General features: G+C 36.7%; 1 long non-coding RNA gene across 1 annotated transcript; it reads right to left on the bottom strand.

Annotated features, from left to right (window-relative positions):
- Positions 1-26,538: 26,538 nt before the first annotated feature.
- On the bottom strand, positions 26,539-46,367 carry LOC111098520. Its single transcript, XR_005368271.1, has 5 exons — positions 46,306-46,367; positions 43,595-43,755; positions 43,405-43,501; positions 28,364-28,602; positions 26,539-26,752 (listed from the first exon to the last, which is right to left on the bottom strand). It is a non-coding gene; the product is annotated as an uncharacterized LOC111098520 (long non-coding RNA).
- Between the last annotated feature and the right edge of the window lie 25,722 nt (positions 46,368-72,089).

The following is a 72,089-nucleotide window of genomic DNA, read 5'->3' as shown; positions in this document are numbered from 1 at the left end:
CTTTTGGTTTTGGCAGTGGTAACTGGTATCTTCATATTCTTTCTCTCCTTTTTTAGAATAAACAAGTTTTGCTCCTGCTTTTGCCTGCTGCAACCAACTCTCAAGCAACTGGAAGGTCATTGGACACTAGCCACAGCCATTGGCTGCAGTTTGTTTAACCCAATAGTTGGTCAAATGTTATTCTCAACCTTGAAATATAATAATGAGATTTTTTTGTGTGTGTATGAGGGTAAGAGGGGTAAAATTATGAACTATAAAACCAGAGTGACAGGAAGGTGCTAGGAGAAATGTTCAAAACATTGGTGTGATTTATGAACATATGGCAAACAGATGTGGTGGAGTCATAGGGACCCCCATCTCCTTTTATAAATTTGGATCACATTTGTGTCCTTCTTGCATCACCCCAGCCCTAGGTTCATAATATGCTTTATTAAAATTCTCTGCAGGGCATATGGATGATTAATAATTGTTGATGACAGAAATTTGGTTTTGGTAAGCTGCACAGTGAAAGATAAATACAACGAGGCTATTTTAACCTCTGTACATTAAAGCTTATTAGAGTAAGTCTTCTCTGTAAGATGGTCTGTGTTGAGATTGTGTGTGATTTATGGAAATGTCACCAGTGACCCTGGTTCTGGAAAAATTCTCAAAATCTCTTTTGTTGTTATCATCACTTGAGTTTCAGTTGTCACCAGGGAAAATCATTTTTGGAAAAAACATAATCAAGAGTGGTCAAAATATGCTTCAAATAAAATAAATATTTGGTAGCTATCTAGGAATAAAAATACAATGAAAGCCTTGAGATGGATATTGGAAATAAAAATTTATTTGTAACCAGTTCTAAATGTGGTGTGGAAGAGAAACAAATGGATAGGAAACATTGGAATATTGGCTTTTGATCCTTTCCCCAACTCTAACATGCCTGGAAAATTTGGATAAGCTTTTTAATTATTTCTCCCTTTCTTAAAATAGCAAATGCCCTGTAATTAGTGTCTGTAATACAGTTTGAAAAAAAATTTAATAAAATAAAAAATCCTAACAAGCATCTTTGTGGCAAGAAATCCTAAAAGTACAAATGTATTTATTGTGAAGAACTCATTTTCCTTTCATCCTTCTCAAGTTCACTTATCTAGAAGCAAATACTGAGTTTGAAATTATTAAGAAAAGGTCCTAATATTATATAAGCCTGGCTTTCAAATAGGAATATTGTAATTTACCAAAAATTGCATTCAGTAACTGTACTATTCACCATAAGGTAATAGTCATTTGTAAAGCTGATATTTATAGTAAGATCATATAATTCCCACCTCACTCAAGTGATATTTTGAGGAAAATTTAAAAAGGATAAAGGGGAAACACTCAGAAAATAATGAGAATAATGCTGGAGGTCTGATGATTACTGATTTGGTGAATTTTGCTTTGGCTGGGACTCTGATAGGCAGAACTGGAAGATCATACAGCACAAACACTTGATTTGCAGTTTCCAAAACCTCTCCATTTTTCCCATCCAAGAGTATGGCTGGCGGTTGTCTGGAAGTTGAAAGGAATGATTGCTGGATCAGGGCCTCCTACAAAGTGTTAGAGGAGTCAGCATGGGGCAAGTCTGTGCTTAATGTGTGGGGTTAAAATAGGAAAAGAGAACTCCCATGCTTTTCTTCATGCCCTCATTTTTCATGCAATTAGGGCAAATTATAAAAACAGTAACAAAAATGAAAACACACATGGTAACAATATCCTAATGTGTTTGAGAAATAATGCAGAAGATGGACTTAACCACCTCAAAAAATTTTGGGAAACTGTTCAGGGGTTTAAATGGAAGTCTGGTATTTTGATTACCTAGACAACTTTCCTTCGGTTCTGGTCACATCATCAGCTTCTCTCTCACCTCTATCGGGAGTGACTAATAACTCAGTTTTATATTTGTTTCTTAGAGAATGTATAAAAGAGCTTCCCTCAAAAAAAAAAAAAAAGTGAGTGCTGTTGCATTCTTTTGTGTCTCTACAGTATTTTGTCCTCAGTCTGAAACTGGGTTAAGACACTTAGGCTTGAATAACTGGCAAGTCTCTTGATTCTTTTCTAAATGGAAGCGCCTTGGTGGTTGACAATTGAAGAATGATTACATTTTCTGGAGTACTTTGTGGGTTTGGTTTTTAAAACCAGTTCTTAATATTCAAGCTACTTGGAATTTGGAGCTTCAGTAATAGCTAGTCATTTTGAAAATGTGGAATTTGTCCAATTTTGAGTAAATACCAAACTGATATATTTTCAAAAATGTAAGTTACCACATTCAATTGTCTTGAGAACCAATGGAGGAGCAGTAGGGTTTTCCTCCAAATTGTAAAATAATTTGATATTAAAAAATTTAAAAATAAAGGGAGTAGATTTTCCTGTGCAGATGTCATATCCAGATATAGTTCTCATTGACTTAGTGTGGCCCTACAATGAAACTGTAAACTTCCATGTCTCAAATCTTGAGAATGTAGGAAGGAGTTATATTATGTTGTGCATTTTTTCAGATTAAAGATTATGTTGCATTAACCCAGACTTTCAAAAGTAAATTGAAATATTCTGGTATCCTGTCAGTGTAGTAGTTTTGACTTATCCTAGCAAGGGACCATCTCAATCCTGACTACATTTAGCTAACATGAACAAAATAATACCTGCAACTTTTTCTCATTTTTGAAATATGTATTGTCAATGCTTATTGACAATATTTGTAAGTTGAAATAGCACTTTAATTCATGAGAAGAGGCAGTCATATAATTAAGAACTTGAAAACTGTCTTTATATCTTACTTGGTCTATTCTTGTCACCCACGACATTGCTAAATAAAACCTCCTCTTTCATCAATTCTACAAATAATTATTTAGCATCCCTTACATGTTAAGCATCTTAGTAGGGACTAGGTGTGTAAAGATTTAAAAGCAAACATATAAACAAGATGAAACAGCAACAAAAACCACTGTCTCTGACTTTTAGTAGCTCATATTGAGGGAAACAGAATGATAAGTACCTAATAAAAATCCTACACAATATGACTACTATAATAGAGGTATGTACAAAATTCTATACATGTACAGGAAAAGGAAGGACTTGCTACCTCCAGAGAAGGTAGAAAGAAGTCACATAAACTGTATCTCATGTTGGTGTTTTCCAGATGTGAGACAAGGATGATTCCCTAGAGAGGACTGTGAGCAAGAACGCAGTGCTGCAAACAGGAATATTTGGGAACAGATATTGGTAAGGATGCTTGGGTCCATATTATACAGTGCCCTTTCTATCCTATTAGGAAATTTACTATATTTGTTATAACTAATGAAGAGTCTATTAAGATTTATAGGGAGAGGGATGGACATGATCAGATTTGGGTTTATATAAACCACTCAGAACTATAAAAAATGAATTCTGGGGAATAAGAACCTGGTGAGGAAGAACAAACAGAAGGCTATTGAAAAAATGGTAACATGAACCAAGAAAACTGCAGGAGGAGAGGATAGAAATTAAGTTCCTCAGCCCCAATGCATGCCTGTATAAGTTCATCTCTGTGTCTATCTATGCCCCTCCCCCAGCAAGCTCTCACTCTAAACTGTTCCCTCACTCAACAAATTTCCCGTTTACCTCCTTTAAAACTCATGACATATTTCAGACATACAGAGGCTCTAAGAACTAATGTAATAAATACCTGTGAACCCACTACCCTGTTTAGGAAATAAAACATTAATACAAATGAGGGCTTCAGTGTGACCCTCCATATTGGCACATGTAGCTTTCATTCTTTCATTTCTTGATTTTCATCGCTTAGTGATGTTCTATTGTATAAACATATAAAGATTTATTTATCCATCTTTTATTCATAGATGTTTAGTTTTCTGTTTTTTGATGTTATAAGCAATGCTGCTATAAAAATTATTGTATATGTTACTCTCTTTACATGCATGGGACTTTTTAGGTATGAACATAGAACCAGAATTCCTGTCCCATTGTGCATTTTCAGCTTCATTAAGTATTGCCACATTGTTCTCCAAGTGTTTAAACCCATTACATTCTCACCAGTAAATTAAAAGTCAAACTATATTAAATTTAAAAATCAATAAAATAAAACCACTTGGTGTTCCACAATTTCACCAATACTCAATATTGCCAGACTTTTAAATTGTTGCTGGATTGTGCCAGGCCTTTTAAGCCATTGAGGATTTTTTGGCTTTTACTTTAAGTGAGATGAGAAGCCTCTGGAGGATTTTGAACAGAAGGAGGTAATGACCTAAGGATCATTCTGGCCATTGGACTGAGAACAGACTATAAGGAAGTAAAGGGACAGAACCAGTTAGACCCCTTAAGTGGCTGTTGCAATAATCTATTCAAAATGTGATGGAGGATTAAGCTAGAGTGGTAGCAGTGGAAGAATAGAGAATTAAAAACATATCCAGACTCTAAATATGTTTAGAAGGTGGTGGCATTTTGAAAGTAAAAATGATGGATTTGCGATTGGCTTACAGGCAGAGTGTGTGAAAGATTCCAAGGTTTTGGATCAGTAACTGGAAGTGTTCAGTTGCTGTTTACAAGGATGGGGATGGATACAGGAGGAACAGGTCAGGTGAAAAGATCAGGATCAGCTTTGGGCTTGATCTATTTGAGAAAACTATTAGATACCCAACTGAAAATAGATAAGTCTAGAATTAACATTATAGTTTAGAACTAGAGTCTAAATTTTTGAATATCATATAGATAGTATTTAAGCTCTGAGACTAGAAGCAATCACCAAAAGAGTAGTATTGTCAGAGAAGCAAAAAGGCCCATGAACTGAAACCCATTTTTAATGGGAGATAAGGAGAAGCCAGCAAAGAAAACAAATAGAGGAGGAAAGCCAAGATAGTGGCTGTCCCAAAAGTAAAAATGTGTTCCTTCCTGGGACACCTGGGTGGCTCAGTCCCTTGAGCATCTGCCTTTGCCAAGGTCCTGGGATCAAGCTCCAAATGGGCCTCCCCCCTCCATGGGGAGTCTGCTTCTCCCTCTCCCTTCCTCTTTCATGTGCTCACTCTCTGTCAAATAAATAAATCTTTAAAAAATTTTGTTTAATGTGTCCCCTACTGCTGACAGACCAAGTAGGTTGAGAACTGAGATTTGATCATTAGATTTAGCAACATGAAAGTCACTGCTGATTTCTCAATAGCAATTTTGGTGGAGTGGTGGGGGTGAAAGCCCAATGAGAGCCTTTTAAGAGAAGACAAAGGAGAGATATAATTATTCTTTATCTGATTTTTTGCTATAAGGGGGAATAGGGAAACATGGCTGCACTTGGGTGGTGGATTTGGGTCAAGAGAGGATTTTCTTAATATTGGAAGAATATTAGCATATTTATGTGCTATGGGAAGATGCAAAAAAGTAAAGGAGAAATGATGATGCAATAGAGAAAAGAGACAAATTCTAGAGTGATGTCCTTGAGTAGTTGAGAGGAGATGGGACTAGTGGTTAGTAAAGAGAGTTACAGAAAATTCGTCAGTTGTGGCCAAAGGGAAGACAGAGTAAACGGACATGGATATGAGCTGAGGGATAGAAGCAGTGGTAAGAAGGCAAAGAATGATGGTTGCTCTGTGAAATAGGAAATAAGAATCATCCAAAGGTGTGTAAGGAGAGGTGTCAGAAGTTCTAGTAAAGAGGATAAGTATGGCATACTGATCTAGGAAAAAGAAACTGGGAATTGTTCCTTCTGATTTTTAACCTGTCTTGGATTATTTCACTGAACTGGTCTTCTAGTTTCTGTCCTTGCCCCAGAATGATTCTCTTTTAACAAGATCATGTCATTCTGCTCAGAACCTTCCAATAGCTGTACATCTTGCTAAGAGTTGAATCCAGAGTCTCTCATACCTCCTATAAAGCTCTATACTACCTGTTCCCATATTGCCTCCAAAGCTCACATTTTGCCTCCTGCAACTGCTTTCCCCCTCTCAAACCATCAAAGCAGGACAACTGTGTCTATTTTTTGTTCACCACTATATCTTCAGTGAAGATACAGTGCCTAGCACATAATAGGTCCTCTAAAAATTTTTCAACAAATTAAGCAACAGCATTTTAATAATAAATTAAGAAGAATAGAAGCAAGGTCATCCAAATTGTAGTCTTCCTCTGAATGTGTTGGGTTTCTTGGGACATATGGGTAACAAAGACTTTGCTTATAAATTGGGAAAGTGTGGGGCCAGACAGATGCTGTGCTCATTTAAATGCCACTGAAAGTTTCATATATCTTTCACTCAAAAAATTTAAGAGATGGAAGTTCCAAATGTTTTTTTTTTGTGTGCTACAGGGTGAGCTACATAAGGTTTGCAATTCACATATATTTATTTATATTCAGGCAAGGGCTAGTGTAACCTAACTTCATTCAGTACAACAAACAGAACCAAAGTGGATAAAACTCCATGAAATGTACTGTTAATGATGCTGCTGAATGCATTTTTTTTGCATGTTATAATGCCCTCATTGTGAGGCGAGCAACAGAAAATTCCTTATAGTGCCACAATGAGGACCAGGCTTCTTGTTTCATTATTTCATAAAAGTTGCAAATCATGTCACTGATTCTATTCCGTTCTCTTCTTTGGCTGTAAAGAAAGCTAGAATCAAATGTATGCCCCTTGTTTTTGTCAAGCACTTGTGACTTGTGGATTCATGTCTGCTCCTTCCATTATTAAAAATAACCCCATAAATAACTAAATATCTAAGAAGCAAGTCATGTCAGGGATCCAATTCTGAGTACCTAGTGTCTAAAAGGAAAGGCAAAATAATACCAAAAGAAAGGTTAACTGCTCCTTCAGGAAATGTGTGCAACTTCTAAAATGCATTCTGAGCGCTAACCTGACTTCTTACTTCACACCATGTTTATTCCACCATGCTGTTATCTTAAAACCAATTTGATACTCCCATTTAATTTTAATTTCATTTTGCCCTATTACCTCAAGGGTTCTCCATGTATAGGAAGGATTATTAATACTTCTAGGTTTCTGCAGAGGGATCAAAGCTCAGACAGAAAAAGAAGTGAATTAGATGGAGCAGCCATACCTACACCAGTACATGGGTCTTCACAATGATGGTTTTTCTTTGTTCCTCCAGTAACATTTAGGTTTACACTGGAGAATGACCAACACCTAAAAATGTATCTCTTAATCTTTCAAAGGTTTTGGTGTAGTGGAAAGAGGATACTTGACCAGACTTTAAGTAGCTTATAAAAATAACTGAAAGAGTCTGTCCTCCCTAAAACAGGAAATATAAGGTCACCATGCAACTTTAAACTACAGTCAGTACATCCTGTTAAAGTGCTAGAAATTATCTAAGTTACTTCCAATCTTCCTCTTTTCATGAAAATCAATGATTTTAGAAGTGCAATAAAAGTAATTTTGCTCAGAGGAACGTTGGCTTCTCTTGTCATTGTGGAATGATCCCTGGGAGAAACCTTGATTAGATCCAGCAGCAATTGAGTCCAACCCCATAAGGGGATTCAATCTGTCCATAATCCGCTAAGATTTGTGGAAGAGAGCTGAACTGAGATCCAACTTCAAGAAGTAACAAAATTTGGAGAAGTCTAAGCAGTGGCACTACATAAAAATTCAGCCACACTTAACTTTATGAACATATCATTATCCCTAGAACTATTAGAATGCCTATCCAGATAATTTCAAAGTATCATTTATAAAGTTGTAGGGCTAGAGATCACTAGGTTTGGAATCAAAAAGGCATCTTAAATGGGATTTTTAGATTTTCAAAGACACAGAGAGAAATATACTACCAATAAGTTGCAGTTCTGTAGGATTTATACTTCTCAGATCCAGATACTCTCCCCAGGACTCTCTCCCCATCCCTCATCCATGCACCAATCCATTCAGCTAGTTGACACTCAGGGCATTGCAGAACCCTTCCCTTTCTAACTTCTATTTTTTCTCAAAATGCTGCTAGTATAAAATTGATAAGAAATAAGAGGAGAGAAGAGCCTCCGAAAGAAAAATCAAAGAATAGATTGTGACTCTGGTCATCATTTTAATGAAATGAGTGTTGAGATTGGGGAAAATGCAGATATTACTATGAAGATCAGAAAAAAATGAACAAAAGAGAACAAAAACCCCAAAGAAAATAGGATAATTGCATCTTTACCTTCTTCTACAGACAAATAACAGATCTTGTACGAGGTGGGAGGCACCCCTTCATCTGTGGGCTAGGTCACCACACATCTTCCTTTCCCACCCCATTTTGAGGCAACACTGTCAAGGTCAACAGAATTAAACTTTCATAAGAACACCAGTACCTATTTTTTCCTGTAATTTTTTATTCTGCTTTTTTTTTTTTCTACTTTTGCCAAGACAAGTGTTTTAGCTCAGCCTCTGAAATAAATGTTATCTGTGTCATGACACTAAGCTGCAGAACGTGATTTTTCTGGAGAGGATTCTTTCAATGAATAGATATTTTTAATAATCTGTTCACCGGTTTCACCAAGGTTTTTCTTAGGAACAAGGAATCACCTACTGTAAGGTATATTCTCCATAATTTTAGAGCTAAAACTCATTTTAGAAGATCTTTAAGGGTGAGTATATTTGTCAAAAGAATTAGTACCTGTCCTTAGAAAAAGATTTAAATTGATCAAGCGTAGGGACCATAATAATAACAAGACAAATACAGCATTTACATGTGTCACGTGCTGCTCTCAGCATTTTACATGTATTAATTCAGTCCTTAAAATAATCCATAAGACAGGTTTTATTATTATCCCCAATTTAGCAATGTGGAAACTGTGACAGTCCCAACCAAGGTCCCACAGGCTTTAACTGGAATGCTTAGGACTTACACCCAGGGAATCTGGCTCTACAGCTTGAACTTTTAATCACTCCATTATATTCAAATAAACATTTGTTGTACGAATGAACAGATTAAAGAATGAAAGGATGGTTAAATTCAGTAATTTTTAGATATAGTTCTTGATATATATTTTCTTTTTTTGATATATATGTTGTTGAACCAGAAGCCCTTGTGTATGTGAGTTTTATTAATGTCTAGAGATCCAGAAAAACACACAAAAAATTTCTCTATACCTGTGTGAATATGTATATGTGTAACAGAGAGGAGAGGGAGGGATTGTTTAATTTGGAAGGTTTGCACACTAGAGTTTTTGAGATAATTTGAATTTGACAAAATTAGTATCTTTTAAGGACTCATATGGTAAATTAGAACTAAAATTGGGTTTACCAATCATATGACAACTTAGAAGAAAAATTTGGTCTAATGGTTTAGGAACCTCAAGAAAGTAAATGGAGAATGTGAATTGAAAACAAATTCTTTTATTTTGGTAACTGATAATTTTTGGAAATAAAATTTACTAGCTCTATCTTTCTTATCTTTATTAGATCTGGCCAAAGAGAGAGAGAGAGAGAGAGAGAGAGAGAGAGATGATATATAAGCCAAGAAGTATTAAGAGAAGGATTATCTATAATTCTGGTGAATTTGTGCCTTGTTAAAAGACATTGTGTGGGTATAGAGCTACTCTACCAGAGTCCATAAAACCATTTGAAGAAGGAATCCAATAGTACAAGACACCAGGCTCATAAAGTTCTTTGGCCACTATAAGGCAGAACCACCATTGTCACAGGTATGTGTTTGACCAATAAAAGTGATGGATTTGATATTTTGCAAAGCTGACAAAGCAATTCGACTCCTTTGTTTCTAATTAATAGTATTTTCCAAGTTGAGAGAGTGATGGATTTAAAAACATGTATGTGTGATGTGTGTATGTTTACTTAAAACCTATTGTCAATGTAGAATGGGACTGCATGCACCCTTCCAGGGTAGCACAAATCAGGTATGATAGTATTCTCTGTTGAGTTTCAATGTAGTCACCATGGACTGTAAACTTGCTAGGGTGGACAAACGGGTATTTAGCCCACGTATTGCAGCTGAGCATCATTTTCTTGGTCTTTTGCTGGTGCAGTTATTTTCATAGAATCTTGAAACATGATCTAACCGAATGGCTCCATCCTGTTAGATTTGACCCTTGCTCCAACTTTTCTAGATTGAAGACAATCTATCTGATGTCACTTTTCAACTTTGTGTCATCTATAAATTTGATGAGCTTGCCTTCTCCAAGATATAGAGCCATATACCAAATAAAAGCCAAGGGCAGAATCTTACAGTTTTTTGGCAATAGCATAAGACATTTATTAAGAAATTGATAAGCTAGGCAACTAATTTTTGGACTGACCTAATCATCTTAAATGGTGACTATTTTGAATGCCAGCTAGGAGATTAATAAATTTGACAAAGGACATATTAGATAAAATTACAGGCACTAAAATAGGTTATATTTAAGTGAGATGAGAGCCTCCTATTATTTTGAAAGAAAATAAAACCTACTTCAAAATTGAAGAGTAATATATCTAAAAGAAACTATATTTAACCTTTTTTGTAATTACTGCATCCTTTACAGTGTATATATAACAAAAGAGCCGATACTCAGTTGACTAAGTAAAAATAAGGTGAAAACTACACTCCTTGAAATCAGTTTACTAGTAAAATAGGCATTCTTTAAAATATGCCTAGATGGTGGTTTTGTTGTTTTTACATAATGCTTTCACTTAAAAACTGCTCTTGTCATGTCACTCTCATATACATGGTATTTTAGTGGCTTTCTTCTTACTACCCTGTTACTTTGCCTGTGTTTCTAAGATATTCTACAATGTGACTCAACCTGCCTACCCAGTCTCCATGTCCATATCCTCCTGACTGTCCCCAAACACTCTGTGTACATGTTCTCATTATTGGCTCAAGTTCTCCAGGCATAATGCTCTCCACTTTTTTGTAAACTCATCCAAATCTTGCCCATTTTTCAAGGCTTAGCTCAAATCCCACCTCTCCCTAACCATCTTTCTTGTATAGCTCCCAATCTTCATCTGTCTCCCTCTTTGACATCATTCAGTTATTCATTCAGTGAAAATTTGGATGCTAAGTGCCCAACATTTTGCCAGCGGCAGGTGTAAAATACACTTTCCCTGTTTTGTAGTCAGACTATTTGTATTTGAATTCTTACTCTGCAATGTTCTAGCTCTTTGACCTTGGGCAGTTTCTTAACCTTTTTACAGCTCTATTTCCTCATTTGTAAAGTAACCTAATAGCAATACCTACCTCACTAGATGGTTCTTTTTCATATTATTATTTATTATTAAAAATTGTATTCATTTATTGGAGAGAGTGAGAGAGAGCACAAGTGGTGCGGGGGAGGGGGGGAGCAAAGGAAGAAGGACAAACAGACTCCCCATGGAGTCTGACACAGGGTTCTGTTCCAGACCCTGGGATCATGACCTGAGCCAAAGGCAGATGCTTAACCGACTAAACCACCCAGGCATCCTGGTTCTTATTATTAAAGCACATAATTACTTAAAGCTTTAAGAAAGTTCATTTAGTAAGCATAATGTTTAATGAATATTAAACATTGTTATTGCCATTTTGTTATGTGAGACAGAACAATAAACAGGCAATTGCAAACAAGTTATGAGTGCATTGATAGTTGAGCACACGCTGCAAAGCCACAGGAGGGACATGTTACCTAACTTTGGAGATCAGGGAGGCCTTCTAGAGTAAGTGATTCCTAAGCCAAGGCCTGAAAGATGAATAAAACACCTATAGCATTCAACTGTCCGTACTACTCTTCAATTGCATGCTCAAATTTATATGTAACAGCATTCTGTCATGAGTTTACAAGAAATGTTTTTCATGGAATTGGTCTTTGTGATCCCATTCCTTATCTATAACATCACACACACAATTTCTTCCCTAAACAAAACCCACTCCCACCCCCCACCCAGCATTCTTCGGACGTTTTAAATGTAAGATAGGTGTTTTCACCCTGGAATTATGAATTCACAATGTGATTAAAATACACAAACAAAATGTAACCTATCAAGTCAGAAATTTCACATTGAAGCTGAAATTTCCCTGATGGCTAAAACCCAATCTCATCAAATGACAAAGTCTATATTCTCTTCTTGGATCATTTTAAAAATTTGTACCAGGGCCTCCATGTGGTCATTAATCTCCAGGCTTCTCAGAGCTCACAGGCAGCTCTGTTACACAGAGCATGTCTTCAACTACATGCTCAGCTACCCAAGTTATTTTAGAACCTGTTATCACCTAACGAGGGAAAAAGAAACAAGACACATTCCCATGTCTTTGGCATACACCATCTTCATTTTACTTTTTTCTCCCTTTTTATTTTATTGTTATATATTTTTTCTTTTTCTATTGTTTCATGTGTATTAATCTTATCTCCAATTTTACCTGCTTCCTTCCCCTGCTCAGATGGATTGTAAGCTAGTTGAGGACAGGAGGCATGAAGGGCTGTTGCATCCAACCCCGCAGACTGGGTGTGCCCTGCTTAATTCCAGTGGGCACCATCCCCACTGCACGATGGGGTTGAGCAATGTGGTTTCCCTAGAGCTCCATGCATTTCAATTGTCTTGGTATATCTAAGATAGTCCAATTAATATTGGTTGTTTTAATTGATAATTGATCGTTTGAAGAGACAGGCTCATGTTTTATGTTTTTTATAATCAACAAGCATTTAAAATACCCCATGAGGTTTTCATTTCTAGTATTTGAATATTTATTTTCTAATTATCTATAATCCATGTAAAATAATCAGAACAAATGATAGACTGGCATTAAAACATATAAATGATGTATTTGTTGAGGACTGAGATATCTATGTCAATGCAAAATTTTATTTTGAATTAATAAATGTATTTGTATCTGTTCCAATAACAAATCCATTAGGTTAACTAAGACTTGGATATTAAGAGCACAAATGTACCAGATTTTTATTTTTCCTTGTAACACCCCACAAAATATTCTTTGGCTATTAATAAAACAGTGACTAAGGCAAAACCCTTCTTTGAATATATTTTTCATTTTAAAATAAACAATTTAGGGGGATCCCTGGGTGGCTCAGCAGTTTGACACCTGCCTTGCCTTTGGCCCTGGGCGTGATCCTGGAGTCCCAGGATTGAGAGTCCCACATCAGGCTCCCTACATGGAGCCTGCTTCTCCCTCTGCCTGTGTCCCTGCTCTCCCTCCCCGTGTCTCTCATGGATAAACGAATAAAATCTTTAAAAATAAAATAAACAATTCAACCAGTATATTTTGAACTAACACCAAAATGGATAATTCTGGAAATAACAGCTACATGACAAAATGTACTACTGCTTGGTGGTTTCTATCTTTTGGCTGATTTCGTGATTTACTGTATTTTCTCCAAAACTGACTCAAGGGAGGTTTTTCTAAGAGGAGGAAGTAGAATGCAAGAATCATATAAAATTCAGAACTTAAACATGTAAGTGACCTCAGATAGACCTGACAGATTCACATTATAAAGGACAATCACTATAAATTATTCTATAAAAAGCAAATGCTATCATGACTTTACATTTGGAATCAATTGAAATGCAAAAGTGCTTTCAGGTTGACTTTTGAACCCCTCTGATTCGTGCCACAGATAAGAGTAAATGTGGACCAATTAATTTGTGCACAGTTTCTTGGTGAGTTAACGAATGTGGTAGAATAAATAGTTGGCTATTTCAGGCTATCTTAAGTGCATTAAGCACTTTAAACTCTGTTTAAATCTGAGGGCCTGTCATTGGTACTTGAGGAATGTTTTCAGCTTCTTAGGCATCCTTGAGACTGGTGTTTCAAGACAGGACCTCTTTGATTATCCACCTTGCAGTAAACTTTGGCTCTTGGATTATGTCTCCTAATCTGAACTGTATTGCTGCTTCCTACAAGTGAATTTTAAGTTGTTCATTCTGATCAAGAGATCAGTTCACCCTCCCAAGAGTTCTACCCCCGACTGGGTACTGTCTATGCATGTATACACAGACACAAGTAATTTTGTTTGTGTGTTTGTGCTTGTCATTATGGATTTTAGAAAAAAGAATAGAACAAAGGTGTATCATCTGCTTCCTATATGTACTTCCTGTAAGGTAAGTACTTCCTTACTTTATTTTCTTTAAACTTCACGATTTATAAAAAGACAGTATACTTGCCCAATTAAAGCATATATAAGGAATATACAAGGAAACAAATGAGACAGAGAGTCCACATCAGCTAGTCAGGGTTACACAAACACAGCCAGAGCTATGCACAGGACTCCATATCTGCTGTCCTGAGAATGTTTCTCAGTTTTCTACTTGCGGCAGAAGCTCCTCAGGCACTTGTTTAAAATATACACTTATGGTTCCCACCTCCCCAGCCCCCTGCCTGCCTTGCGGAAACCTAGGGATAGGTCCCAGGAACACTATGCTAGTGTATCCAGAAAACTCAAGAAATGAAAGACTTTTTAAATGGTCAAGAAATACTGGAATAAAGGATCTGAAAACCCAAATGACTTTTCCACTTGAAGTATAGTTTTATGGAAAGTGTCAGGCACCTGAAAATAAGGGTTTATAGTGACAAATGTCTTTTCAGGACTGATTATGGCCTTATGCAAAGTTGATGCCAATAAATCTTTTCTACAAAGCCCAAGTCTCAGTCCAGGCTGGCAATAAATCATTTTCCCTGGCACCACAATTCCAAAAGGAAAGCCAGTGAGGACAATATTATGAATGTTGCTTTCCTGGCGCTGGCAATCTAAAGATTAGTAGCATTGGCATAACTTTTTTCTCATGACCTGTTTTAAAATTAAGAATAGAAAAATATTATTTATCTATGTATAAAATTATAAAGACTGGAAATAAGGAAATGAACCAGAGTCTAAGCTATCCAAAAGGAAATCAGCATTCTATGCATTAAATTGAGCAGGCTTTTTTTTCTTTTAATGAATAAAGTAAAAGTATAGCACATTAACATTCAATGAGACACCAAAAGAAAACAATGTTAGTTTAAAAAAAGGGCCTTGTTACCTATGGGTTAGGACTGATTACGGTTATTACGAATTTCTAAAGCTTTTGCTCCTAAGAGATTCTTCATTTTCCTATTTCATCTTAAATCTGGTTTCAAATACAGCCTACTGTTTGTTTTTTAAAAGCCTACATTTGCCAGGATCTTAATCCATGTTAAGTTTCTTGAATAAATTAACCATTAGGGAAAAAGCGTTTCTGCAAAGGCATTTAGTTTTCAGAAGAAGAAGAGGAAGAGGAAGGGAAAAAGTGAAGTTTTAAGACAGCTGGTAGCTAATAAAGGCATCAGAATGCCTGTTAATAGCTGACCAGGAGACTAGCTAATACCAGTAGAAGATGGAGGGAGGGAGGAAGCTGCTCCACTGATTACAGAAAAGAAAGAATATGGTTAACTTCAAATGTTACTAATTCAGGGAGGAGGGGAGAGAGTGATTTCATCTGAAAAAAATCATGAAATGCACATAATCATACCAGGTCTTGTGTGAGTCAGGCACACAAACCTAAAAGGTAAGAAAGGTTTCTTGATTAATACTAATTGGAACCAGAGAATAAATGGTCTAATTTAGAGACTTCTCTAATTCTCTGATTATAGATACATAGGAATGAGTTGAAAATATATAATCATTTGTTACGTTTCAACAAATAATCTTTCAAAATATATAACAGGATAACATCACCCCATCCCAACAAGTTGTGAGTGTGAGGGAGAGGGGGAGGGGACAGGCAGCCTTTCTTGGCTCACCTGAATGTCAATCCAGTCAGAATGGGAAGGGCTACCAAGGACAGAATGCAATAATTGATTTTGATTAAGTCTTTATTCAGGAAAGAGGTGATAACAAGGATGGAAACACTCAAGGAGCTGAGATGCCTGGTTGGTCATGCTGATTCTGCTGCATAAGCACAGAGACAGTGTATGAATCAAAGGTAAAACTACAAGTCCAGCCTGTCAGCCTCTGCTCCTTCACCTGGTCACCTTGAATATTGTTAACTATCCTAGCTCTTCCGTATTCTCTCTTTGAGGTAATGTTCCATGTTTCTGTGGATTGGCTACTGGCTATTAGAGATACTCTGGGGTAACAGGAAAAAAGGCAACTCTTATTGCTTGCATTTTAAAACCTAAAGACTTTCTATAGTAAAGATTCTATTTGCAAAGTCAGTTTATAGCATCCGCTATCACCAGGGCAAGACAATGAGACTTTCCTTCCCCAAAAGCACCAATCTCCCCTTTTGTTACTTCATTTTACCTTCAGTGCCACTAGCGATGTTCCTTTTAACATAATTTTCTCGGAAGAAGATGCTGGAAAAGTGAGACATCATGGGACATCTCTTAGGATGCTATGATGTACGGATGATGGTCTCTGGCCATGCTGGCAGTCAAAACTCAATACAGAAGTATGACATCCCAGGCAGGAAACCACACTTGTCAAAGGACCAGCCACTAATGATTAATCCAGATTTGCTTTTGGCACCACAAGATTCCTTTTCTGGTCTTATTTTGTGTGCAGCCCAGAGGAGCCTGATTTTTTTCCTATGGAAAATCCAGTGATTGTATTTTTGTCAAGGCTAATCTGTAATTAGCCTTGATTGATTAATTGATTAATCTCCTTTCCTTCATTTGGGCAGTTGCTCCTCATCACTAAGAAGTTTCTTTCTGGAGAAATGTACCTGCTTAATATTGTAATATTTAGATCCAGTACCTGCTCACTAGGTATACCATCTTGAAAATTCTATTTGTAAACACTCTGTAATTTGTTAAGCTCATCTTTTGGAATGATACACACTTTCAACTTCTAAAAAATGTTGCTGGCCTAATTCCAGATTTTCAAAAATTAAATTAGTGTTTATCATTGACATATTTTTCAACTTACTCAACAATATTGTAAGCATTTATTTTTATGACTACTCAATTCTGATAACAATGCAGTATGATTGCTCCAAGGCCATATCAGTTCTTAAATTGGAACCTGGCATAATAAATCATGCTAAATATTGCTTATGATTAATTAATTTGAATATTTGCTTCTACTAAGTATGAAACTGAATAAAAATATGCTTATAAAAGGTAAAAGATAAAGAAAAATTAGAAGTGTTTAGAATATATGCATAAAGATCAATATTATCTTTTTTTTAAAAAAAAAGCAAACACATAAGATATATTTTAATGCCTTTAAACAAGGCCTTTCGAGTCAAACTGGTCTTACTAGCTCTGTTAACTATGTTGCTAGGCCCTTTTAAATCCTCAATTTTTCTTATCTGAAAATAGGAGAAAAGTTAACATTTGTAAAGCAGTTTGCACAATGCTCAACACAAAATGATAGCAATGATTGATCATTATGCACATTATGTTTATGTTTACACTTTTATTTTTCAAAGTCGATAATCTCAAAAATTTGTTGCACTATCAGAACTTGTGAAAAGCCGAGTTTTTTAGACCAAACTCTCTTCCTTGGGTTTGAGTTGAGGAATATTATACCCTGGAAATCAAGAGATTTAATCAAAATAAGTCTGTGGGAAAATAAACTGCTTATGATAATAGAGTCAAACTTCAAACTTACCACGTCCCCAAAGGAACTCCTCTGTACTCCTACCTTATCCCTGCTTGGTTCATGGCTTTCCTTATTTGTCATCCCTCCAGGTGCTTAAAGTAAAAACATCTGAGTTATCCCTTACTCTTCTTTCTTTCCCATGGCAGATCCAATTAAACTACAGATCTTGATGGCTCTCTCTCCAAAATATATTTATCTCCACATCCTTTGCTATTTCACCTGGTCTAGCCCAAAATATTAAAAAATCATATCTCATTTTAATTTACATTTCTGTAAATATCCATTACAACTCTTTCTAGTTTCATTTTGTATTTTGAGCATAATCTTTAAAAAATCCTCTACAGGTATTTTAAAATAAAAACCTTAAAATGAAGACAATTGTTTTGTGGCATAGCCTCTGCTCTTCATAAATAATGCACTTAAAACATATCATAAAATCCTTACTCAAATCATAGCATAAAAATATAGTCATTGCAAACCTCTTAATGATCATTTACTGATCACTAGTTAATTATCAGTACCAGCTGTATTGCATTAAACTAGCATTTCTTCTATCATTAACTAAGGGGTGATTCTTTGTAGCATCACTTCTTTATCTTTTTTGTTTCATTGCTTGCTTTTCTTCTTTTGGAGAAGTATTAGGACCGTTAAAGTGAAGAACCAAAGAGGAGAAAGAAAGCATGTGTTATTTAGCCTTTCACACTGATCTTCACTAACCCATGTTTTCATGAGCACCAGATTCACCAAGTTTTCAAAGAGGAACAGCAAGTGTTTGATGATGAAGGAAGTTTGGATTTAATTTTCACTTTGAGACACATGGATACTATTCCCTGAAAAAACATTGGCGTTCTGAGGATGTTCAAGCACTCTTTCTCCAGAAGCTACCAATAGCCCCAACTGCATGTGAGGCTCTGGTGGCTCTGAGGGCTGTCAAAGCAAAGATGTTAGAAACCAGCTGCCCCCTTTATTTATCCTTTGAGATCTGACAAAGGTGTTGGTGGACTTTCCTGCCACCAAATCCTTAGAGCAGCAACTTGCACACAGAATTTGGTCTTACGGAAAAGTGATTCAAATTATATGGGGCAAAAGAAGAGCAGTAATAAGAAGGATAACTGGGTCCTGCAGTTTACTGAGCACTTTCCGTGTACTCAGGACTGTTTCGTTCACATCTCATACATTATTTCATTTCATCTCTAGAACATAAACAAGCAGACAATTGTGGGCCATCCTTAGAGGAATGGCTTCAAGTAGAGTTATGAAGAGCACCTGAAATCTTCAGGACAGTTCAAAACCACCTCGCGGACAAATATTTTAAAAGCTTAAGATAGGAGCTTTATAAACACAGTGGAGGGGATCCCTAGGTGGCTCAGCGGTTTGGCGCCTGCCCTTGGCCCAGGGCGTGATCCTGGAGTCTCGGGATCGAGTCCCACGTTAGGCTCCTGGCATGGAGCCTGTTTCTCCTCCTCCTGTGTCTCTGTCTGTATCCTAAATGAATAAATTTTAAAAATTTATAAATACAGTGAATTTTTTTTTCAGATTTTATTTGAGAGAAAGGGAGAGAGCAAGAGCACGGAAGCAAGCATACAGGTCGGGGGAGGGCAAGAGGGAGGAGAAGCTGATTCCCTGCTGAGCACCAAGCCTGATGCAGGGCTGTGTCCCAGGACCCTGGGATCATGACCTGAGCTGAAGACAGACACTTCAACTGAGCCATTCAGGTGCCCCAACCACAGTGAATTCTATTAGGAAATCCTTCACTGATGTATCATAACAGTCCTTTGAATAAACACTTAGTCCAAGACACTCTATCCGTATGACCTGGAAGCAGCAATAATCTTGTCAGCATCACTAAAATTGTTTCATAACCATCCTTAAGTATTTGTTGTGCACCAGAAATTTCAGATGTACCAGATTTTTTTTTCAGAATTCCTGTATTATTTAACATGTGTCATTGTCCATTTTTTACATATATTTTTAAATTTTTTTATCAAAAAATTTTTCTGGGTAACTCTCCATTGTCAAGACCAACATTTTACTATTTTTCCCCCTAGAACTGGAACAATGACTAATGTACCAGCAGATGTTTCTAATTCGGAATGTCTTATATTCTTTCCAGGGATAGAAAAAGTTTAAACTTCAGTAGTTGCTCTTTATCACTAGATCAGGTGGTAGAAGAAAAATATCACCCTTACAAGGTACCTCTTCTTCATCTTTCTTTCTTTATTCTGCAAATTTTCTCAGTTCAGTCTTGGAGGCGGCATCTACTAATAGCCAGTTCACATCATGACTGTTGCCCAATCCCTCTTCCTAAAACCAGAGTAGGCTAAAACCAAAACCTGAGCTTAAATAAGAAATCTAAAACATAAGCATCATATTCTGTATTGGACATTTGCTGATTCTGGCAGCCTTTTATCACCTTCTTTTGATTCTAGCACCCAGCTTGTGTTTCAGGTAACCACCCATCACCGTCCTAAGCAGCTGATGTGCTTTAGAGAAGTAGCTTAATGAGTACCACATGTGGCTCAGGCCTAAACTAATTAGTATTAGCTGGTCCATGACTGGTTCAGAGAGAGAGTACCATGACCTAATTTGGTTCAACTGGGATGAAGCCTAAGACTTTAAATCAAACGTTGAGGGACTAGGACACATGCAGTATACATTAATGAAGAAGCATGCAGCCTGAGAGCTACTGGCACCAAATTTGGGACAACCAGAAAGATTCTTCCGAGACTGGAGCTGAGATTTTTGGGGTGGTTTATTACATAGCATCATCCCAATAAAAACGTAAGTAATCTGCCATAAAAGGTAATGGATCAGGTTCTGGATATTTGAGGTATATCCTCCTGACTTACCCTCATGTTAGAATATCACCAGCAAAAAGTAAGAGAAGATGGGGATCCCTGGGTGTTTCAGCGGTTAAGTGCCTGTCTTCAGCCCAGGGCATGATTCTGGAGTCCCGGGATCGAATCCCATGTCAGACTCCCTGCATGGAGCCTGCTTCTCCCCCTGCCTGTGTCTCTGCCCCGCCCCCCTCTGTCTCTCATGAATAAATAAATAAAATCTTTTTTAAAAAGGTAAGAGAAGATATATCAAGACAGGATGGTAACATTTTTCATGCTAAAGTAAACAAGTTCTCTTTCTGCTCAGATTACTAAGCTTGGAGAATTTGAACCTGATGCTAGTGGTATCTTCCCTGACACAAGCAGGTCCCTGTTGGAGAATGGAGCTAATCAGAGACAGTGATGAAAGGCAGGTAGACTCAGAGGAAAAAAAAAAAAAGGCAAAAAATGAAAGCACAAATTGCAAGAAAAAAGGGGAAAGTGAGCAAAGAAAACAGAGAAAGAAATGAACTAGAGGAATCAGTTTTACACACACAGGTTAGGTTATAATTGCACCTGTGGCTGACATTTTTCAAATAGGAAACACAGATATAGAAACTGTAAGTTTATTCAGCAGCTGGCCAGTGCCAAACATGGTTAAATGCTCTCGTTAAAAATCTGTAAGTCAGTGTAACCCTAGGGGATTGTTAGAGTGAAAAAAACCTTAACATGTAAAAAATAAAATGTAATATGTAAGATCTGACATATAGAGAAAGATAGTAAATTCTTTGGGAATAGGAAAGAGATTAATTCTGTAAATTAATGAAGGTGAGTAAGTATGTGGAAAAATAGTTCATATAAGAGGTAAAAACCAAATAAGTTGAAATTGCTTAGTAAATAAATGAATGAAGCCAAGTGGAAAGCTTACCTTGGTATCAGAGACTTTAAGTTCATGTATGCTATTAATACAGCGCACTGATTTTCTTCCATGTTTTCTTTTTAGTTAGAGCTTTAAATTTTGCTGACCATTCTTGAGAGAAGAGGTGAGCAAGGTTGACTTGTGTGGGTGTGCGATATTAGAAAGCATCAGCCAGAGGAGATTACACTACCAATTCTGTGGAATGACTCAAATGGCACCTGAATGACTCCTGCTCCTCTTTCCAAAGACCTCCTCAGTTCCTCTAAAATGTTTCATTTCCTTTTGTCACCTTCCATGAAACCAATCCAATTAGAGACTCATTTGAATGAGCAAGTTCATTTTTCAAAATGGAAAGATAAAGGGTATTGAGGGAAGGAGGAGAGATTATAATCATTTTTGCCTTAGGATTAATTTATATACTTGCTTCTGTCTAGCCAAGGCCATACAGTATGCAAGAGACACGTCCAGGACAGGTGGCAGTGCTGTGGAGTGGTCAGAACTATGCATTTTCTTACAACCAGAAAGACCTGATTTGAATCTTGTCTCTACCACTTTACTAGCTTTATGGGCTTGTGAAAGTTATTTAATGTTTGAGGTGTCTTCATTGCCTCACCGATAAGTAAGAAAAATGTGTTTATATGCTATTGTTATATAATGTACACACATTGACTAGCACAGTGTCTACAGCCTGGTGAAGCAACCAATAAATGGTAGGTATTAATACTAGGATGGAGAAAAAGAGGTAATTTTGTAGCAAAAACAATGAGATCCTCGGTGAATGTAAGAAAACAAAGGCATACTTTGCCTTTTTAGTCCTTTTACCTAAGAGGACAGTGCGATGATCAGTGGTGGAGTTGAGTGCAAATATGTCATCATGTGTGCAACTTTTTTGGTGATAAAAAGATCACATTCAGTGCATCAATATTGCATCAACATCTCATCTCTTCCAATGATTCTTTCTGTATTTTTGTTTTTAGTGGCTATAACTTATTTTCTCATGACTAGTCCTTACAGAAATAGGTAATATGGGTGTTTAAGGGAAAAGAGTATCTTAAACAAAGGTGAATATTTTAAATTCTGTATCCTGGACTATTTTGCAAAGCTATATTTTACTATAATTTTTTTCAAGTATAATTAACATACACTGTTATATTAGTTTCAGGTATCCAGTATGATAATGCAACAATTCTATTTAGTGCTCATCACTGTAAGTGCACTCTTAATCCCCTTCACTCACTTACCTCCCCCCTTGGCAACCACCAGTTCTCTATATTTGAGTCTGATTTTTTATTGTTGTTATTTTTCTCTTTTTTCTTTGTTCCTTTGTCTTATTTTTCTTAAGTGCTACCTCTGAGTGAAATCATATGGTATCTTTCTCTGACTTCCTTCACTTAGCATTATATCCTCTAAATCCATCCATGTGATCGCAGATGGCAAGATTTTGTTCTTTTCTGTAGCTGAATAGTATTGATTAATAAAGAAATTGTTACCTAGAAGCAAGGCACTACTGTAACAACAAAAAACTAAAGTATGTAGTATTTGCACAATGCCTACTATGGGAGCCCTAATGGTAAAGGACTCTGGAAAAAAATGACAACCTATACGAAACAATAGGGGACATTTTGGTAAAACTGTCACCTGAGAGAACTTGAAAGGCAGAAAATATATCTATAAACTTGTGACTTTGGCAAAGACTTTTTGAAACAGAATGTTGGCAGCTCCAGAGTGCTTATTTAGCATTATAAGAGAGAGATGAACTGAGAAAATAGTTGGCCTTTTTTTCAAATAAGTATGGAGAAAGGAGAAAAAGGAGAAAAAAGGAGAATATAGAAATCCAGAGACAGAGTTGAAAAATGCAACTGTTTCTCATTTCCAGGAGTTAGCTATTTGCAAATTAAGACAAAACCTCAGTGCAAAGACCAACTCAAGGGCATGGAAAGCTATTTTCTATTGTGTGTGCATTTTCTTACATGGAATAATTTAAATTATTTAAGTGAACTGAAAGTATATCAGAACTTGAGCAAATTCTGAATATGAAAATACCATAGTAATATGTAGGCCATTTTAAGGATAATTTCAAAGAAATTTTAAAGTGGATAAATGGAAGAAAAGCAGTTTATATGATCTATTCTCTTTTAGAAGTTCATTATAAACATTAGAAAACATAAGCAGTAATGCAAAATATTATAAAGTGCCTACAAAATGCTTTTGTCATCCTTCATAATATGAAAAGCTACCATTTTCATCCTATTAAGAAAAAGTACACCTAATTAAAACCCTTACTCCTACTATTAATAAGACTCAAACTTGAGAGCAAAGACCAAATCAAAATTGTTGTCATCAGACTGTTTGTTCAGACTCTGATTCCTTTAAAGGTATCAAAAATGGCTCAGGGTAAAGAGACCATAGATTTGGCCTAATGAAAGTCTAAAGAGTTCGAATTATCTGTAATTAAGCCTAGAAGGATGTCTTATGGATCTGGTTACTGGCAGAAGGCATTAATAGAAACAAAGGTATCAAAGAAAACAACAATATTTTTTAAAGAGTTGTGCCCAACTGCTCAAATTGCCACTGGCCTGAATTGAAGGAATTGTGATCATTTGAACAATAAAACTATTCTTGAGTCCTCCATGTTCTATGGGCAGGCTGAGGAAGCTGTTCAGTAGCCAAAGAGGGCAATTTTTCCCAAAGAGGATATTTAAAAAGGAAGGACATCCTAGAAAATGAAGTCAAGATTCGAGAAGGACTATACACTAAGAGTCTACCTCCAGGAAACAAAACTGAAAATGAATTAAGCTTTCTACACTAGCTCAGGTTAGTAGATCTTATAACAATTCCTCATTGGGATTTCAGAATTGCTATGGATCAGTGATTGCTAGGTTCTCTCCTTCTTCCCCTTTCTAAATAAGAGTGTTTATTGTGGGTTCTACTATTTTATGATGGATGTGTGGGGTGCAAATAACAAATCCTTTAGTTTATAGGACTTTGTCTGAAGAGGAGCTATGTTTGAGCATGATATATATAATATATATATATATAAAGATTGTATTTATTTATGAGAGATGCAGAGAGAGGCAGAGACATAGAGGGAGAAGCAGGCTCCTTATGGGGAGCCTGATGCGGAACTCGATCTCAGGACTCTGGGATCACAACATGAGCTGAAGGCAGATGCTCAACCACTGAGCCACCTGGATGCCCCAAGCATGATATATATTTTGAGAGTCTACATTTCAAGCTAGATATTTTGATTGAATGAAACCTTAGAGTATTGTTAGAATGGGTTGACTATATTTGTTTATGGGAAGGAAGTGAACATTTGTAAACAATGGCAGGCTGTGGGAGATTGCATTATTTCACAAATATTCATTCCCTCCATACCCTTGCCATGCTTCTCTATGAATACAGTCTACTTTCCTGCCCACTGACTTTAGCCTAGGTCATATTACTTTCTTTGGCTAAAAGAATATCTCAGTAGAAGTTTTAAATGTACTTGCATATTTTACATGGCTTGGTACCCAGTCTCTTGATTGTTCCCTCTAAAATGAGAATAGGATGTCCAAGGTACTGGCTTACTCCCTTAGATTGACCTATGAAATGAAAATATATGTTTCATGGGGGCAAGGTCTAGCTCTACCAAGCTCAGCTAAATCTGACAGAACCACCACCCTCACAAGCACATTTGTTGCTTTAACCCACAAAGACGTTGAGGTTATTTGTTACTACAGCAAAAGCTGGCTTACACAAGTTTTGAATGAATGGATGCTGAAAATAAGGAAGAATTTTATTGTCCACAAAAATGCTTGATTTATATATGAAAACCAAGAAAGTATCTGAATGTATATAACTAAACAAACTCTCAATAAGAATTATTTGCAGATAGAACTTACAGATACTAGTTGAGTTACTTGGTTATTTGGTTACCTGGATAGTAGTTTTAACCTAAGTCAAAAGCAATGACCCTATACTTAGTGGCATAGAAAGTATTTTAATAGGCTTTTCAGATGCCTTACATTTCTTTAAGAAAAAAAAAAAAAGTATCTATAGACCCAAAATTCCAAAAGAAATTCCACTATATACTAGAAGATGGGTCAACATTTCCAAGAATATGGATACTCAAGAAAGAGCTCTGCAGCTCTGCTCCTCCCCGTTCGACGGACAGCCACATCTTCTGGTGCAGTGCCAGATTTGGCCGTATTGGGTGCCTGGTCACCAGGGCTGCTTTTAACTCCAGCAAAGTGGATATTGTCGCCATCAATGACCCCTTCATTGATCTCAGCTACATAGTGTACATGTTCCAGTATGATTCTACCCATGGCAAATTCCACGGCACAGTCAAGGCTGAGAACAGGAAACTTGTCATCAACGGGAAGTCCATCTCCATCTTCCAGGAGCGAGATCCCACCAACATCAAATGGGGTGATGCTGGTGCTGAGTATGTTGTGGAGTACACTGGGGTCTTCACCACCATGGAGGAGGCTGGGGCTCACTTGAAGGGTGGGGCCAAGAGGGTCATCATCTCTGCTCCTTCTGCTGATGCCCCCATGTTTGTGATGGGTGTGAACCACGAGAAGTATGACAACTCCCTCAAGATTGTCAGCAATGCCTCCTGCACCATCAACTGCTTGGCTCCTCTAGCCAAAGTCATCCATGACCACTTCGGCATCGTGGAGGGCCTCATGACCACCGTCCATGCCATCACTGCCACCCAGAAGACCGTGGACGGCCCCACTGGGAAGCTGTGGCATGACGGCTGAGGGGCTGCCCAGAGCATCATCCCTGCTTCCACTGGCACCACCAAGGCTGTGGGCAAGGTCATCCCTGAGCTGAACGGGAAGCTCACTGGCATGGCCTTCCATGTCCCCACCCCCAATGTGTCAGTTGTGGATCTGACCTGCCGCCTGGAGAAAGCTGCCAAATATGACGACATCAAGAAGGTAGTGAAGCAGGCATCGGAGGGCCCCCTCAAGGGCATCCTGGGCTACACTGAGGACCAGGTTGTCTCCTGTGACTTCAACAGTGACACCCACTCTTCCATCTTCAACGCAGGGGCTGGCATTGCCCTCAATGACCACTTTGTCAAGCTCATTTCCTGGTATGACAATGAATTCAGCTACAGAAACCAGGTGGTGGACCTCATGGTCCAGATGGCCTCCAAGGAGTAAAAGCCTCCTGGACCACCAGCCCCAGCAAGAACAAGAGGAAGAGAGAGGCCCTCAGCTGCTGGGGAGTCCCTGCCCCAACTTAATCCCCCAACACACTGAGAATCTCCTGACCTCCAATTTATATCCTAGACCCCGAGGAAGGGGAGGGGCTTGGGGAGCCCTACCTTGTCATGTACCATCAATAAAGTATACTGTACCCAGCCAAAAAAAAAAAAAAGAAAGAGCTCTGCAGATTTAAAAAAGAGAATGCCAAAGTTGAATGTTTGAAACATTGGTTGTTTAATGTATATGCATGGTTATTTGAATAATAAAAATTTGTACCTGGAATGTAACTCAATTATGCATTATTTGTCCTTTGAATTTTCTTCACTCTGTAGTAAAGATTACTTATTAGCTGGAAAAAAAAGACAAAAGTGTTTTACTTAAAAAATATGTTTTGAATTGCATCCATGTGTCATTGAGAGAAGGATTGAATCAATAAATGTTGTGACAAAATGCCAAGAATCTAGGAGTTTGAAAGTTACTTAGAGGAACAGTATGGAGTTTCCTCAAAGAATTGAAAATAGAAACTACCTTATGATTCAGCAATTGCACTACTAAGTATTTGCACAAAGGATACAAAAATACTGATTTGAAGAGACACATAGACCTCAATGTTTATAGCAGCATTATCAACAATAGCCAATTATAGAAAGAGCCCAAATGTCCATCATCTGATGAATAGATAAAGAAGTTGTGGTATATATATATACAATAGAATATTACTCAGCCATAAAAAATCTTAAATCTTACCCTTTGCAACAACATGGATGGAACTAAATTGTATTATGCTAAGAGAAATAAATCAGTCAGAGAAAGACAAATACCATATGATTTCACTCATATGAGGAATTTAAGAACAAAACAGATGAACATAGGGAGTGAAAAAGAGAGACAAGCAAACCATAAAATAGACTCTTAACAAACTAGGGACTATTGAGGACTGTTGGAGGGAAAGTGGCTATAGGGTAATTGGTATTAAGGGTGGCACTTGTGGTAAGCACTGGGTGTTACATGTAAGTCATCAATCACTAAATTCTACTCCTAAAACTAATATTACACTGCATGTTAACTAACTGGAATTTAAATAAAAACTTTAAAAAAAAGAAAGTTAAATAGAAACTCCACATACAGTGAAGTATTTAAATAGCCTTACTTAGGAAATTCAGTCATCTACCACAGGCTGACTAATCTCCTTATCTTTTTAAATGATTTTGCAATTGTAAGAGTTAGCATCATCTGTGTTATTTTTAAATTCTTTTCCTTTTTTTTTTTTTTTGCAAGTACATTTTTAATAGTACAATATCATGAGTATTTCCTCAGTGGTTATACATTACAGAATTTTTATTCAGTCCTGTCAAAATATAATTGCTATATCCAACCTAAAGCAATTAAAATCTAAATTGTGAGGTAGTGGAGATTGAGAAACAATCTCACTACAATGAATTGGCATCACTGGAATGATTCACCTGATACAAGTTACTAATCAAATGAGTTAAGGGAAGTGGTTAATATTAGATTTTTTATATCATTAAAGTTCATTTTAAATGTTTAAACTAATGAACAATGCTCTGACGTGAGCAAAGGGATTGCACTAGTTGTGAGTTGGAATATAGAGATGCAATTATATGTAGAGATGTAGTTAAACATAGAGATGTAATTCAAATTTTAAAATTCTGAGAAAAATGCTTAAAATCATTTTCCAAATCATTCCCACCAGATACAACTAGAAATTCAGAATAGCTACAAAATCATACTAGAAGGGTAAGTGAATAATTGGCATTAGATAATCAAGCCTTCAGACAACATGAAAGAATAAACTTCTTCCTATAAGTAAGGTAGAAAGAGAGACAGAGGGGGAAAACACAACAGAAGGGATGACCCAAAGAGCATTCTTTGGAGCCCTTGTGCAGGACCCCAGACAGCTGTGATTTTGGCAATAGGTGATTTTAAGTTAACAACTTACCAAGCCCTTCCTTGATGTTCTTTTGACTCTCCCAACAGCCTAGTGAAGGAGGCTGACTTGGAAAGTCCACTGTGCCCAGGAAGGAGACTGAGCTCTGAGAGGCAGATGCCTCCCCCAAGCCTGTCAGTTGCTTGATGCACAGAATCAGGATTTACACTGAGATCTCCTGGCACCAAATCCAGGGTTCTTTCCATTCCATTCTCAGGGTCCCCTGGAGAGAGACTTCAGATGATGGGGACCTAAAGGTGAGAGAAGAACGTGATGATGAGGAAGTGGGAGGTAAGAAATGGAGATAAGCACAGAGAAAAGAATTAGCACAAAATACAGCATATTTCCCTATGAAATTATTTCAGGTGTGGAACTTCTGGGTCACCTGGGTGGCTCAGTCAGTTAAGTGACCGGCTTTTGATCTCAACTCAAGTCTTGATCTCAGGGTCCTGAGTTCAAGCCACACCTTGGGCTCCATGCTGGGTGTGAAGCCTACTTAAAAAAAATCAAGTGTGAAACTTGAAAATCTATAAATGTTATTTCTTTTTTTAAAAAAGGATTTTATTTATTCATCATAGACACAGAGAGAGAGTGGCAGAGACACAGGCAGAGGGAGAAGCAGGCTCCATGCAGGGAGCCCAATGTGGGACTCGATCCCAGGATTCCAGGATCACGCCCTGGGCCAAAGGCAGGCGCCGAACCGCTAAGCCACCCAGGGATCCCTATAAATGTTATTTCTAAACTCTGCCCATTTTCACATGAAAGAAAGGAGGGGAGGGAATGACTCCCTTTTCACTTCTGCTTCATTTTTTAAAAAAATTTTTTTTCAGTTTTTTATTTAAATTCTAGAAGATATGTTTATTTTTAAAAAATACTTATTTGAGAGAGAGCATGCTAGTGAGTTGGGGTGAGGGGCAGAGGGAGAGAATCCTCAGCAGACTCTGTACCCAGCCCCAGCTGGAGCTGGATACAGCGACCCATGAGATCATGACCTGAGCCAAAACCAAGAGTCCCATGCTCAACCAACTGAGCCACCCACGTGCCCCTAGAAAGACATGCTTATAAGAACTGGTCCCATTTCATGGATTGCTAATTTTGTGAACTTTTAAATAATGAATCATATGTACAAAAGTAATAGAAAGGATAAGACCTTGATAGCCAACCACTATCTTTCTTAAAGGAGAACGAGTACAGTATACTGAGTCCTTCATGAATCCACTCATTGAATAAGTATTGAGTACCTACTACATGTCAATCTGATCAACTGAAGTGATTTAAAAGAAATGACCATCTACTCGAGCATAAAATTTAACAGGTGTGTCTCCCCTTGTAGCTTTTGGGTTTTCATAGAGACTCCTTAAATAGCATTTGAGGCTTTTAGTTCTTCTAGCCTTAATCCCGTAATATTATACAGGAACCCTATTGATATGGAGCAAGGTATAGGGCAAGGGAAAGTGTTCTATGGGCCTATGATTAGATCTCAGATTAGGTCTCAAGTTTTTAGTGAGTCTAGGCTGGCTATTTCCCTTCCCTCAGGCTATTTAGGCCTTAGTGAAACCCCAATCAGTTAAACTCTGGTAAAATAGTTTCCTTTGAGGGGAGAACTTGCTAAGAACAATATTTCAAGGGCACCTGGGTGGCTCAGCAGTTGAGTGTCTGCCTTAGGCTCAGGTTGTGGTCCTGGGGTCTTAGGATGGAGCCCCACATCAGGCTCCCCCACAGGGAACCTACTTCTCCCTCTGCCTATGTCTCTGCCTCTCTCTGTGTGTCTCTCATGAATAAATAAATAAAATCTAAAAAAAAGAAAGAACATATTTCAAAATGATTATTCCTCCTCCTGCTGGAAGTACTAGAAGATCTGTCTCCCATCTTCACAGTGAGAACATGATAGGAGCTCTGGAGGTAAAACTCATGGAAATGGGAGTGTACCATTAAAATAGGGCCCTCTTGGAGTTTTTAACTCTTAAGCTAGTCTACATTAAGCCACTTAGTAGTTCCTTAGTTACAGTTTGAAGTATTCCTACAGATAACGGTTCCTACTACAGTCTGCTTCTACTGGGCTTCTATTCCTGGTAAACTGCAATTCTCTTTATCTTTCTGTCTCTCTGTTTTGAGGAGCAACATTTTGTTCTTTGACCTCAGTTCTCTGATGACTCCAAAATTGATGACTTTCAGTTTGTTCACCATTTTTCTTGTTGTAAGGATAGGAATGACAACTTCCGAGCTCTTTCAATACTTTATTTGCAATTACTACATTTTTTTCTGTTCTGTTTATTCTTATTTAAAAAATCGCTGGTTGTGGGGCTCCTGGGTAGCATCTGCAGTCAGCTCAGATGGTGATCTTAGAGTCCTAAGAGCCTGATGAGCCCTGCATCAGGCTCACGTTCTTTCTCTTGAGTAAATACATAAAATCTTTTAAAACAAATTAATAAATAAAATAAAAATGAAAAATGCTATTTAAACCCACTAAACTGGGTTAGTTTGATGATTACTAAGAGTATTAAAAGGAAACAGAATTGGAATGTGAACTGGTACTGCCACTCTGGAAAACTGTGGAGGTTCCTCAAAGAGTTAAAAGTAGAGCTACCCTACGACCCAGCAATTGCACTACTGGGTATTTACGCCAAAGATACAGATGCGGTGAAATGTCGGGATACCTACACCCCAATGTTTCTAGCAGCAATGTCCACAAGAGCCAAATTGTGGAAGGAGCCTCAGTGTCCATCGAAAGATGAATGGATACAGAACCTGTGGTCTATATATACAATGGAATATTACTCAGCCATTAGAAGGGACAAATACCCACCATTTGCTTCGACGTGGATGGAAAGGTATTATGCTGAATGAAGTAAGCCAATCGGAGAAGGACAATCATTATATGGTTTCACTCATGGGGAATACAAAAAATAGTGAAAGGGATCATAGGGGAAAGGAGGGAAAATGAGTGGGGAAAAATCAGAGAGGGTGACAAAACATGAGAGGCTCCTAACTCTGGGAAATGAACAAGGGGTAGTGGATAGTGGGATGGAGTAACTGGGTGACGGGCACTGAGTCAGGCACTTGACAGGATGAGCACTGGGTGTTATACTATATGTTGGCAAATCAACTCCAATAAATAAATAAATAAATAAATAAATAAATAAATAAAAATATATATATAAATTTAAATAAATAAATAAAGAGAAACAGAATTGAATGACAACCTGAAAGTGGGGAAACTATGACTCCAGAAGCAATAAAAATGATGGATTTGATTAGGTAAGAATTAGAAATGTGAAAATAATAAACACAACTAATAAAAAAAACAAATGACTGGCTAGGAAAAAGTGTATGTTATACACAAATGGTTCATATCTCTAATATATATAAAAGCTTCTAAAACTAAAGAAAAAAGACAACCTATAGAAAGATAGGCTAGAAATATGAATAGATATCATAGGAAAAAGAAATGTAAAAGGCTACTAAACATAAGAAAAGTTTTAAATTATATTCATAACAAAGAAGTAATAATTTAAAACTTCACTGAGTTATTATTTCTTTCTTATCAGATTGGAAAAAAATCCAAAAATCTGCAACATATTTTGTTGATAAGGCTATGAAGAAATAGCACCTTAATACATTGTTATGGAAATACAAAATGTTGAAACTCCTAAAGAGAGGGGAATTTGTCAATATATAGCAAAATTACACAAGTACTTACCCTTTTATTTAGCAATCCCACTTCTAGAAATCTACTACAAAGATACACCAGGAAAAAAATACAAAAAGGTAGGTTCACAGGAATTCATTGAAGTACTATTTGTAGGGGGGTTCAATAGGTTAAGCGTTTGCCTTTGACTATAGTAGGTCATGATCCCAGGGTCCTGGGATTGAGCCCCACGTGGGGTTCCCTACTCAGCTGTGAGTCTGCTTCTCCCCATCCCTCTTCCTCTGCCCTTCTTGTAAATGCACCTGTGCTCTGTCTCTCTCTCTCTTTATCTCAAATAAATAAAATCTTAAAAAATAAGAAATACTATTTGTAATAACAGACTGTAAACAAACCAAATGTTTATTAATAGGAAATGGGTTAAATAAAACCATGCTGTATCTGTACAATGAAATACTTTGCAGCCCTTTCAGAAGAGGCCAGAGAAAGCTCCCTTGTCCCTTCCACCATGGGAGGTTACACTGAGAAGTCAGCAATCTGCAACTCAGAAGAGGCTCTTTACCTGAACCCAGCCATGCTTGCATCAAGTTTTGGACTTCCAGCCTCCAGAACTCTGAGAAATTCTTGCTGCTTTTTATAAGCCACCTAATCTGTTGTATTTTGTTATAGCAGCCCAAATGTAAATGAGCTACCAAACCATAGAAAGACATGGAAGAAACTTAAAATACATGTTATTAAATGAAAGGAGCTAATCCAAAAACACTACCTACTGTGTGATGTTCTGGAAAAAGAAAACCTATGGAGACAGTAAAAGGATCAGTGGTTATCAGTATGCTCTTTTTCAATGTGGCCTTGCTATTTATTCTTCTATTAAAAGGTGGAGTCTATTTCCTCCACCATTGAATTTGGGATAGACTTAGTACTTATTATGCCTAATAGGAAATGTAATGCTTTGACTTCTGAGGGTAGGCCTTAAAAGTAATACAAGTTCTATCTTTGCATCTTATAATTCACCTTCTGTGAACTCAGCTACTATGCAATGAGGACGCCTGAACAGCCCCATGGAGAGATCTATGTGGAGAAAAACCAAACCTGACAACAGCCCCACCTGAGTCCTCAATCAGGAATGAGAAATAACTGTCAGAAATGTGAGAGAGACCATCTTAAAACTCTAGCCATCCCAGCACCCCCACTGACACCATGATCCCTGACAAAGAAGAAACTCTAGCAGTCCCTGCCTGAATTCTTGACCCAGAGAAGCATGAACAAATAAAGTCTTTTTGTTTTAAGCAATTAAGTTTGAGATGATGTGTTATTAGCAATGAATAACTGACATAAAAGTATATCTTTTTTTTTTATGATAGAGGGAAAGAGAGAGAGAGAGAGGCAGAGACACAGGCAGAGGGAGAAGCAGGCTCCATGCACCGGGAGCCCGACGTGGGATTCGATCCCGGGTCTCCAGGATCACGCCCTGGGCCAAAGGCAGGCGCTAAACCGCTGTGCCACCCAGGGATCCCATAAGAATATCTTACAGAAAAAAAAGAATATCTTACAGAGATCATTACTTCCTTATGAAGAGAAAATAGAGAACTACAATATAGATGTAATCTTCAAGCAAATAAATGAAAATAAATAATTTCACCTAAACACCAAAAAATTGATTTTATGATCTATGATTTTTAAAAATAATGCCAAAAGTAACGCAAGGCAGATTGTTAGTAAGTGGTTCAGAGCTAGAAAACCTCCACAGTCTTAGAACAGTGAGGTCTATTTAGCTGGAGTAAATAGTAAAATTAAAGAAATAGCAAGGAACTAGATGGGGGAAATTGATAGAGACATTAGCCTTAAATTAGTTCAGACTCTCTTCAAGAGGTAACCAGAAGTTGGCTGAAGAGTCTTAGTAGGGCAGTGACATGATCAAATCTGTATTTTGACAAAAGTGGTTGTTTTGTATGGATTATATGAGGAAAAACTTGACACATCAGGGCCACTTAGGATGATTTCCAGATATGAGGTTATGAGAAGTTGGACTAGGGAAATAACAGTGCATACAAGTTCAAGAACTATCTAATTAATAATTATGAGATGACTGAATGGTAAAGGGAATGATGAAGGAAAATCCAGAGATGATGCTGAGGTTTTGAGTTGGAATGACTAAGAAAATTGTGATGACACTGATGCAGAGAAGAAAACTAAGAAGAGATAATGGGTTGAAAAATAATAGTGATCTACTGAGTAGAATTCTAGACCTGAGTTAGTAAGTTCTTGACCTACTAAGTTAATGTTATATCCAAGTAGAAACATCCCATGTTTAGTTTCCGGCACAAAATTGAATTAAGGTGAGACATTAGAACTCATAATAATAAACACTGTTTTCCAAAATGTGTTTCTCAAACACTATTGACATGAGATGCCCCATTAAAAGATCCTGAGACTAAATACATTTTGAAGATGTTTACTACTTCTTGGATATTCATAATGCACATTAGAATATCACACTCAGAACAATCCTTCTGTACAGAGCCTATACAATTTTGCTTAAGCAAAACATTCCAAAGTATGGTCAACCCTTAACATACTTTATATCATGATCCACTTGGAAAATTCAAAGACTCATCAAGAATACACTTAATGGGGCACCCTGGGTGGCTCAGCAGTTTGGCGCCACCTTCAGCCCAGGGCATGATCCTGGAGACCTAGGATCGAGTCCCACATCAGGCTGCCTGCATGGAGCCTGCTTCTCCCTCTGCCTGTGTCTCTGACTCTCTCTCTCTCTCTCTCTCTCTCTCTCTGTGACTATCATGAATAAATAAATAAAATCTTTAAAAAAATAGTTTTAATGGCTTTAATGGTTATAGCCAATGCACAGTTATAGCCAATGCACAGAATCAATAAAAATGGGAAAGAAACTTGAGAGTAAAGGTCAAAGGGTTAAGTCATGAACTAGGATAGAGAAGAGTCTTCCATTGTCTGACAAATGGAAGGTGATCATGGAAGTTCAGTGTCACAGAAGATCACAGAAGCCAACCATTAAGTATGTTTCAGAGGGACAACATGGTCATGTACTACAGAAATGTTAAGAAGGCCAAAGCCAAAAAGAAAGGCCTGGAAAAGGTCATTGGATTTAGTAAGAGGTCAATAGTCACCCTTGAAAGAGTTTTGGTGAAAGGATTTGAGGGAAAATATATGACAGAGGCTAAAGAAGAAGTATGTTGTCATGACAGAAATCAAAATCGAGGGTAATAAATATTTACTTGCTATCTGAAAGTGAAAATCTGAGGGAAAGAAGTCTAGCTCCATGGGTTGTCTCTGTCAATTGGAAATTATCAATAGTGGAAAAAAATCTGTGCACATGCAAAGACAGATGAGAATACACCAGTGGAGCCAGTCTAGGAATGATACTAAAGAGTGAAAATACTCTGAGGAGTAAGGAATAGTCCCTAGGGCAAAAGGAGCATCTTTAATCTGGAAGAAGAAAAACAGCTTTTCTTCTGAGATGAGCACAAAAGACAGGTGATGTCAAAAGAGAGTTAAATGGGTGATGATGGAAGAGAAAATCTCTTAAGGATCAGCAGAGTGGGGGAAGGAAGCAGATGGCAGGGAGAAGGCTGTAGTTAGCAAAGAAGAGAACCAAATATATGCTCTTGGAAAAGGAGCAATGCCAGATCCCTTGAAGGACAGTAAAATCTGGGAGGTTGAGGAGGTCATTTAGGTTAATGTTGAATATAAAATGAAAGGGAATATAAATATTTATTTTTTAAATATTTATTATTTAATGCATATAATATGAAAAAATTTGGAAAAGATGGTAAGATCTGTCCCCTTATTGTTTATCAGTTTATTTTACTTGCTTATTAAAGATAAGAATTCTCCATTAAACTCATTAAGTTCTATTGGGCAGGCCTTGGTCTGTCTTGTTTGTTTTTGTGTGACTGACATCTAACAGTGACTGGCAGATAGTAGGTGGTTGGTAAATATTTGTTTAGAATTTACAAGTATGCTTTGGTTCAGGAGGCAAAGTGGAAGTGCAGGGCACAAATGATAGGAATAAATATTTGATTATAGCAGAAGAGGAAGACTAGGTTTGTGAGTGGGGAAACTGGCCTCATTAATAAACATTTCTGAGTCATAAAGCTGAAAATGACCTCTCAGATCATCTAATCTTGATTCCTGTTTCCAGGGAAGGCTCACTTAATTGCTCAGCCTTAAGAAACAAACTCAACCAAAAAAACTCATAATACCAGCAAAAGGCTGCAGTTGATTTCATCATTTGATTTTTTTTTTTACTATTACCCCAATGTGAAGAATATAAATATAGTCACAAGCTTTCCCCCTTCAACAGTTCACTTCCATTTCCTGCTAGTTGCTGCATTATCATCAATCTTTTCAAAGTCATTATTCCCATAATGCTTGGGCTTTCACTCTCCACTCCCAATGTCTACTCAAGATACACCCAAAATAAGTTCTAAAACACCCGATGAATATGAAATGAGGTGGAGAGCAAAGGCATTTCAGATGTGCCAGTAGGTCCTGGTGTTTCTGACTTAATAGGTTTGACTCCTCTTTTAAGACTAACAACACAGTGCAGCATGTAGCAAAAAGCATCAACTTTAGAGCCTACAGTCCAGATTCAGTTTTGAATCTCAAGCACAATTGCTTTACCATGTAATTCTATTTAAGTTATTCAACTCCATGCACTGAGGATGATAATAACATAGTTTTAGGCTGGTTTTGAAAATTATAGATAATGTCTATAATGTACCTGGTACAAAGCAAACACTCAATAAAGTGAAGCTACAAATATTTTTTTTCAGATATTCTGTTCTGATAGCCAAAATGCCACAGCTCGGGCCATAGTAAAACATGAAATGTTCCTGGCCATGGCGAGTGAAAAAAGGCAGTGAAAATGAGACTAAATACAGAAACATACTTGAAAGTCTGTTTAAGAAACAGATCCCACATCCCCCTTTCTACTGTAAACTGCAAGGCAACTTCAGTCTTCACGTCCTGGAAAGGACAGAAAATATTTCTCCGATGAGGGTAAAATAGAGAGTCTCGGGATCCCTGGGTGGCGCAGTGGTTTGGTGCCTGCCTTTGGCCCAGGGTGCGATCCTGGAGACCCGGGATCGAATCCCACATCGGGCTGCCAGTGCATGGAGCCTGCTTCTCCCTCTGCCTGTGTCTCTGCCTCTCTCTCTGTGACTATCATAAATAAATAAAAATAAAAAATAAAATAAAAGAGAGTCTCTGGAGAATGGGACACCAGAACCATTGGTATCTCTAATATCACACTAAAAATGTGGAGATTAAATCAATATTTACATTTTGAATGCTGAGATATCCTGCCTCCTTCCCTCATTCAGCTCCCAGGACTCTGAGAGCCAGATTTCTAACCTGCAGGCAAAAGTTTATAAGTTTTCTTTGGGCGAAATGACCAGCCTAAAAAGAAGTCTAAAGATATTGATCAGAAATTCACAAGAAGAAGAAGAAATTCAATGAAAAACAGACCAAGGAGAAAGTGAAGCCTGCAATTGACAAGCACCATCCACACATTCCAACTTGCAGTCAGGTTTTCAATGGCATTGTCTTTAGAAGAAAGATCAACTAAGGATTACCAGACAAATAAACAAGGGAATGGAGACTATTAAGAGAGAAGAAAAGTTTACTTTAAAAAATTGTCCTGAGATGTATAAGGCAAGGTGTATGAGGCAAGGTCAGTTTGCTATTTAAAATGGAGGAGGAATTATTCATAATTTTTAAAAGAGGTTTTGGAATTTTAAAAAAATGCAGAAACCAAAAATGCAGTAGAAAGGCTGGGGAAGGGCAGCCTGGATGGCTTAGCAGTTTAGCGCCGCCTTCAGCCCAGAGTGTGATCCTGGAGACCCAGGATCGAGTCCCATGTCAGGTTCCCTGCATGGAACCTGCTTCTCCCTCTGCCTGTGTCTCTGCCTCTCTCTCTCTCTCTCTCATGAATAAATAAATAAAATATTTAAAAAAAAAAAAGACTGGGGAATGACACTGAAGGAAACTTTCAGAGAGTAGAGTAAAAAGACAAACATAAAATGGGAAAGATAGGCAAATAGAGAACTAATCCAGGAAAGCCAATACACAAATAAAAGGATTTCCAGAAAGAGAAAATGCATGATGGAGTAGAGGAAGTCAACAAAGAATAATCCACAAAACGTCCCCTGAACTGAAGGATATGAGTTTGCAGGTAGAGGGGGCCTGATGAATGTGAATGTATCTGCCTTGGCACATTGGAAAAGCATGAATCCATACTAATATCAATTACAATACATTTCTGAACACTGGAAGCAAAGCAAAAACTCCACCCACCTCCAAAGAGAAGGTATAATGCAGAGACAGGTATTAGAATGCCTTTGGACTTCTCAAGAGCAGCCCTGGAATCTAAAAGGCATTGAAACAATGATTTTTAAGATACTGAGATTTCTAACCTAGAATTCTGTACTAATCGACTGTGAGGGAAAAATAAAGACATTTCAGACATCTAAAGTCATGAAAATCCAGCTGCTGTGAATCTCTCTCATCCACTGCTCGAGGATGTGTAATGTTACACTAAACAAGAGCATAAACCAAGTAAGAAAATACATAAGTTATAAGAAAGATATAGGAAAATGGGCAAAGTCAAACAGCTCCAGAAGAGATTTCTTCAAGAAAAATGAAATTGGTAGAATTGTCTGGATGTCTTTGAGGGATATAAACAACTAAATGTCTGAAATTAAGTTATATATTTAATTGTATATATAAAATTGCTAACCAAAGGATTTTACATGTAAAATACTAATGAAAGGGGGGCAGCCCGGGTGGCTCAGCAGTTTAGCACTGCCTTTGGCCCAGGGTGTGAGCCTGGAGACCTGGGATCAAGTCCCATGTCGGGCTCCCTGTATGGAGCCTGCTTCTCCCTCTGCCTATGTCTCTACCTCTGTGTGTGTGTGTGTGTGTGTGTGTGTGTGTGTGTGTGTGTCTCCCATGAATAAATAAATAAAATCTTTAAAAAAAAAAAGGGGGGGGGAGACAAGACAACGAACTCTAATAAAAAGTAAAATTAATCCAGTATAGTATGTGGCTCAGCAGGAAATATTGTTTAACTATTTATAAGAATTCAAACATTGAATATTGACCTAACTAGACATGATGTAACTATACTGGGAGGAAAAGAGCACAAAAAATATATAGGTGGGGATAGGATAGAGATAGGCAGTACCGTAAGTGGTTTCAAACAAAAGTGAATGCTAAATCCTTATTTGGAGGGAGATGACATGAGATAATATCTAAAACTGATAGATCAAGATATAGCAATAAAACCATGCTGCATAGAAATGTGCAGGTAAGTTTAAAATAACAAAAATATTTGATTTTGCTTTGAGGAATTAAGAAATAGAGAAGCAGTAAGGAAGAGGGAAAGTGTTTTACAGAACAATTTAAATTAACTATGTGCATGCATATCTTGAATAAAAAATTGAAATACACAGAAATTTGAAATGGAAAAAGAAATGGCTAGCAAGCTAGCTTAAGATTCCTTATCATTGAAGAGTTAAGAGGAAGGTAACTGGCTTTTACAAAGAGATGGCATTTGAACAAATGATGTGAATGGTAGAAAGAAGTAAAGAATGATAGAAATTCAGTAACATGGAAGTTGTCTGCATCTGAGTTCAGGAAAGGAGGGCATTGCCCCTAGGAACATGGACCAGATAACTAAAAGTATATTATTCCTATCAATAATTTCTGATGAGATAGAGTAACTCTAGACACAAAGTGAAGTAATATTTAACTTTAATACTTAATAATCTGTGAAGTTCCTAGACACATTGTGCAATTAAAGGAATGAATGAATTTAAAATGAATTAAATGAATTTTTAAGTTTATAGTCCCACATATTTCTCAGATACTTAGATTGAATTGAACTGAATTTAGTGAAATGTCAAAGAAAACATGTGAGTCCCATTATTTTATTGGGCCACACATAGAAAGGATAGTAGTTAGAAGCAAAACTCTTTAGGTTTACAAGTTTTTGATGTTTTAATGATTTTCCATTAAAATCAAGCAGTTTTATGCAATGAGGTTTACAGATATTTAGTAAAAGTTTCCTATTGAAGATGACACTTGACTTTTATGGTGCATTTTTCTTTTTTCTTTTTCTTTTTTAAAAGATTATATTTATTCATGAGAGACACAGAGAGAGAGGCAGAGACATAGGCAGAGGGATAAGAGGGCTCTGCAGGAGCCCGATGTGGGACTCGATCCCAGGATTCTCCCAGGATCCCGGGATCACACTCTGAGCCAAAGGCAGACGCTCAATCACTGAGCCACCCAGGGGTCCCAATGGCACATTTTTCAAAATGTTAATGATTAAGTAGTTTCCATTAAAAATGAAATATGTTTTAGTTTTTAATTTTAAATTAAGAAATCATATTTATAATCATTCTAAGTTATCTAATACCTTTTAAAGGGAACATTGTTAAGGCACCTGGGTGGCAGAGTCCATTAAGCATGGACTCTTGGTTTTGGCTCAGGTTGTGATCTCAAGGTTGTGCTCAGCCCAGAGTCTGCTTGAGATTCTCTCTCCCTCTTCTTCTGCCCTTCCCCACCTCTCTCTCACTCTGTCAAATAAATAAATAAATACATTCTTTAAAAAAAGAAAGTAGAAAAAAATAAAACAAAATTATTTTGCCAGCTTTAGCCAAAAAGTTTCAGGAGAAAAAATATAAGAAATGTTCTTATTTTCATGTCATAGCTGTCTCTTATATTTGGTGACATATCAATTAATAAAATATAAAAAAATTTTACAAACAAAAATTTTTTAATTAGAGGTGTTTTTGAAACAAGATATTACATAATTTGCCTACATATGTGTGTGTATGTGTGTATGTATTTATATCTAATTAGAATTTTACTTAGACATTATTTAGTCCATTCTTGACTTTTATCCAACAAGGAGGAACAGAATGGTTTAGTGGTTCCCTAATGCTAATATGACATAGCTGATTGGTGGAAAAGCAATTATAAAAATTCCTTGGTCTCCTGATCCTCAGTCACATTCTACTTCTGTATCATCAGTTATAAAAGTAATCTAAATTTTGGTCATTATGAATTTAAAAGGTTTTTAAAAGCATAATTTATTTTTTGAAGTGAAAGCAGGAGGAAAAGGACTTTTACAAATTATTCAATCAGAATTGAGACAGAAGATACTTATTAAGGAAAATGGGGACATTTTGGTAAGGCTGTAGATTGGCAATATGTCTCAATCAGACTTCCTATACATCTATTTAGCCCTAAATAGCATATCTATAAAAAGAGCTCCTCTCACTCTTCAGTCTGTGCAGCACAGGAAGGTAGAACCCTGGAAGAAAACCAGTCTTGCTGGCCTAAGAATTTAGAGGACTGAATTTGGGTCTGTTTGAGCCACTAAAATCTAAGGTGAAATCCCCTAAAGGAAGGAGCTACTGAGTGAGAAGCCTGGAAATCTGCATATAAACTCTCCTCAAATTGTTGGCTGACTGCCTGTCAATCCAAGGAACCTAGCAGAAGGTGACAGCTGTGAAAGGCTCTAAGAGCCAAGCAGAGATTTTAGCTGCTGCCCACCACAGCTAAGACACACCTTGAAGCTGAAATCCAACCAAGTTAAGTGACCTTGGTAACCACCTTGGGTTTTCCATGAAGCTAGGAACAAAGCCTACATCACTAAAACTAAAATATGAACCTGTCCTAAAAAAAAATGAAAACCAAGTTTCCACAAGTTTCCTCAAGTTAAAGGTGATCTGTCTGTAATTTAACTGCCTGCTAGAACAAAACTCAATACTTTTCAGAGGAAGATCCAGAGACCCTGCAATGTATTACCCACAGCATAACAATAAAAAATTACTAGAAAGGGAAAATGTGACTTACAGTCAATAGAAAGAGACCAACAAAGGCCGTAGGTGTTAGAGTTGGCAGAGAAAGACTTTAAAATAACTGTGATAAATATGTTTAAAAGTCTACCAGAAAAGATGAATATAACATATAAAGAAATGGGTAATGGAGAATAAAGATTAGAAAAGCAGAAACGAAACTGCCTTTATTCACAGACAACATGATTCTACAAGATTCTCCAAAAATCTTTTAATTCCAATAAGTGAACTCAGCAAGGTTCTAGGATATAAAAAGTCAGTATTTCTATACGATTTCAACAAACAATTGGAAATAACATTTAAAAATAAGTAATATTTATAATAGTGTCAAAAAACATTAAATACTTAAGAATGAACTTTTAAAAAGGTATAAAAGATCTCTACTTTTAAAACTACAAGTCTGCAGGAAGTAAGGCCAAAAAAGTAAAGAAATATACCATGTACATTGTTGCAGGATGATATTGTAAAGATGTCATTCCACCTAAAAATGATGTATAGAATCAGTATAATTCCAGCTCAGAATGCTGTTTTTTATAAAAATTGGTAGTCAAACATTCACTGTTAAATAGAAATACAAAGGACCAGAATAGCTAAAATAATCCTGAAAAAGAAACAAGTTGGAGGATTTAGACCATCTGACTCTAAGACTTATTACAAAGCTATAGTAATTAAGACAATGTGTTATTGGCATAAGAAAAGACAAATAAAAAAAAAAAGAAAAGAAAAGACAAATAGATGGGTTGAATAGAATAGAGAATCTAGAAATAGACCTCTCCCCATATGTATTCAGCCAATTGACAGAAATGCCAGAAATTCAATGAGGAAAAGAAAATATTTTCAACAAATGGTAGTAGAACAACTGGATATCTATATATCCTGACTAGTATATCACAACATATAAAAAATAATGTGAGGTGGATTGTAAACCTAAAATAAAAACTAAACTATAAAATCCTTAGAAGGAAGCATAAAGAATATCTTTGCAATAATGCAGTAGGAAAGGATTTCTTGGTATGTAAAAAGTAGTAACCATAAAAGAAAAAAGATACATTGGATTTTATCAAGATTAGAAACCGCTGTTCATCAAAAGACACGTTAAGGAAATGGAAAAGGTAATTCACATACTCACTATCAAGGCTTAGTGAGGCTCTACTACACAGCTTGCCTGTAATGGAAATATGATTTTAACACAGGTCTTTTGGTTTTATTTATATTTTTTTCTAGAGAAATAAAAATATCATAAATCTTGACACTGCAAAAGTACAGAAGTTGAGGTTTAAAAAATGGGCAGCATAAATGGAAGTTTGGATAGTGAAGTTAGCATCTTACTAATATGAAAAGTAAAGAGAAAGACAGATTAGTCAGAACAGGCAATAGCAATTTCAGTATAATATTTAAAGCCAGTCAGTAACCAATTCAGATCAAAGTAACAATAGGACTATTAAATCCTATGATTATTAAAATAAGTAGCAAGTAACATGAGTAGACTAAATACTCACCTTTTTTTTAATGAAGTAATATACTTTATTTAATATTATTGTGCTCCTGGTGTATATTTGACTTCACTAACACAGATCCAACCTGCATGAGGCCATACTTCAAAAAATAAACAATCCTGAGTTAGTGATCAAGCATTCCATGAAGTCGATAAGCTGTCCTTTGTACAAAAAGACATTTAAATCTGATTACTTCATTCTGTAGTTTTTCATTTGTTTGCTTGGTATCCTCCAAGGAGGCCAGAGTTTCGCTCTTCTCTTTGGTCATCTGTTCGATTACCCGCATGGCGTCTTCTGCTGTTTGAGCAGCTTTGACTTTGTCGGCTTGCTTTTTCATTTACGGTTGGGAATCAACTATAGTTGATAAGTCAAAAACTAGAAGTTAACATAAACATTTCACCTGGGAAAAACATTTAGAAATGGAGGAGGGGATTCTGCTTTTCATTTTATGTCCATTCTTTAAAATTTAATTTTTTCCATACATGTGCACTTATTGCATTGTTTTTAGACAAATAGATTATAAAGAATAGGAAAAGAGGGAAAGAGAGAAACCTACCTACCTAGAGGTTATCACTGCATAATGAAATTTCAGATGACTTCTTTCTTTATTACACCTGTCTGTATGGCTGACCATATTTTTATAATTATAACAAGAAAATAAAGCTGGTTTCCCTTGAAGAAAATCTCTAATTAAAAAAAAACAAACTATATTGAAGTACTGTATTGCCTACCAGAAAATAACATATGGCTGTGTTGGAGCTTTCTGGTGGGAAAATACTTTTCAGAATGTCAAAATACTATTAACTTCTTGGTCTGGTTCACTGTATTACACTGAATACAAACCACTGTTGTTTCAGTTAATGAATTCTGGAGAGTCCTTAGCCTCAAAGTGCCAGGTACGACTGTAGAATACTTGCCTATAGTTGAGCAGAAAGTTCTCACAATAATAAAATTACTGTCAAATGTCACTGAGTTCTTTGCAATTATTGTGGGAGTAAAGAAATCCTAAAAATACTCCTATGGTAGAGTCTTTACAGTTCATACTGACATAAACTCTTTTGGGATTCTTCTCTAAGATGAAGTCTACACCCATAATTATGTCATCATGTGTGCAGAGTGTCATTTTGATTCAGTTCTTGTAACTTGTTTATAAGCCTAGTCAAGCAATAGCTAATGGTGATGGCCAGAGCCATTTGCCATTTAGATACCAAAACGTGTTGTAGTGTTCCCATTAGAACTGTGATATGGGTTCATCTATATCCTAAATTAGGTGTGTAGAGAAAAAAAAATGCATACCTGTAGGAATGCATTTTATAGCAAGAAGGGTATTGTTCCAGAAATTAGTCATCAGGTTATCTTGGCCATTGTAAATTCAGTACTTCTGGGAATTATTCTCAGGAAAACATTAGGTAGAAGCTCTAACTAGGGGCTTGGATTTTGACTACTACAAAGACTGGGAAAAAAAAAAAAAGAAAAAAAAGACTGGGAAAAAATAAAGCACATAACAAGCTCCAGTGTATAATCTACCAAGTTAATTCCATGACATATGATGCTGAAAACTTGATCAGGATTCCTTATTGATTTTGTAAGATTATATTAATGGTTTATGTAGGATTATATTAAGGGTAGACTCCTTCACAAATGGCAATGAAATGTTCCCAATTCCCCTATTGCTTTATTCTTAAGTCTGGGCCAGATATTTGCAATCAACTTCTGCTGTGTATGTGCATTTTCTCCTTAGTTAAATTTAGAGTTCTCTAAGAACCTTGCTTACATAAATATAGGGAAATAGTTAAAAGTAGGGATTTTGAAGTCAGATCTGGGTCTGAATCCTTGAAGCTCAATTTGCTGGATAACCATCAACACAGTCATTGTGAACCTCAGTTTTTTTACTGATAAAAAAGGAATGAAAGCACAACTCAGAGTTGTTATAAATCAAATATGATAATCTATATAAATCACCTAGTGTAGTGGTTCCCAAGTGTATGCACACTGGGTTTTCCTGAGGAGCTTGGTATAAACCATTAATATAATCTTACAAAATCAATAAGGATTCCTGATCAAGTTTTCACTGTCATGTATCATGGAATTAACTTGGTAAATTATACACTGGAGCTTGTTATGTGCTTTATTCTTTTCCAGTCTTTGCAGTAGTTAAATAAAGTCCAAGCCACTAGTAATAATCCTAAGAGGCAAACACTATATAACCCCCAATTTCCAGATGATAAATGAGTTTGTAGATATTTAAAAACATAATCAAGATAATGTAATTATTACAAAGTAGAATCAATATTTAAACCCAGTTTGCCTGAATCCAAAGCCAAGCCCTCAGTTGTAATGCTATCCAGCCCCAAGCAAATTTCCTATCCAGAACTTTCCCAATCCAATTGAGGTATGGCATATTGACAATCTCAGTTTTGGGGGAAAAAGAAACACACATACACACAAACCCTCCTGAATTGAGAGTAAGCATTCAAAAAAAATCATAGAAACAACTGCTTTGTCTCAAGCAAATGATCAGACTGAAAGCATGGTCAAACTACTGAGGATTGTTGCAGGAAATTGGACAATAAGGTTAGGTATGTTTCTCATCAATAAACATATTCCATGTTAGACAATAATTTTTAAAAATTTTTTTAGACAATAGTTCTTAGTCATGCCAAATTTTTATTTTTTTTTTAAGATTCATTTATCTTTATGAGAGAGAGTGTGTGTGAATGAGCCGGGGGAGACGTAGAGGGAAGAGAGAATCTCAAGAGACTCCCCAATGAGCTCAGAGCTAGATGCAGGGCTGGTCCCACCACTCTGAGATCATGACCTGAGTCAAAACTAACAGTTTCAACTGACTGACCCACCCAAGCACCCCAGTCCTGCTGAATTTTTAAATAGAATTTTTCGGGATACCTGGGTGGCTCAGCGGTTGAGCGTCTGCCTTTGGCCTAGGCTGTGATCCTGGGAGTCCCGGGATTGAGTCCCACATCGGGCTCCCTGCATGGAGCCTGCCTATGTCTCTGCCTCTCTCTCTGTGTCTCTCATGAATAAATAAATAAATAAATAAATTTTTTAAAAAGACTTTTTCATAAAAACTCACTCCAGCTCCTTCTAAATGGATCAAGGACTCAAAAGACAAACATGTCTTTTGCTAGTTATATACTCAGCACTCACTTTTCACTTATCTGTGCTACAATAGTTAGCTTTTATCAAGAACCGGATTGATACAAATTTCAGCCACAATAATTGAAACATAGTCTGTGTTCAATAAAGTCCAAGTTCCAAATGAAGTGATAAAGCATGTGAGCATATCCTTCACAGAACCATCTGAACTGGATTTTTTACCCTAGCTTCTCAGTACAGACTAGAATAACTGTGAGACTTTTTAAAAAACAAAAAAATCCCCATAAAACAACTATTCTCTGTTATGACACCTGGGTTGTCTGGGTATCCAAATGAAGAAAAAGAACAAAATTAGAGGACAAATATGGTCTGATTTCAAGACTTATTATAAAACTACAGTAATTAAGACAGTGATTTATTGGCATAAAGGCAGACAATTGAACAAAATAGAGAGCCCAGATACAGCCCCACACATGTCTAGACAACTGATTTTTGACATAAGTACAAAGGCAATTTACTGAAGAAAAAGTAATGTTTTCAACAAATGGTGTTGGAATATTTGTGTATCCATATACAAAAAAAAAAAAAAAGAATTTCATCCATACCTCTTACCACATACAAAAATCAACTCAAAATGGATCATAGATTTAATGTAAAAATCTGAAACTATAGAATTTCTGAAGAACAACATGAAAGAAAATCTTTGAGACCTTGGGTTTAGACAAATATTTCTTAAATACAACATCAAAGACATACTCAATAAGAGAAAAAAAACATAAATTGTACTTCATCAAAATTTGAAAGTTCAGTTCTTCAAAAGATCCTATAAAAGAATGAAAAGACAATCCACAGATTGGAGAAAACATTTGCAAACTGTTGATCTAATATAGAACTTGTATCCAGAATATATAGCGGACTTTCCAAACTCAATAATAAGAAAACAATTCTTTTGTTTTTTTTTTTTCAGGGAGCAAGTGGTTTGAACAGACATCTCACCAAAAAGGGATATGGATAACAAATAAGCATGCAAAAGGATGCCCAGTGTCATTTGTCATTAGGTAAATGTAAAGTCAAACTGCAATGAGATACCACTACACATCTAACAGAATAGCTAAAATTAAAATAACTGACCATATCAAGTATTAGGAAGGATGTGGAATTCTCATCCATTGTAGGTAGAAATAGAAGTGTTTCAGCCCTTTGGAAAAAAAAGCTGGACAGTTTCTTAGAAAATAAATATGTACCTACTACATGAGTTAGCCATTCCATTCAAGATATTTACCCAAGAGAAATGAAAATAGACAACCATAAAAAGATTTGAATACAAATATTCATAGCAGTTTTATCTACAATAGCCCCAAACTGGAAACAACCCAAATGTCCTTCAATTGGTGATTGGATAAGCAAATTATGATATATCTGTACTTTAGTAATAAAAAAATAACAAGCTGTTATACATGCAGCATGGATAAATATCAGAATCTGAATAAAAGCAGCCAAGAAAAAAACAAATACATGCTGTATGATTCCATTTATATAAAATTGTAGAAAATGCGAACAAATACATAGTGACAAAAAGCAGAACAGTGGTTACCTAGACTAGGGGAGGGGAGGTAGGAGAGATTAGAAAAAGATTATTACCTTATGTTTATTACCTTAATTCGTGATGTGGTTTCAAAGGGGTATGCAAGTGTCAAAACTTAGAGATATGCTTTAAATATTTGTAGTTTTTTTATATTGATTTTATCCTCAATAAACCTATTGAATATATACATTTTTTAAAAAAAATCTCTACTCTTCTTGTTTAAAGACTTCATTAGCTAAATATAAAAACATTACATATGATCATGATATTTTTATTTTATAATTATTTCTTTTGATTACATGCCACAGTAATTTCTGAGAGGGTTAGGCTTCAGGTTTTGGTAATAAAAGATTACCTTTTTAAAAGCCTGTTTGACTTCTTAAAGACAGCACAAATATCTTAATTTATTTTCTGCAAGAAAATAAAAGTTCCTTATACCTCAAAAAGAAATTAGTATCATGGATTAGAGAAACTTGTACAAAATTCTACAAAATGATTCCTTTTGAAATTCAAATATTGGCAAGCATATTCAATAGTTTGCAGATTTATCTCATGTATCCCAACCTATTTGTTAACAGGCAATTATGAGAGCATACTGCTGGTGAGAATATCCATTTTCATAACTAAAAATATATCTGCCACACTTAAGTATATTTAATTTCTGAGCATCAATTTCCTGAAGCTTTTGTTTGTCTTTTTCTCCTTTCTTCTCCAAAGGTAAATGGCACAGCAGAATCTTTAGAGACAAAGTTGCATTTCAATAAGCTGGTTTTGGGATTTGTTCATGTCCTGTGCTTGCAGTTATTTATTGCTTTATAAAGGTTATAGGTAGGTAAATATAACTAAAGGTCAATGAACAGAACATTTTACAGAACACCCCATTGGTTTAACATTACTAGAACTTCTAGCACCTAAAATTATCTTAAAGAATGAATATATTAGAATTATTAGAACTGAAATATTCATGACACATCCATATAGATAGGAATAGATAACTTTTATTTATATATATATATATATATATTTTTTTTTTTTTTTAAGTAATCTCTACACCTAATGTGGGGCTTGAACTTACAACCCTGAGATCAAGAGTTGCATGCTCAAGGGTGCCTGGATGGTTCCCTCAGTTAAGCATTTGACTCTTGACTCTTGATCTGGGCTCAGGTCATGATCTCAGGGTTGTAAAATTGAGACCCTGGTCAGACATGAGCTGGGCATGGAACCTGCTTAAGATTCCCTTTGTCCCTCCCCAAGCTCCAAAAGAGAGAGAGAGAGAGAGAGAGAGAGAGAGATTTGGATACTCTACTGATTTAGCTAGCCAGGCACCCCGGAATAGTAGATCTTTTGTTTTTTGTTGTTGTCGTTGTTGTTTTTAAGATTATTTATTTTGAGAGAATGTGTGTGTGTGTGTGTGTGTGTGTGTGCAGGAGGAAGTGCAGAGGGAGAGGGAGGGACTCTCAAGCAGATTCACCACTGAGTGGGGTGAGGCGGGGGTGCTCTATCTCACAACCCTGAGATCATGACCTGAGCTGAACCCAAAAGTCTAATGCTCAACAGACTGAGCTGCCCAGGAGCCTCAAATAGATGGTTTTTAAATGCCTATAGAGAAGATACCAGAACTTTGCTTTTATAATTTGTTTTGTGGTAACTTTGCCTTAAAGCCAGAACTAAAAGTAAATTCTCACTAATTCAGAATTTTGATGAATGACATATTAATAATTAACTTAATATACTAGTTAATAGGAGTTGTTCTATATAGTATACCTGGATTTCCAATTTATAAAAGAAATATATTATAATGAAATATAGTAAAATGAGGCCGTAGAATACCTAAAACCATCTTTAAAAAAAGAATAGAGTATGAGGCATCATTCTTCCTGATATTAGGGCCATTTAAATAGCTACAGTAATCAAGGCAGTAGAGTATTGGTGGAGGAAAAGATGGATAGACCAATGGACTAGAACAGAGAATCCAGGAAGAGATCTACACTCTATCAATGTCAGTATCCTGCTTGTCATATTATACTATAGTTTGCAAGATGTTACCACTGGGCAGAACTGGGAAAGTGTGCGAGGGATTTCTCTATATTATTTCTCACAAGTGCATGTGAATCTACAATTAGCTCAAAACTATAAGGTTAGTTTTAAAAGACAGTAAAATATTATTGAACTGTTTTGTTTTAAAATGAAATACAGGATTTTACAATTCTTAATGGTTTTTATTATAAAGAGGAGTTATCACATATAAAGACTAGAAAAAATAACTCATTGTAAATTTTTAGTTAATTCAATTTTTGATAAATAGGCATTGACTGTACACAAGAATTGCAGTAATAAGACCTCTGAGTTCTGTAACCTTTTCCAGGTGTCAGGAAGATAAGCTATAAGCAACTTATCAACCCAAAAAGCTGCTGGCCTCCAGGCATGACCTAAGTCTAGGCCACCTGTTTGGTTCTCAGGTAATGCAGTAAGAAAAGGATGTTCTCATCAGCACATCAGAATACTTAAATATTGCCTGTATCTATTTCACAATCTTGAAATATATAAGAAAGAATACATAAAATTAGAGCGCAACATTAAAATATTCATATGAGGTTATTTTTGCGCAGTATGTTTGCAAGTAATCCAACCTATGATGTTAAAATAGATGCTATAATTGTGAAAGTTTGTTTTGTTTTGTTTCATTTTCCTAAAGCATGGTCTTTTCTAAGTTTTTAGAAGAGATTAACATTATAAGAGTGAGCTGGTAAAAATATAATACGTTTTGAATTAGATAAATGTTCAAATATAATGTCACAAGCTTTTAGAAGTATGTGGATTATTGAAAATGTTTAATAAAATGCTTTATCAAAGAAAAATTGTAGGGACGCCTGGGTGGCTCAGTGGTTGAGCCTGCTTTCGGCTCAAGGCATGGTCCTGGAGTCCCAGGATGGAGTCCCATATCAGGCTCCCCTCTAGAAGTCTGCTTCTTCCTCTACCTATGTCTCTGACTCTTTCTGTGTGTCTCTCACTAATAAATAAAATCTTTTTTAAAAAATGGTAAAAATAAAAATAAAAATCATGATTTTTTTTCCTGCATCCATTTCTACTGCAACCATCTCGATTCATGCTCTTACCTCAAATGACTTGCCTGAATAATTTAAGTAGCCTTTACTTATTTCTTTGCTCTGACCTATTCTCCTGTCCCACTCTCACTGTTCCTATAGTGAGAGTCCCTTATTTCTTTCTAATAAGAAATCTGCTTACCCTCTGTCTGCTTGAAATCCAATCATTGCTTCTGATTGCCTAAAATATAAAATCTAGAATTTGTTGGGCATTGAGGCCACCTAAAAGTAGGCCTAGCCTACCTGCCACTACTAAATGTACATCTTGTACTCTATAGCAGCCACTGTTCTCTGTCTTCTCAGAACATATCATGCTTTTACTTATGTGGGCCCTTCCATCTAGAATGCCCCTCTTTGCCTCTGCCTGGTCAATGATCTCACTCATCTCTGAAGCTGTCCTCAATATCCTAAGGCAGTTCATCACTTCTACTTTTTTGCTCCCTGGGGATTTTATATGGAATAATAGTTACTATTTCTTGAGCGCTTACTAGGTACCAGGCACTGTGCCTAACTAAGCATCTTACAGACGTGATCTCATCTAATCTGCCCGGCAGCCCTATGAGGTCATGTGGCACTTTTCATGCTGTCTTCTCATTCATTGTTTTCATGTCCACATCCTCACGGGGAGAGTCCAGTCTCATTCATCTTATCTGAACCACCTTCCTATATAATGTCTGATCAAACCAGGTGCTCAGTAAATGTTGAGTGAGTGAACAATGGAATGAGTCAAATGAAATAAATAAATACAAAGAGTACCTTAAAAAGTAACTTGTTGGAACTGGCTTTACCATACATGTATGTGGCCAGAGCCCTGGAATACACTTCCTAATCCAAATATCTCTCTCCTTGCCCCTGGCATGCTGCCTGAAATCCTCATGATTCTCAAGAATTCCCTGTCTTTGATTTTTTATTCTTATTGCCACCAACCTAGATTGGATCCTGTCTACCTCTTATTTGATCTATTCACCTATTTTTATATCTTCTCCTCTTTACTTACTACAGTCACTTTGGAAGAGATCGACTTTCCTAAAATACTCATCTGGTTATATATTTCCCTTGCTCAAAAACCTTACATTTTCTAGAAGGAATCCTTTTGCCTAACTTTCAAAAAGCTCTATATTCTGGCTTCAACTTGATCGCATACTATGTTTTAAATCCTATGGTCCAATGGATCTGAAATAGTTGCCATACTCACCTCATGCTTTTGTTCATTATACCCTCTCCGCCTATCTGAGTCCCTGTTTCCCTACATTATCTATAAAAAATATATCCCTTCCATAATGCTTTCCTGAAACACATCAGTCAGGAAAGGCCTCTGGGTTTTCCTACATGCTCATTACACTGAAAGATGGCTTCTGAGAGACATTTTATGTTTACATCTCCCATACTCAAAAGCTAGCTCTTTGATGGATCAAGTAGACCTTTTTAGTTAACTGGCTACCTCATAAATGATCCCCTTTATAAATAAGTACCCCCTTCCCCATGTAGGGATGAGTCTTCTGCAGCTGTGTTTCTGCCATCTTAGCCTGCATCTCAGAGCATGGGTGAGTAGATCAGAATGGACACTTACCTACGCTGGGCCAGAGCTTCTCAGAGACTATGTACTTGTAAGGAAGGAGCCTCTGAGCTTGGATCTGTCTCTGAAAAGGAGAAGCTGGGGTCACCAGTAGTGATGTATCTTGAGGCCATTCCCTTCAGAGGGACCATTTCATTCATATAAAGTGGGTGCAGACCTCTAGGTAGATGCAGGATACAAATACATGTGCTGACCTTGAGTAGCCATAGAATTTTCCTTCATAGCTGGGGAGGCAGAGCTGAGTTTCAGAAAGAGCAGAATAGACCAGATATCTGGGGGTGAGGGTGGTGGGAAGGAATAAACCAAAAATCTGCAGTTTATGAGAATTAGAGCTTGAGCGAACAAGAGAGGAAGGGGCCGGGGGAACCACTGTCTGGTTCCTGTCAGCTTTCCCGATACTGGGTGCAGGCCCTAAAGAGGCCCCATTCCCTGTGGTGTTGCTGAGAAAATGTAAGATTCCTTCAACAAACTCCTTTTCAGCTCAGGGGCAAAATGAATTGTGCTTTAGTCATCTAATCCCACAAGGCTGAGAGTAGCTTTTTAGAGAAGCTTGCCACATCAGGCGTCTGGTGGATACATGCCTTGAATGTAGGTTAGACTGCTGGTTCTTTACCTTAGCTGTACATTAAAAGCACCTAAGACGCTTTTAAACCTACCAGTTCCTGGGACGCCTGGGTGGCTCAGTGGTTAAGCATCTGCCTTTGGCTCAGGGCATGATTCCGGGGTCACGGGATCGAGTCCTACATCAGGCTCCCTGCATGGAACCTGCTTCTCCCTCTGCCTATGCCTCTGCCTCTCTCTCTATGTCTCTCATGAAAAAATAAATAAATAAAATCTTTTAAAAAATAAAATAAAATAAACCTACCAGTTCCTGCATCCCACTGCCAGACCTGTTAGATTCAAACCAACTTGGATGGGTGAGCTCATGCATTCGATATTTCTAAAAGTGTCCCTGATGATTCCAAAATGTGATCAGGAATGATCACAGTCTAGATGCTATAAAAGCACAAACACAAGTGAATGCTGGTGGTATATTAAGCCATTTTTATTGGTTAACTTAACTGTGTTGAATCACTTATCAGATTACACAGTCTGGGAAAAGACTTGGACAGTTAAGTAGGGTTAGGGTAGCATCATAGCAACAGAAAAAAAAGGGCAGGCATTGACTTTAGTCCATTATTTTTTCAAACAGCAAATTATTAGGGCACTGAGAGTAGTTACATAAACCAGTAGCTGAGCAAGTGGAAGGAAATGGGTTACCATGACCCTTTTTAACCTCCTAATGTGGAATTCTTTTAGAATGATATTTTATAAAACAATATTTTGCTAAAATGTTAAATTGAAAGTCAAGCTTAACTGTATGACCCAATCTCTAGATCAGCATAATAAAGTGATCATAGCTTAATGTCCAATTATTGCTTTTATATTAATAATTTAATTATTAATGTAATTAAGAGGCAGCATGAACTTCCAAGAGTACTAAAATATATCTCTTTAAGGCTCTATGCCCAGGGGCACCTGGGTGGCTCAGTCTGCCTTCAGCTTAGGTCATGATCCCAGGGTCCTGGGATCGAGCCTCACATCAGGCTCCCTGCTCAGCGGGGAGCCTGCTTCTGCCGCTCCCTCTGCTTGTGCTCTCTCTCTTAAATAAATAAGTAAAATCTTTAAAAAAAAAAAAAAGGGGGGCTCTATGTCCAATTTCCCCACATAGTTCCCTGAGCTCAAGAATGACTTCATCTTGCTTAAAATGTTGTTGATACATTTCTTAATGCATTCTGACTGGTATTGTAGTTAGCTTAGTGTTCGTCATTTGCCTTCTACTTAGAAGTGCCTTTAGAGAAGCAATCATGGTATTGATCTTTGTATCTTTCACAAGGAACCTTCTTCAATTAGAGCATTTTAGTTCTATTTGTTGTATTAAGCTATATCATTTAGCATAAATTCTACTGCCAATAATGGTAAACCATTTTGCAATGGTTTAAATGATGAGTTTTTTTTTTTTTTTCTCCTATAGCAAGAAATCCAGATACAGACAGCCCAAGGCTGATAAGGCTTCTCAAAGAAGCCATTAGGGATATGCATTCTTTTCATCTCTCTGCTTCTACCATCCTTAGCTTGTCATCTCATAGACATTAAGATGGCTGCTATGGGGGTGCCTATATGGCTCAGTTGGTTAAGCATCTGCCTTCAGCTCAGGTCATGTTCCTGGGGTCCTGGGATTAAGCCCCATGTCAGGCTCCCTGCTCTGTGGGGAGTCTACTTCTCTCTCTCCCTCTATCCCTCTCCCCAACTCATGCTTTCTCTCAAATAAACAAATTAAAAATATTGAAAAAAATATGGCTGCTATACTCTATGCATTGCATTTTTTGCAGGCAAGAGGGGACAGGTTCAAAAGGCCCAAAGGATCATTCTGGCACCATCTATCCTTTTAAAAAGCATTCCTGGAATCTCAGCCATTAACAATAATTGGTTAGAACTGGACACATATTTACCCCTGGACCAATACCAGAAAATAATTAGGGAGAAAGGAATTATGGATTAGGGTTGAGTCAGATAGAAACATTCACATAAGGTTTGATTCTAATTAGAACTGAAAGGAATGTTACTGATTATTCAGCACCTCCTACTGAGATCTGACAGATGAGAAAACTGTGGGCCAGAAATGTGTGAGATCCACAGCCAGGTAATGACAGGACAGAGAACAGACCAAGATCCAGCTATCACCATTCCTATGTCATTAAACATTCCATACATCCACATATGGATCATTAGAAGGTCCTACGTTAGAAACTATGAGTCATTTCCAAAGACAGAATTGGAACTTCGTTTCAACTGTCTCCAAAAAAACCTTTCCTTTCCTATAAATATTCAGAACAACAAATGGGAAAACAAACCTTCCAGTCTTCCTTTGACTTAAAAGATGGCAAAATAAACTTCGAACTTTCCAGGTGATAGATATATCCTCCATAAGTTGTCCTCTTGCTCTGTGTAACTTGGCAGGTTGTTTTTTAAAAGTCCTAATGCAGAACAAGTTCATTACACAATGAAAATCCAAAAGTGGTCAAGTGCAATTCCAGTCTTTGCTCTTTTCCCTTTGTACATACCACCATTGATAATTTTTGCTAGGAAAAATAATTAATTTATTGTTACTATCAAACGATCTTAATACACTTGACACCCTAAAAATAAGGTTTGCTAATTGTATGACATCTGAATAATTATCATTCTATAATTTTTCAGTTTCCCCAACTGACCAATCTTAGCTCTTTAGGTATGATCGCCGCATTCAGGAAAAAAAAAAACCTCCATTTCAACCAACTGATGTTCTATAACAGTTTCGATTATTAATTCTCCAGCTCTACAATTTTGATCATTACGAGTAAAGGTTGAATAAGGGGTGGCTATTATTAAGTTTAGGTTAATATAAATTCAACCACAAGATAATAGAGTACCTAGGTGGCTCAGCGGTTGAGCATCTGCCTTTGGCTCAGGTCATGATCCCGGGGTCCTGGGATCAAGTCCCTCATCAGGCTCCTTGCAGGGAGCCTGCCTCTCCCTGTGCCATGTCTCTGCCTCTCTCTCATGAATAAATAAATAAAATCTTTAAAAAACAACAACAAAACAATAGATATACATCTTTGAAATAGTAAATCAGGTTAAAGCAAAAATCAATTATCTTTTTTATCATGTTCAAATATATTTGGGCCTGGATTTCTGGGACTCATAGCATTTCATAATGATATCATTACCCTTATACATATATGTTTAGCCAAACATATATGCATTTAAACCATCCATCCATCTACTTACATGTGCAGTTATCATATACTACTTTAAGGATTTATTCAGCAATAATTTTTCTACCACCACAAACTCTGTTGGGTAGAATGATTTCTATGAAAATTCTACTTCATAAGCTATCATTTTAAAGAGGGAGGTACAGTAAAGAGATGTTTTATCATGCATTTTGTAATAACCCTACATAGTTTTTCTAAGTCAATTTTAATCTGTTTTGGGCTGTAGTTTATCGGTTATATTTCAGTTTCCATGGCAACAGATGCAATCATCGCATACACATTCTGCAGCTGGGTAGACAGACAGTCTCCTCTGAGACTTTAACTTGCAAATAAAGCAGTGTGTGAGTAAGAGGCAAGCATTCCTCTCCTCCAAGAGACTCAGCATACTGGACTGCACTTCTAGGATACCAGTCTCAGGTGATAGCCAAAGCAAGGCTTCCAAATGCAATGCTTTCTCCAGCCTTCCCATGGAACAATTGAGACATCTCTACCCAAGGCATAAAGATACTTCCATTTCTGCTTTTAGAATTTGGGACTTAGGTTAAATAAAACACAATGGAAAACCGTACACTAAGTACCTGGTTCTCATCCATTTCTTAAGACTTCCTGTGCTTCTGAAGTGGAAATTTATAAAAATACAGTTCAGCTCTTCTGAAAATAAAAGTTAGTTGATGATGAAAAAATAAAGTCGTAGAAGTCACTGAAAAAGAAGTAGGAACCAAAGAAATTTTGGTAACAAAAAATCCTCTAGAGAGTCTTCCATGATCTCCTGAAAGTAAGATATCATGTATTCATCTAGCTACTTCTTGTGACACAGTGAAATAGTTGACTCAGTTTCAAAGAAAAATGGTTTATTTTTTTGTTAGAGAAAAATCCCAAATATACACGAAAATAGAAAACACACGAACCACTATGTCCACATCCCCCAAATGAGTTATTAGCAATATTCTGACATTTGTTTTATCTATAAACATCACATATTTTTGACAGATTAAAGGAAATGTCATTTTACTCATATGCATCTACTACGTCTCCAACTGATAAGGATATTTTAAAAATAACAATTATGCTCTTATAAATAACAACTGAAAAAGAGCAATTAATTCCTTAACTTCTGAAATATTCTATTTTGAATTAATAATAATAGTATGAAAAGAGATTGATGTTAACAGTTGATACACATTGTTTAAAAGACTTGCAAATAAATGACTTCCATGAAAAATTACAAATGATTTATTGTTCCCAAGGAGAATAAAATACTTTAAAGAATTTTTTTTTATTCTGTCCTAAATTTTTCTTGTCCTTTCTCTAGTTGAGGCACCAATTTCTAGTCAGTTACTATCATTTTACAATATGTGGGGAATACCCATTGAAGAAGCTCATTTTAATTGAAATAACATCGGGAAATATCTGATTCAGTCTTCTGTTCCTCTTCAGTTGGCCTAGAAATCAGTGCCAAGAGGTGACTGCTTAAAACTACTACGTGTGTGAAATCTATTTCATTAAAATCCATTGATTAAGCTATTTCTGCATGAATACCTTTCTTGTAGATAACTTATGTTCCATTTTTTGAGTGTCTGTCTTTTCATGTCCACTTAACTTCTATGAAATTCCCTCTGATGTTTTTCCTTATCTTTCCTGGTTTATCTATTTCTCTCCATTTGTGAATCTTTTTCTTTCTTTTTCTCATTTTTTGCCTCCATTTTCATCTTTCATTTCCTTTCTAATCTCTGCCTCTCTTTCCTAGTTTTTAAATTTATTGACTATTAGGCAGTATTTCCTATTCTTAATTTTTAAAATAGATGAGAAAAATATTTGGAGTTTGCCTAAAAGAAAATAAAATGGTTTTCATTTTTCCCCCCTTTTTAAATTGAAGTATCACTGACATATAACATTATGTTAGTTTCCAGTGTACAACATAACGATTGGTATTTGTATGTATTGCGAAATGATCACCACAAGTCTGTTTAACATCCATCAAAAATGGTTTTTCAGGGCAGCCTGGGTGACTCAGCAGTTTAGTGCCGCCTTCAGCCCAGGGCCTGATCCTGGAGACTTGGGATCAAGTCCCACGTTGGGCTCCCTGCATGGAGCCTGCTTCTCCCTCTGCTTGTATCTCTGCCTCTCTCTGTCTCTCTCTGTGTGTCTCTCATGAATAAATAAAAAGTCTTTTAAAAAAAATGGTTTTTCATTTGACTTTCTTCCTTCAAAGTAGCAGCTCTCTTAGCATGTTTGTTTAGGGTGTACATTTAGTCATTCTAATAGATAGCTATACATTGTATGTTTATTGAAGATGGTTTCCAAAAAAAATTAAGCAGTTTTGTAACTAGGAATTTTACTCACTCTCGTGGCTTCTATGCTAATAGGATAAAGAAAATTGTACGATGCCCTGATTTTTGGAAAAGGTCAATGGTTTAGAGAGTTTCAAAATGTCACTCAGCAGGTGAGTGCAGACCCCCATTGCTCAGTATTTACTTAGGAAATTTAAAGATATTCCAATTAGATTCCGGCATTAAATACAGATTTTATGGGTCTTGTTAAAGCCTTACATCTGGAGGACATCTTAGAGACAATACTCTCTCTAAAAGTCCTTCATTTTACTGTTTGGGAACCGAGACTGAGAGGCTAAGTGATTTCCAAAGGTGGCCTTTTAAGTTACAAATGGGCTGAGAACTAGAACCTTCATTTAATGACTACCAGGCCAGTAGTTTCCCTACAATTTCCAAAAATAAGGGGTGATTACATGTTATGTGGTGTGAAAAGACAGCACTTTCTCACTTTGGTACAACCTGCATTGTGAGTTGTTTCTCCAGGATGCCTGATCTTTTCACACTCTTTGACTCAGTAGGTCTAGAACATTAAAACACATCATAAGGACAGCTTGTTAGATCAATAGATATGGAAGAAGATTTAATCTGCTTTCATGCAGAAATGCAGCTACAGTAGCCCCTCTTCTCTGAGGGGGATACGTTCCAAGACCTGCGGTGTATGCCTGAAACCACAGATAGTATGGAATCCTATATATAGTATGTTCTTTCCTATACATACACCCCTATGATAGTTTCATTTATAAATAAAGCACATTAAGAGATTAACAACAATAGCTAATAATAAAAACAGAGCAATTATAACAATATACTGTCATAAAAATAATGTGAATGTGGTCTCTCTCCAGATATCTCATGTTGTACTCACCCTTCCTTTTGTGATAAAGTGAGATGATAAAATGCCTACGTTGATAAGATGAATGAAGGTGAATGATATAGGGTTTGTGAACATAGCATTAGGCTACTATTAGTCTTCTGACGATAGTCGCGAGGAGGATCATCCACTTCCAGTTGATGGTGAGTAACTGAAATAGTGGAAAGAAAAACCAGAGATGGGATGAGGAGTGGGCGGACTACTGTAATGGTAACTTACTAAGAATAAATCAGGATGTCCTTTCAGGGGAATTTCAAAATGAGAAACTCCTCACTAATGAAGCAGGAAATGCTGTAATAATTTTCTAAAACAGCATACATGTTTGGATCTGTGAAAGGGGTCTTGTTTCCATTCTTTCCTTTATCTTCAATGATCTAATGTATTTGTTGGCTTCATAGAGTCTCTGTCATTTTTGTTCTGTTTTATTAATAAGTTCCTGAGGAACATGCTACTTATTTTAATTAATGATGAAATTTAAATGGGTACACATACCACATTATTATTATCATTAAAGTGCCCTGATAATAACAGTGATGAGGAAAATAAGAACACACATGTCCTAAATACTCAATTAATTGATTTAATTCCAATGCCTTTTGCTTTCCAGAAGCAACTTTAGGAAATGTGTTTGGATTTTCAACTCCTCAAGGGATGAACTATGTTTTAAGGCATTATTAGCTTTATTTAATATGAGCTATTTCTCTAACATGTTTTTAAAATTATTAGCCTTATTTACATTTATGTTTAAAATACTCTTTTTTATGACACACAATTTTACCGAAGGGATACCTATTAACCACTCATTGCAGGTTGGAATTAGAAGTAGTAATGAAGAACCACTGTCCTTCATCCTGTATGTCTAATGAGAAAAATAAATAAGTAAACATTAGAAATGTCACTTTGGTGAGGCTATTAACAACCTTAAATTATAGGGAGGTTCCTCTAAAGGGGAAAAAGGATGATAAAACATGTCTACTTGAAATGGCTTCATAGTTTAAGCAAACAGCATAGCCAAAAAAAAAAAAAAAAGGTCCCACCCAGCAGGAAATGGTAAGAACAGCCTTAAACTATTTCAGAGAAATACACTGTTTCAATAAAAAGTTAGGGGGAAAAATCAGCCCACAACATCAGCTGAATTTTGACTGAGACTGTCAAAGACTTGGGCTGGAAAAATGCAATACTAGGAAACTTAAAATTCCTAAAGATCACTGGAAATGCAGCCCCTAGGAAAAATAATGGAGACTAATGTATAAAAATAAGGATGCCAATCATATGTTGTAATTCAGTCTTTCTTTCCTCACGTTAAGCTTTAAGTGTAACATTGAACAATATCACAATGTAGTTAATTGATGTATTCCAATATTATTAAAATGTACTTACTGAGAATGCACAGTTCCAGATCTCTATACTTCACATCTAACTCATGCTGTGAACTAATAAAATGATTTCTACAAAAATATTTCCCAACATTCTGAAAAAAAATTCTTAACTTGTAGTAGCTTTTGCCTAACTATAGTATCAAGTAACAACCAAAAAATCATGAATGGTTTATAGTCATAGAAGTTAATATGACAGAAAGAACTAGGGATTTCAAAGTCAGTTTAAATATTTACATCCTAGTTTCTAGTCAATGACCTTGGATAAATTATTTATCTTTTCTGAGCCCCCGTTTTTCCTATTTATAAAATGAGACTAATGATAATTACCTTATTGGGTCTCCTTTACCACTTATGCAAGATTATATATATCTTGGCTTGGTGTGTTGTAAAAGTTCAATTAATGTTTGTTTCTTCCATTTTTTGATTAGGGTAGAATCTGAATTAAGGGCATCAAGGTGGCTCAGTTGGTTAAGTGTCTGCCTTTGGCTCAGGTCATGATCCCAATGTCCTGGAATGGAGCCCCACATTGGGCTCCCTGCTCAATGGGGAGCCTGCTCCTCCCTCTCCACACCACTTGTGCTCTCTCACTATCTCTCTCTCTCTGTCTCTCTCAAATTAATAAATAAAATATTTTTAGAAATCTGAATTAAAAGCTGGATATCTTAACATGTCGGCCAGTGTTCTTTTTCTACAGGTTATACAAATCGTTGCAGTAAGCTGGGGCCCCTCCTGCCCTCCACCACCCCTGCTGCCCCAAGAAAGCTGGAGAATGAAGGCTTGTATAAGAAAGAAAAGAAAATCAATGTTAGCATCTTTAGGTGGATGGTATGATAAACAAGAAGACCATGTGCAAGTCAAATATGGAAATGATGCTTCAGGTTTTTGTATCTCTAACATTGAGTGGATTGTAAGAATCTTGTGGGAGCACAAATACCCCAACACACGGTGCGGTGTACCTCATTGCTACTTAAAGATGTTTTCTTGTAAGTTTCAAATTTTCTCATTGAAGCCTGGGTTTTTCCTGATTCTTAATAACTTGATTTTCATTATGTGTGATGTTGAGACATTTATTTTATAAAATATATCAGTAATAGTAAAGGACGAGTGAGCATTTGTATAGAACACCACCACCTTTCCGTTGAATTTAACAAGAAAGGCCTGTTTTCAGTGAGCTGTCTGGAAATAAGTTTTTACAAAACTCAGAATGGGCGAGGCAAGAGCTATCTCAAATATATTTACTTTTATTTAACAGCCATATTAATGGTTCGATGTAGAATTGTCAAGTCAGGGCCTCCTGGGTGGCTCACTAGGTTAAGCATCTGCCTTTGGCTCAGGTCATGATCCTGGGGCCCTGGGATCCAGCCATGTGGGCTCCTTGCTCAGCAGAGAGTCTTCCCCCTCTCCTTCTACCCATCTCCCCCTCTCATGCTCTATTTCTCTCAAATAAATAAATAAAATCTTTTTAAAAAATTGTCAGGTCAAAGGATTTTCCTCCTTATTGTGTATTTACTTAGTTTCTAGAGAGTGCTCTCAAAATTCCATGGTTTTGATAGCGATTGGGTACATTTAAATTCTTAATCTTTGTCATACGATATGAAAGGGCAGAATCACTAAAGATGGCCACTCTTACTTAAGAAGTCATGTTTTGAGAAGGTGGAACTATCCTAAACAGCAAACTAAAGCTTCATATTTACTGCACATTGTCACTCATACATCCCTACAATGAGATTTATATTGCCATTTTCTTTTTTTTTATTTTTTTTTTATTTTTATTTATTTATGATAGTCACACAGAGAGAGAGAGAGAGAGAGGCAGAGACACAGGCAGAGGGAGAAGCAGGCTCCATGTACCGGGAGCCCGACGTGGGATTCGATCCTGGGTCTCCAGGATCACACCCTAGGCCAAAGGCAGGCGCTAAACCGCTGCGCCACCCAGGGATCCCTATTGCCATTTTCTTAGACACATCTTTAAGAGCTTGTCTTTATATTTACTATCTTTTTTTTTATAAGTCAGGAAATTCTAACTTAAGCAAGTTAAATACATGAAAAGTCGCAGGTTGATTGGAAGAAGGATGTACTGGAAACCCTGTCTGCTGACTCCAATATATATATATATTATGTATGTATCCCCCCCCATGGGAACTCATCCTCTAGAGTAGGAAACAAGCATTGCCATGCCAAATTGAGAGGCTGACTCTGACTTCCATTCTTTCATCTACCCACTCTTAGAAATTCTATGTGCTCTAAAGATTTCAGTCTTCCCAGTTCTTCAAGGATGAAGAACCCCTTCTTTAACCTATCTTTTGAATTCAAATTCCAAATCCATATTGCTAATTTCTGACACTACAGAGACTCAATAAGACCAAACTGAATACTTTCTTTTACTGAAATAATATTCCCTTCCAAACTTTCCGAAAATCACTCTTGATTTATTCCTTCTTCCTCTTCTCCCACATTCTGTCAGTTATATAATTCTATTAATTGTTATTGATTCAGTCCTTAAATAGTTCCTGGACGTATGCTGTGCCCCCTGCAGTAAAATCTGTCCCAGGCATGAGCCTGGGAGCAAAGAATGTCAAGATAAGTCCCTGTCCTCTAGGCTCACAGTGAATGGATTTCAAATTTTTATTTAATGTCTTTCACATCCAACAATTTCTTTCCATTCCCACTGCCAATATTTTAATCCAGTTTATCATCTTGTCAGGATCAGACCCTTGCCTGAGTTTCCTAGCTGCTGTCTGCTTCTACTTTCCCTGCTCAGCTTCAGCCTGAGTTCCCATCCTCTACACTCTAACTGCTCTGCTCACTACCAACAGAAGAATCTTTCTGAACCCTGCTTTGCAATATTGCTTCTTTGTTCGCACACCTCTAATGGCTGCCTTTTCTAGCATAATTCGATTCAAATATTTCAGCCTGTTTTGAATGAACCAGTTGGGACCGTTTGATATCAGGGCCTTCAAGGCAAAAGATGGAGAGTGAGTTCCAGGAATGTCAGGTCTGTCTGCTAGGACCAAATCTACAAAGCAGCCTCTGGACAGGCTTCGGGGGCAAAACAGGAGAGGTCAAGGCTTTGCTTAGTATGCGCTAGGAAGGAAATAAATAAATGAAGAAATGAATGAAAATTAATGTATCTTGTGCTCCGAGCAGAATTATTTATCATCAGATAGGCAGACAGGTTTGAACAGCCTTACATAGTGATTTTATTTCTTTTCAATGTTTTTTCTATCTTTTTAGAGAAAGCATGCATAGGGGAATGTAAGAAATAGTGAAAGGAACTATAAGGGAAAGGAGGGAAACTGAGTCAGAATGAGTTGGAAAAAATTAGAGAGGAAGACAAAACAGGAGAGACTCCTAACTCTGGTAAACAAACAGAGTTGTAGAAGGGGAGGGTGGAGTATGATGGCGGGGGGGGGGGGGGGGGGTAGATGGGGTGAGTGACAGGCACAAAGGAGGGCACTTGAGATGAGTACTCGGTGTTATACTATTTGTTGGCAAATTAAATTTAAATTGAATATTTTTAAGAAAATTAATTTTTAAAAAAAGCATGCATATGATAACAGGTCTTTTTTTTGAAGACCTTTTTTACTTCTATGTATTTATTCCCTTATTCATCACATTTTCCATGTGTGAGGCACTGTGCTAGGGACTAGTGATACAAAATTAATCAAGAAAGACAGGTCCTTGCTCTCATTAAAAGCCTGTGATTTATTGGATGGAAATAGACAATTAAATATTAAATTACTCTAAATTATACTAGAGTACAAGGGCTATTGGACTACATGGGATGGTTTCTGGGGAAGAAACAACTTTAAATGGACACCTAACTAAGAGTTAGTCATTTTATAGAATTGTAATGAATCATTTACTATATGTGTAAAGGTCTTTTTAAAATACACTTTATGTCCACTTTCTCAAATGAAAAGTTCTAGATATCAAGGATTGAGAAATTATTTTTCAAGATCTGATAACTGCCACCTGCATGCTTTTAAGATACTTCATTTTTGTCTCTCCAACAATCATGTTCTTTATCTATGTCCTTTTATGTGGGTATATCTTTCTTTTTTTAAGGAGGGGAGGGCCAGAGGGACAGGAAGCAGGCTCCATGCCTAGCACAGCCTGGCATGGGGCTCCATCTCATGACCCTAAGATCATGACCTGAGCCAAATCAAGAGCCAGATGCTTAACTGACTGAGCCACCCAGGTGCCCCATGAGTACATCTTTCTGTTCTGGAAGAGTTTCATGTTGGAAGATCTTATGAAGCTTTCTTTGGTACAAAATATCACTTATGGCAGTGTCAGATGAAAAAATGGATTCTCCACTGGGAAATAGCATGACACATCATGTATACTATCTTTAAACATTGCTGGGAGTTATCACTGTTTAATTACTTTTTTCCTAATATTGTACAGACTACATGGGTAGCAAATGATAAAAAGGCAGGGTCTGTGTCTATCTTATCTAAGGCAGCATGTCCTCTCAACACTTAGCATCATTTCTTACACCTACATTATAATGTCCATATTATAAAGAAAATGGGTTAATGCACCTTTTCAAAAATTGGAGAAAATATAACCAATAATATAGAGAGGCAGAAGAGGGTAGAAAATAATAACCCAGAGGGCTTTGGATCTTACTGGAGACAAGATGGTGGCATTTGAAATGATTCATGTATGATCATCCAAAATTCTTGTGGCTTCAGAGAAGGTACACAGAAATATGTCCACATATACTCACATTTCAAATAAGAATTTGTGGTTAGAGGAGGATTATTGAACGAGACATGATCCTTTTCTTAAGCAACCTACAGTCTAGCTGAGGAGACAAGGCTCAAGAACAAGAAACAACCTGGTAGCAATTAAGTGCTAGGCATGAGGTGCAGAGAATCTGAGCTTGACAGAGGCAGAGAGAATGGAAAGGAAGAAGAATATTCTTTTAGAATTTAGAGTTATACCTTTTTATATGCTTGCTCATGTCAGTATGTCCCTTTAATATAAGTTCCTAAGGGTAACAACCATGCCTACTCAGTTGATTGAACTCTGATAACTGGGACAATTTCCACATCAAATGTCAGACAGTCTCCCAACCTGTGGGGTAATTCTAGCTTCTCTGTAGCTTCCCCCAAAAAAGGTCTTTTTCTTCATTTTCTTCTCTGTAGCTCCCCCCAAAAAGTATCTCCTCCACTAACCTTTGGGGTTAAACTTTTATGTACTAACTTTTCCAAAGTGTGCCTATTTTGCTGGCCTTCAGTCCTTCAGCCTTGACATGCTGACTCTCAAGACTTGTGGGCTACATTTCTTCTTTTAACTGGCCTACTGAAACGTGATCTATTCCTGTCTAGTTATCTTGCTGAAGTGAATTTCTAGCTCTATCCTTTACAGAATAGAGTATGTGTTATCACTCCTGCCTCCTTGTACTAGCTGCACAACAAATTACCTCAAAATTTAGTGGCTTAAAACAATGTACATTTATTATGCTGCAGTTTCTCAGGATCAGGAATCTAGGAGCAGCCTAGCTGAGTAGTTGTGGTTCAGTCTGTCATGAGGCTGCAGGCAAACTGTTAGCTGGGAATCTCGACATCTGAAGGCTCGAATGGGGCTGGAGGATCCACTTCCAAGCTCATTGACATGGCTGTTGGCAAGAGGCCTCAGTGTCTTGCCACATGTACCTCACCATAGAGTTGCTCATGGTAGTACATGTGGCTTCTCCCAGAGCGAACAATCTTAGAGAGAGAGAGAGAGAGAGGGAGAGAGACTACGCTGCCTTTTATGATGTACATTGCTAGTTCCACCTTATTGAAAGCAAGTCACTAAGTCTAGGCCATACTTCATGGAAGGAAGATGGGAATATCAAGAGGTAGGGACCATTGGGATTGTTCTGGAGGCTGCACACTATATCCTTTTATAAGATAACTTCTCAGTTCTTCATTTGAAATAGTTACCTTAGTTTTTTAATGTATTTATTAACTTCCTCATGGAGTTAAAGTGAATTTTAATGTGTTTCCCTGTGAAGCTATATGAAATTAATGGTTTATACAATAGCTTCAAAATAAGAATTCCCCTTTCTCCTACTGACATATTTCACCCTTTATGAGAGTGAAAACATACTTGTCTCTTCCCCCAGTATTATCTTCCACTAACTTCTGGAGGTTACCATTTCGTGCTTATTTTGATTTGTAAGTCTGTCGGAATAACAGCACAAAGCATTCCTTAAACTCACAATGTCAAGAAGCAAATAAAGAATTCTTTCTCCTTCTTACTGCCAACTGAAAATATTCATATCCAAATCCACTCAGTCAACAAGCCAAACCCAGTTCACTGTAAAAGTGAGCATTTGCCAAACATTTTCTTCATCTACTTTTTCCAAATAAATTAAAAAACTGTATTAATGTGAGCACTGGTTTATTTCATAAATAATTGAAATAATTCAGGGCTTGAGCCTTCAGAGTTTAGAAGAAGCAAGAATTCAACAACTAAAACATAAGCTTCCATGACTTGATTCTGGGCAAGTTTCTTTTAAACAGGTAGGAATTGGAAATTGGAAGTCAAAGTCATGGCCTCTGTCATGCAGGAGTTTACAATTGATGAACATGTTAGAGCTTGGATCCTGAAACCATACCCACTGCTACTAAGAAAGCAAAAACTAGTCTGATAACCCCCTTCTTGCCTTTAAGGAAGGAGCAGAGATATTCTTTTCATAAATGGATGCCTAGTTTGACAGCACTGAAAATATTGAAAGGAATGTTGCTACAATACCCATGATGGGATGCTGGATGCTTGAGCAGAATGCTCTTGCATTCATAGATTTGTACATAGATCCTTGGTGTATGAACAGAATGAAGACAGGACTGTAATTCTAGTCTCAGTTCCACCACAGTTGTAATTTCAACAGCACATCTGAGCTTAATTTCCTCAAAAATGAAATAGGAATGATGAATACCTAGACTTGCAGGTTTGTTTTAATGGCTAAAGTGCATTAAAATACTAGTAAAAGGGCTGGCATTCAGGAAATGTTGATTCTTCTTCCTTTTATGTCCTATCAAAATGTGCTGAAAAAAACTCTGCCAGGGAACTTTTCCATACAGCTATTTTCTTGTTTTCTGGCTCTGCTGGTGGATCTGGGTGTGGAAGGAAGCTTTTCTACCTTCTGCATACAGGACATTATATTGTTAACTATATTCTGAACACTTAAGAGAGAGAATTGAGCTGAATATTTAAGTTCTCCCTGAAGTCAATGCACAATTTAGGAAATTATGTATATTAGAATGTTATGTTGCAACATGATATATTAAGTCCCCATGAAGCTGTGGTTCCCAATTCAGACTGTATTAAGTTTCTCTGCTTAAATTTTATTATAGTGCAGATCATCGATATCAAGTGAATCAAGCCAACTATGAAAGCATCACTAATATGAGAAAAACATTTTAATGTATCAAGAAACCACTCTGAAATTTTTCACAAAATACACCACTTATTTCAGAGACATTTGCTAGAAAGTTCCTAATGTTGAGTTTTCTATTAATTTATGTTTACCAAATGCTTTGCAATCACCTTATTTCTCAATCTCCCAAGACTTTTGATAAAAGATCAAGCCAAACCACTAACTTGAAGAAGCGATTTTGCCAAGGTCGAAGGCTCCATTATGCCATGCTCCAACTGAAAACTTAGGATAATTGGGTCTACAATATTTTGTAGAAGCCCCTCTACTATCAGAATAGCCAAGCTATCGTTTTGAACCTTTTCTCACACTGTCTCCCATTAATTGAAAACTATATTATCTCCCAGACCTCCTTCACTTTATCCACAGAGCCAAGAAGAAAAGTCAACATGCTTTGCATCTTCTACTCTTCCAAGCTACTTTACTGTTTCAACTTTCACTCAACTGCTTTTCCTACTAGAACTTTATATAATTCTCTTCTTGTCATATCATCTTGATTTCCTTGTCACATCCATGCTTAATCTATTTTTTATATTTTTAAAAAGATATTATGTATTTATTTCGGATAGAGGAACATGAGCGGGGAGGGGGAGGAGGGGCACAGGGAGGAGAAGCAGACTCCCCACTGAGCAGGGAACCTGATGTGGGTTCAATGCTAGGACCCCAGGATCATGACCTGACCCCAAGGCAGATGCTTAACCAACTGAGCCACTCAGGCACCCCCCATGCTTGATATCTTTTTAAACAATATCCCAACAATGCTCAGTAATCTTCATCTCACACTATCCAGATTCACAAAGTATTGATATATAAATCATGGTTCAGTTTTTAAATTTATGATGATAAATGTGACTATGAAGGAAAGCAATTATTCATGTTGAAAATGAGCCCATTTTATCTCTGTAGACCAGTTTATGAGAAAGCCTCAAGAGAATCAGAGGTCGTTTGATAAACAGAGAAGCAGAATAAAACAAATTAGATGATACTCCTAGTTAATGTCTTTAAGCTATGATTGCATGATGTCCGTCTTCACTAAACACCATGCTGCTGAACAGGCTAGGTATTTGACTAGTTTGTAGGAGACAATGCCTTGTAACTATATTGAAGGCACACAAAGCTTCTATAGTACTTTTCGTCTTCCTCTTAAGAGGCCCCATGCAGAGTTGAAAACACGGGATATATTCTATAGCTATAGCCTATCTTTTCTTTTTTAAACACAACATGATGGATTAGACTTAAACATTCTTAGAGTCATCTTGATAAACCTTGGGTATTCTTGTATTGCCTTAAATATCCATTTGCAAATAGCTATATCTATCAATAGTTATATCATGTTATTTTTCCAGAATTAATCATGAAAAGGTGTTTAAACACCTCTTACATCCCACCTCATGTTCTCTCAACATACTCAAGCCCAAGTGTTATTATGACAATCAGATATATACAAGTATAATGAGACAGCATCGGGATCCCTGGGTGGCGCAGCGGTTTGGCGCCTGCCTTTGCCCCAGGGCGTGATCCTGGAGACCCGGGATCGAATCCCACATCAGGCTCCCGGTGCATGGAGCCTGCTTCTCCCTCTGCCTGTGTCTCTGCCTCTCTCTCTCTCTGTATCTGTCATAAATAAATAAAATATTTAAAAAAAAATGAGACAGCATCTTGCCTCTATGGCAATTTCTTGCTTTCTACATCAGGCATTTCTTGCTGTAGTACCTGAGGGTAACTGTTGAGCTACATTTTGACTCACATACAAACTTGGAAGTGTGAGGGTATTAAAACAATGCAGAACAAGAATCAGGAGAGAAATGTTCCCCTCTTCCATCCCCTTGAGTGGGCCATTCTGAGGTATGCTCCACACAACTCCTCAGATTGCCCTCATTTGATAAAATTGCATTGGTTGATCTGGCATATTTCTTTAAAAGAATGCTTTTTTTTTTTTCTCAATTGAAAAGCATAGGACTAGGGATATTTTAGTTATGTCCATTTTTACATTGTCAAGTAGATATGCCATCATGACTTTCAGAAGTATTTTATCAGTTTCTAAATCAATTTTCCAGATAGTTTAAACCAATAAAAAATATTTGGACTTAAAAAACTAAACACAGCATGAGAAAAATAAGTAAATCAAATGTTATGCGTCTGTATGATTCTCTTCTATTCAGTGTTTTGGAGTAAAGAAGTGAAAAACTGGAAATTTGCCCTTGGAAATTAAATATTTTTCTCTTTTTAATTAACAAAAACATTTTATGGAAACTAGTCACAAAATAAAATTACTGCATTATAAATATACAAAGTATAAAAGTCCTACTACATGACTGGTCTTTAAGTTTGCCTCAAGATGATTTCCCATTTAATATCTTCCCTTAAATATTGATACAAAATCAGAGGTCAGCCAAACATCTTGGCAGAGCTAAGAAATTATACATTAAATGAAGTATGCAAACACATTTTTGTTTTATAATCTTAATTCAGAGAAGATGGAAAATACATCGGTCCCCAAAGAAATATTAACTCTTAAAATTGGGCTGCTTTGGAATAAAAAGTCTTACATGTGTGCCCTGTGAACTTAGTTAATATTACTATGAGTACTGTAATTTCTGAATTTCCTGATTTGTACTAAAATTGCAAGTATATTAGTTTAATATTTTATAGGGGTTTTGGAAGACTGCTCTTGAAATTTTCAAGGTATAGGGTTGTCATTTCTCTGGAAGGAAAAATCCAGCATCTGACAATAATTCTGTGTAATCTTTTACTTGGACGAAGACTCTGATTGGTTATAGTCACACACAAATTGAACCATTTCACAAATAAAGAGATTTATTCTTTTCTCCTCTGTTCAAAATAACAAAACTATATGTAATATCCTCCCTTTTGTCTCTGTCCTAGATCCACTAAAGTACTAGGTCTAATCCCGGGCACCCTGATTAGTTTCCCAGTCACCATAGTTACTGTTTAAAAGGGAGAGTTTTCATCTGAACACTCAGATTGTGCTTAATGCTTTGCAACCATTCCACTGACCTTATTCTTTCTTCTCTGCGTTGTCATTTATTGTTTTTATTTCTTTGTTTTTATGGCCCTACACATCTGCCAGCCACTCTGTATTGACTGTTGACAAAAGTCTACTCAAACAATAAACCTAATCAAAATTCGAAAGTGTTTTGTGGAAATAATTGGTTTATATTCAGATGCATGGGCTAACCTACATAAACCCCTCCCCTGAAAACAATGAATATAATTTTATTTTCACGTGGTCATAAGGAATGTTAAACTTCTTGTTTATTATTCTTCATAGCAACATTCATGGCACTTAACCATATTGCTGACATTACCTGGATACTTGCTAGAAATAAAAAATTCAATCAAAATCTAAGAAAGTAGGCAGATGATTTTATAATTATCAAGTTCTGAGTAGCTAGCATTCACTGAGCACTTCTTGTCAGGCATCTATGGCAAAGACTAATTATGCCTCTCAATCATTCCCTCTCTGTTAGGTCATT

This window comes from Canis lupus, chromosome 13 (assembly GCF_011100685.1).
Source record: "Canis lupus familiaris isolate Mischka breed German Shepherd chromosome 13, alternate assembly UU_Cfam_GSD_1.0, whole genome shotgun sequence".
Classification (NCBI taxonomy): Eukaryota; Metazoa; Chordata; class Mammalia; order Carnivora; family Canidae; genus Canis; species Canis lupus.
Note: the sequence above shows the minus strand (reverse complement) of the source record. Positions and strands in the feature narration are given on the sequence as shown.